The following is a 68,805-nucleotide window of genomic DNA, read 5'->3' as shown; positions in this document are numbered from 1 at the left end:
GGGAGAAAGGGGAGGGGGGAGGAAGAAGAAAGGGGGGGGGAAGGAGGGGAAAGGTGGTAGGTGGCTAGCAGGCATAGCAGTAGCGTGGGTCTCCTCTGCACGCTACTGCTATGGCAACTTGCAAAATATCTACGACTGGTGGTGCACTACCTATAGCGCGGGCCAAAATAACACGCTACTTGTAAAATTTTATAGATAGAAAAAATAGTAGTAGCGTGTTTATATCAACAAGCGCTATAGATCCAAAACTAACAGTAGCGCTAGTTTGGCGACGAGCGCTGCTAATATTTCGTGATCAGATATTGTGGTGTGTTACACTTAGAAGTAGCGTGTGTTTAGGAAACAAGCGCTGCTGCTAACATATACCAGTAGCGCTCTTTCAAGCCAGCGCTACTACTAAGTACTAGTAGCGTTGGGTCACAAACAAACGCTACTGGTAAACTTCTATCTATAAGGGTTTTCCTAGTAGTGGGGGCGGGGAACTCGACGTCGGCCCATGTGCCGCTATTCCCGCAGCCCCTCATATGCAGCCGCAGCGCTTGTGGCGGGTCCAGCTCCATCTCTTGCGCAAATGGGGTCGGAAGGCGAAGACGACGGCGCGGCGGCTGGCGCAGCTTGATGAAGAACTCGTAAGGGTTATCCCCGACGTGGCCTCCACCGGGGGAGGGGCCGCTGGCGGAGGCGAGGCCGATCTACCGCCCCGTCCTCCTCTTCCCCGAGCGTCGTGACGTCCTCAACCTTGCCCCCTCCCCCTTCCTCTAACGGTCGGCTCCGCTGCTACGAGCTCTTGGGGAGGAGCGACGTGTTGTCGAGCAGAGACCCTCACAGTCACCGGTGAAGCATCACCGCACCCTCTCGCCATGGTAGAAAAGAGGAAGGAGCAGGGATGGGGAGAGGCGGATGATGAGGGACTGAGAGGCGCCGTTCCTCCCGCTCCCCTCCTTATAAAGAGGCAGGGGAGGGGTTCGACCGCCCCTCTCGACCAATCCGGCTCATTAAAGGTGACAACGGGTGAGGCCATCGATTGCCCTCCCCGCCCAATTCAAGGCGCGTGGGAATCGACCCACGCACGCACGTCTTCCCATATCGCACACGCATGTCATTCACTCTGCGTCATGCATGCAGCATACGCGGCTGCGAGGGATGGGTGTAATGGGACGCGTGGCGTGACGGTTCCCAAGCAAGGACAGTAAATGAGCAGCAGCCCTGTGGTCTAGAAGGGACACACAAGCCGCCTCTTTACTATTCACCGCAGATGACGCGAGCATGCTTCGATCACCCGCGCGTGCAACCCCCACATCACGCATTCAATGCGGGTCATGGGGAAGCACAGCAGACGGAAAGTTACCGCGGTAAAAACCGCCCCGCCTGCCCGCGCACGGTTCTGGGCCTGGCCCAACAACGTGTCACGCTTATGTGTGGACCAGGCCCGGGGGCTCCTGTCGGTGTACCAAAATAGGGGCGCTCTTTTGTACCCTTTATTTGTGCACGGGCAGTCAGAGCCGCGCCCACGGCAACACTTAAGCAAGGCGGAGATAGGAAATCGGAGCCACAACACTGAATCAAAGCAGTGCCAAGACAGAGGCATAAATAGCAAGAAAACGAAGTGGTTTCCCCCCGGCAAGACCATTGCCGGGGTGGCCCCCACGATCCCGGCAAGGGCCTTGCTGGGGCAGCCCACCTGATGCCAGCAGGGCGCGCCACCCTTGAGCCCCAGGTCCTCCAGCACCACCGACCGCATTGGGACCAGGGCTCGGGAGGCGCCTCCATGGTGGCATGCAGATCTTCGTGAAGATAGAGGATAAACACTCCAAATCAGAGGAAGAATGGAGAGCGAAGAACCCCAACGGTGTTCTCACCGAAGGAAACCACAAGACCATCGACAAGGTCCTTGCCGGGGATGACCGCAACGCCGCGGCAAGACCCTTGCCAGGGCCCTGGCAGGGTCCTTGTCGAGGACATCCACGAGGCCATGGCCAGGCCCACGCTCGTCAAGTCTCTGCCACCACTCCCATGCAGCTGCCAGCCCACCAGCTGGGCAGGCGCTTGCGTGTCAACATGAGGCTTCTCACCAAATCAGCGCATGCCTACGTGGTGGCATGCAAACCTTCATGAAGGCTCTACCACCACGCCACCTCAGCTGCGTGCTAGCCTAGCTGGGGCTGGCTGCCTCGCTAGCCCAGGCGCGTGTCGAGACGAGGCGAAGCGGCGGTAAAGTGGTGGGGCACGTCAGAGGCGCATTAAATGTGTTTTGTCCCGTAATAGCTAGCGATAAGCTTAGCCACAGTACCCCGATGCCTCCTCCTGTGTGCCACTGTGGCGATCCCTTTGCCTATAAAATGAGACCCAAAGCATCCAGGAGAAGTATTCGGACTTTTGGACAAGTTACGCCCATTGTAGCTAGTTCAAGAACCTCAAGAACACAAATACACATCTAGGAAGGACTAGGGTGTTATGCATCTCTGCATCCCGAACCTGGGTAAACGATCCGTGTGCTCGTACCGACTGCTGATCCTGCTCTCCTCACCACCCCGCGCCCCGCAACCGCAGAAGGGATCCTTGTGGTCCCATAGGTGTCGTTTCCCATCGACAGATGGCATTGATGATTATGTTGAGTTTATCACATTTCCTGAATTTATGGTGGAAAGCAACCAGCAGGTTGGTGCTTCGCTACTAGTTGACACTTATGATTTTTATTCTAAAATTTTATTTTCTTTCTCTTGTACTCTCTCTGTCCCAAAATGTAAGACGTTTTTAGTGTCAAAAAACGTCTTACATCTGGGACGGAGCGAGTACTATTTATAGCGTAATGCCCTTTTCTTCTATTAATACTTCTCCTATATAAGGTCTACTACAAGAAACCTGAAAGTTTATTTTCTTTGCTTGAAAATTTGCATCTATGAAAACTCTGCAATGCTTTTGACACTTCTCATAAAAATAGCAACTTCATTAAGGCATAGGCAGTAAGGTGGTAGAGCTTCTGGAAAGTTCTTTTACTACTGGATAGAGCGTGTTGGGCTCCTGGATTGGTCTTTTACTACTAGTTGTAGCATGTTGCTGAAGGAAATATGCCCTAGAGGCAATAATAAAGTTATTATTTATTTCCTTATAATCATGATAAATGTTTATTATCCATGCTAGAATTGTATTTTCCGGAAACATAATACATGTGTGAATACATAGACAAACAGAGTGTCACTAGTATGCCTCTACTTGACTAGCTCGTTAATCAAAGATGGTTATGTTTCCTAACCATGAACAATGAGTTGTTATTTGATTAACGAGGTCACATCATTAGTAGAATGATCTGATTGACATGACCCATTCCATTAGCTTACCACCTGATCGTTTAGTATGTTGCTATTGCTTTCTTCATGACTTATACATGTTCCTACGACTATGAGATTATGCAACTCCCGTTTACCGGAGGAACACTTTGGGTACTACCAAACGTCACAACGTAAATGGGTGATTATAAAGGAGTACTACAGGTGTCTCCAATGGTCGATGTTGGGTTGGCGTATTTCGAGATTAGCATTTGTCACTCCGACTGTCGGAGAGGTATCTCTGGGCCCTCTCGGTAATACACATCACATAAGCCTTGCAAGCATTACAACTAATATGTTAGTTGTGAGATGATGTATTACGGAACGAGTAAAGAGACTTGCCGTTAACGAGATTGAACTAGGTATTGGATACCGACGATCGAATCTCAGGCAAGTAACATACCGATGACAAAGGGAACAACGTATGTTGTTATGCGGTCTGACCGATAAAGATCTTCGTAGAATATGTAGGAGCCAATATGGGCATCCAGGTCCCGCTATTGGTTATTGACCAGAGACATGTCTCGGTCATGTCTACATTGTTCTCGAACCCGTAGGGTCCGCACGCTTAAGGTTACGATGACAGTTATATTATGAGTTTATGCATTTTGATGTACCGAAGGTTGTTCGGAGTCCCGGATGTGATCACGGACATGACTAGGAGTCTCGAAATGGTCGAGACGTAAAGATTGATATATTGGAAGCCTATGTTTGGACATCGGAAGTGTTCCGGGTGAAATCGGGATTTTACCGGGTTACCGGGAGGTTACCGGAACCCCCCGGGAGCCATATGGGCCATCATGGGCCTTAGTGGAAAGGAGAAAGGGGCAGCCCAAGGTGGCTGCGCCTCTTTCCCCTCCCCTAGTCCTATTAGGACTAGGAGAAGGTGGCCGGCCCCCCTCTCTCCCTTCCCCCCCGAGGAATCCTAGTTGGACTAGGATTGGGGGGAGGAATCCTACTCCCAGAGGGAGTAGGACTCTCCTGCGCCTCCCTCTTTGGCCGGCCAGCCTCCCCTCCTCTCCTCCTTTATATACGGAGGCAGGGGCACCTCTAAACACACAAGTTGACACAAGTTGATCCACGTGATCGATTCCTTAGCCGTGTGCGGTGCCCCCTGCCACCATATTCCTCGATAATACTGTAGCGGAGTTTAGGCGAAGCCCTGCTGCTGTAGTTCATCAAGATCGTCACCACGCCGTTGTGCTGACGAAACTCTTCCCCGACACTTTGCTGGATCGGAGTCCGGGGATCGTCATCGAGCTGAACGTGTGCTCGAACTCGAAGGTGCCGTAGTTTCGGTGCTTGATCGGTTGGATCGGGAAGACGTACGACTACTTCCTCTACGTCGTGTCATTGCTTCCGCAGTCGGTCTGCGTTGGGTACGTAGACAACACTCTCCTCTCGTTGCTATGCATCACATGATCCTGTGTGCGCGTAGGAAATTTTTTGAAATTACTACGAAACCCAACAGTGGCATCCGAGCCTAGGTTAATGATGTTGATGTTATATGCACGAGTAGAACACAAGTGAGTTGTGGACGATACAAGTCATACTGCCTACCAGCATGTCATATTTTGGTTCAGCGGTATTGTTGGACGAGACGACCCGGACCAACCTTACGCGTACGCTTACGCGAGACCGGTTCCCTCGACGTGCTTTGCACAGAGATGGCTTGCGGGCGACTGCCTCTCCAACTTTAGTTGAACCAAGTATGGCTACGCCCGGTCCTTGCGAAGGTTAAAACGGAGTCTATTTGACAAACTATCGTTGTGGTTTTGATGCGTAGGTGAGATTGGTTCTTACTTAAGCCCGTAGCAGCCACGTAAAACATGCAACAACAAAGTAGAGGACGTCTAACTTGTTTTTGCAGGGCATGTTGTGATGTGATATGGTCAATGCATGATGCTGAATTTTATTGTATGAGATGATCATGTTTTGTAACCAAGTTATCGGCAACTGGCAGGAGCCATATGGTTGTCGCTTTATTGTATGCAATGCAATCGCGATGTAATGCTTTACTTTATTACTAAACGGTAGTGATAGTCGTGGAAGCATAAGATTGGCGAGACGACAACGATGCTACAATGGAGATCAAGGTGTCGCGCCGGTGACGATGGTGATCATGACGGTGCTTCGGAGATGGAGATCACAAGCACAAGATAATGATGGCCATATCATATCACTTATATTGATTGCATGTGATGTTTATCTTTTTATGCATCTTATCTTGCTTTGATTGACGGTAGCATTATAAGATGATCTCTCACTAAATTATCAAGAAGTGTTCTCCCTGAGTATGCACCGTTGCAAAAGTTCTTCGTGCTGAGACACCACGTGATGATCGGGTGTGATAGGCTCTACGTTCAAATACAACGGGTGCAAAACAGTTGCGCACGCAGAATACTCAGGTTAAACTTGACGAGCCTAGCATATGCAGATATGGCCTCGGAACACGGAGACCGAAAGGTCGAGCGTGAATCATATAGTAGATATGATCAATATAATGATGTTCACCGATGAAACTACTCCATCTCACGTGATGATCGGACATGGTTTAGTTGATTTGGATCACGTGATCACTTAGAGGATTAGAGGGATGTCTATCTAAGTGGGAGTTCTTTAATAATATGATTAATTGAACTTAAAATTTATCATGAACTTAGTCCCTGATAGTATCTTGCTTGTTTATGTTGATTGTAGATAGATGGCTCGTGCTGTTGTTCCATTAAATTTTAATGCGTTCCTTGAGAAAGCAAAGTTGAAAGATGATGGTAGCAATTACACGGACTGGGTCCGTAACTTGAGGATTATCCTCGTTGCTGCACAGAAGAATTACGTCCTGGAAGCACCGCTGGGTGCCAGGCCTGCTGCTGGAGCAACGCCAGATGTTATGAACGTCTGGCAGAGCAAAGCTGATGACTACTCGATAGTTCAGTGTGCCATGCTTTACGGCTTAGAATCGGGACTTCAACGACGTTTTGAACGTCATGGAGCATATGAGATGTTCCAGGAGTTGAAGTTAATATTTCAAGCAAATGCCCGGATTGAGAGATATGAAGTCTCCAATAAGTTCTATAGCTGCAAGATGGAAGAGAACAGTTCTGTCAGTGAGCATATACTCAAAATGTCTGGGTATAATAATCACTTGATTCAATTGGGAGTTAATCTTCCAGATGATTGCGTCATTGACAGAATTCTCCAATCACTGCCACCAAGCTACAAGAGCTTCGTGATGAACTATAATATGCAAGGTATGAACAAGACTATTCCCGAGCTCTTCGCAATGCTAAAAGCTGCGGAGGTAGAAATCAAGAAGGAGCATCAAGTGTTGATGGTTAACAAGACCACTAGTTTCAAGAAAAAGGGCAAAGGGAAGAAAAAGGGGAACTTCAAAAAGAACGGCAAGCAAGTTGCTGCTCAAGAGAAGAAACCCAAGTCTAGACCTAAGCCTGAAACTGAGTGCTTCTACTGCAAGCAGACTGGTCACTGGAAGCGGAACTGCCCCAAGTATTTGGCGGATAAGAAGGATGGCAAGGTGAACAAAGGTATATGTGATATACATGTTATTGATGTGTACCTTACCAATGCTCGCAGTAGCACCTGGGTATTTGATACTGGTTCTGTTGCTAATATTTGCAACTCGAAACAGGGACTACAGAATAAGCGGGCACTGGCAAAGGACGAGGTGACGATGAGCGTGGGAAACGGTTCCAAAGTCGATGTGATCGCGGTCGGCACGCTACCTCTACATCTACCTTCGGGATTAATATTAGACCTAAATAATTGTTATTTGGTGCCAGCGTTGAGCATGAACATTATATCTGGATCTTGTTTAATGCGAGACGGTTATTCATTTAAATCAGAGAATAATGGTTGTTCTATTTATATGAGTAATATCTTTTATGGTCATGCACCCTTGAAGAGTGGTCTATTCTTACTAAATCTCGATAGTAGTAATACACATATTCATAATGTTGAAACCAAAAGATACAGAGTTGATAATGAAAGTGCAACTTATTTGTGGCACTGTCGTTTAGGTCATATCGGTGTAAAACGCATGAAGAAACTCCATACTAATGGACTTTTGGAACCACTTGATTATGAATCACTTGGTACTTGCGAACCGTGCCTCATTGGCAAGATGACTAAAACACCGTTCTCCGGTACTATGGAGAGAGCAACAGATTTGTTGGAAATCATACATACCGATGTATGTGGTCCGATGAATATTGAAGCTCGTGGCGGATATCGTTATTTTCTCACCTTCACAGATGATTTGAGCAGATATGGATATATCTACTTAATGAAGCATAAGTCTGAAACATTTGAAAAGTTCAAAGAATTTCAGAGTGAAGTTGAAAATCATCGTAACAAGAAAATAAAGTTTCTACGATCTGATCGTGGAGGAGAATATTTGAGTTACGAGTTTGGTGTACATTTGAAAAACTGTGGAATAGTTTCGCAACTCACGCCCCCCGGAACACCACAGCGTAATGGTGTGTCCGAACGTCGTAATCGTACTTTACTAGATATGGTGCGATCTATGATGTCTCTTACAGATTTACCGCTATCATTTTGGGGATATGCTTTAGAGACGGCCGCATTCACGTTAAATAGGGCACCATCAAAATCCGTTGAGACGACGCCTTATGAACTATGGTTTGGCAAGAAACCAAAGTTGTCGTTTCTTAAAGTTTGGGGCTGCGATGCTTATGTGAAAAACTTCAACCTGATAAGCTCGAACCTAAATCGGAGAAATGTGTATTCATAGGATACCCAAAGGAAACTGTTGGGTACACCTTCTATCACAGATCCGAAGGCAAAACATTTGTTGCTAAGAATGGATCATTTCTAGAGAAGGAGTTTCTCTCGAAAGAAGTGAGTGGGAGGAAAGTAGAACTTGACGAGGTAACTGTACCTGCTCCCTTACTGGAAAGTAGTTCATCACAGAAAACTGTTTCAGTGACACCTACACCAGTTAGTGAGGAAGCCAATGATAATGATCATGAAACTTCAGATCAAGATACTACTGAACTTCGTAGATCAACCAGAGTAAGATCCGCACCAGAGTGGTACGGTAATCCTGTTCTGGAGGTCATGCTACTAGATCATGATGAACCTACGAACTATGAAGAAGCGATGGTGAGCCCAGATTCCGCAAAGTGGCTAGAAGCCATGAAATCTGAGATGGGATCCATGTATGAGAACAAAGTATGGACTTTGGTTGACTTGCCCGATGATCGGCAAGCGATTGAGAATAAATGGATCTTTAAGACTGACGCTGATGGTAATGTTACTGTCTACAAAGCTCGACTTGTCGCAAAAGGTTTTCGGCAAGTTCAAGGAATTGACTACGATGAGACCTTCTCACCCGTAGCGATGCTTAAGTCCGTCCGAATCATGTTAGCAATTGCCGCATTTTATGATTATGAAATTTGGCAAATGGATGTCAAAACTGCATTCCTGAATGGATTCCTGGAAGAAGAGTTGTATATGATGCAACCAGAAGGTTTTGTCGATCCAAAGGGAGCTAACAAAGTGTGCAAGCTCCAGCGATCCATTTATGGACTGGTGCAAGCCTCTCGGAGTTGGAATAAACGTTTTGATAGTGTGATCAAAGCATTTGGTTTTATACAGACTTTTGGAGAAGGCTGTATTTACAAGAAAGTGAGTGGGAGCTCTGTAGCATTTCTGATATTATATGTGGATGACATATTACTGATTGGAAATGATATAGAATTTCTGGATAGCATAAAGGGATACTTGAATAAAAGTTTTTCAATGAAAGACCTCGGTGAAGCTGCTTACATATTAGGCATTAAGATCTATAGAGACAGATCAAGACGCTTAATTGGACTTTCACAAAGCACATGCCTTGACAAAATTTTGAAGAAATTCAAAATGGATCAAGCAAAGAAAGGGTTCTTGCCTGTGTTACAAGGTGTGAAATTGAGTAAGACTCAATGCCCGACCACTGCAGAAGATAGAGAGAATATGAAAGATGTTCCCTATGCATCAGCCATAGGCTCTATCATGTATGCAATGCTGTGTACCAGACCTGATGTGTGCCTTGCTATAAGTTTAGCAGGGAGGTACCAAAGTAATCCAGGAATGGATCACTGGACAGCGGTCAAGAACATCCTGAAATACCTGAAAAGGACTAAGGATATGTTTCTCGTATATGGAAGTGACAAAGAGCTCATCGTAAAAGGTTACGTTGATGCAAGCTTTGACACTGATCCGGACGATTCTAAATCGCAAACCGGATACGTGTTTACATTAAACGGTGGAGCTGTCAGTTGGTGCAGTTCTAAACAAAGCGTCGTAGCGGGATCTACGTGTGAAGCGGAATACATAGCTGCTTCGGAAGCAGCAAATGAAGGAGTCTGGATGAAGGAGTTCATATCCGATCTAGGTGTCATACCTAGTGCATCGGGTCCAATGAAAATCTTTTGTGACAATACAGGTGCAATTGCCTTGGCAAAGGAATCCAGATTTCACAAAAGGACCAAACACATCAAGAGACGCTTCAACTCCATCCGGGATCTAGTCCAGGTGGGAGACATAGAGATTTGCAAGATACATACGGATCTGAATATTGCAGACCCGTTGACTAAGACTCTTCCACGAGCAAAACATGATCAACACCAAAGCTCCATGGGTGTTAGATTCATTACAGTGTAATCTAGATTATTGACTCTAGTGCAAGTGGGAGACTGAAGGAAATATGCCCTAGAGGCAATAATAAAGTTATTATTTATTTCCTTATAATCATGATAAATGTTTATTATTCATGCTAGAATTGTATTTTCCGGAAACATAATACATGTGTGAATACATAGACAAACAGAGTGTCACTAGTATGCCTCTACTTGACTAGCTCGTTAATCAAAGATGGTTATGTTTCCTAACCATGAACAATGAGTTGTTATTTGATTAACGAGGTCACATCATTAGTAGAATGATCTGATTGACATGACCCATTCCATTAGCTTAGCACCTGATCGTTTAGTATGTTGCTATTGCTTTCTTCATGACTTATACATGTTCCTACGACTATGAGATTATGCAACTCCCGTTTACCGGAGGAACACTTTGGGTACTACCAAACGTCACAACGTAAATGGGTGATTATAAAGGAGTACTACAGGTGTCTCCAATGGTCGATGTTGGGTTGGCGTATTTCGAGATTAGGATTTGTCACTCCGACTGTCGGAGAGGTATCTCTGGGCCCTCTCGGTAATACACATCACATAAGCCTTGCAAGCATTACAACTAATATGTTAGTTGTGAGATGATGTATTACAGAACGAGTAAAGAGACTTGCCGTTAACGAGATTGAACTAGGTATTGGATACCGACGATCGAATCTCAGGCAAGTAACATACCGATGACAAAGGGAACAACGTATGTTGTTATGCGGTCTGACCGATAAAGATCTTCGTAGAATATGTAGGAGCCAATATGGGCATCCAGGTCCCGCTATTGGTTATTGACCAGAGACATGTCTCGGTCATGTCTACATTGTTCTCGAACCCGTAGGGTCCGCACGCTTAAGGTTACGATGACAGTTATATTATGAGTTTATGCATTTTGATGTACCGAAGGTTGTTCGGAGTCCCGGATGTGATCACGGACATGACGAGGAGTCTCGAAATGGTCGAGACGTAAAGATTGATATATTGGAAGCCTATGTTTGGACATCGGAAGTGTTCCGGGTGAAATCGGGATTTTACCGGGTTACCGGGAGGTTACCGGAAACCCCCGGGAACCATATGGGCCTTCATGGGCCTTAGTGGAAAGGAGAAAGGGGCAGCCCAAGGTGGCTGCGCCTCTTCCCCCTCCCCTAGTCCTATTAGGACTAGGAGAAGGTGGCCGGCCCCCCTCTCTCCCTTCCCCTCCGAGGAATCCTAGTTGGACTAGGATTGGGGGGAGGAATCCTACTCCCAGAGGGAGTAGGACTCTCCTGCGCCTCCCTCTTTGGCCGGCCAGCCTCCCCTCCTCTCCTCCTTTATATACGGAGGCAGGGGCACCTCTAAACACACAAGTTGACACAAGTTGATCCACGTGATCGATTCCTTAGCCGTGTGCGGTGCCCCCTGCCACCATATTCCTCGATAATACTGTAGCGGAGTTTAGGCGAAGCCCTGCTGCTGTAGTTCATCAAGATCGTCACCACGCCGTTGTGCTGACGAAACTCTTCCTCGACACTTTGCTGGATCGGAGTCCGGGGATCGTCATCGAGCTGAACGTGTGCTCGAACTCGGAGGTGCCGTAGTTTCGGTGCTTGATCGGTTGGATCGTGAAGACGTACGACTACTTCCTCTACGTCGTGTCATTGCTTCCGCAGTCGGTCTGCGTTGGGTACGTAGACAACACTCTCCTCTCGTTGCTATGCATCACATGATCCTGTGTGCGCGTAGGAAATTTTTTGAAATTACTACGAAACCCAACAGTTGCTAATATGGTGAAAGTTTAAATTATGCAAAGGTGAAAGGTGCACAAGACTTGTGTGTGTGGTTCCTGTTGTGTACTAGTGTGCTACTTTATGTTATTTGTGAATTTGTGATGGGGTGCTTCCGTGTTTGGCTATTTTAAAGTTCAAATTATGCAAGGGTGAACCAGACTTTAGTGTTTTTGCTGCTACATACTGGTGTTGCTACCATTTGATTTGAAAGTTCTTGTTTAATTTATCTTGTTGTGAATTTCTCCGACACACAAGGAAGAAAGCTGCCAAATTATGCAAAGGTGCACTTTGACTTGTGTGTTGAGCGTGTTGTTGCTGGCAGTGTTGCTACTATTTGAGTGTCTTTGTTTCATTTATGCCATTGTGAATTTTTTATGGGATTATGGGATTCTTCTATGTTGTTTATTACCTTTATGTCCTTGTTTAATTTAGGCCATTGTGAATTTGATCATGGGATTCTTCTATGTTGTTTATTACCTTAACGAGCAGCCGTGAACACTCGCGAACTTAACAAGCTCACAACAAACCAAGCCGAACATAAGTTTTGGCTAGTTAATATTAACAGGCTTAATGGTAACAAGCTTAACAATAACGAGCCAAAAGAGGGATAATGGGATTATTCTATGTTGTTTATTACCTTAATGAAACTGTCAGGGCATATTTATCCCTTAATAGTTTTGGTGATTGATGACAATATGTTTGCAGACTAATCGTTTGCATTAAGCTTTTCAGGTGATCCAATATAACAGCACTATGTGATTGTTACCCCTCGAGGACTTCACTTTAGACGGATTATTTTCCTTTGTTTCTTCTCGGTGGAATTGAGTCGTAGGGATAACCGTACTATCAAGAGGGGATCTGTTTCGGAAGAGTATGGGTAGAATCATCACATTCACATTCTCCTTGCACCCTCGCCTTCTTCCTGCGTCTTTGGAGTTTCCGTGTTGTGCAAAACAAGGGGTGTTTTAGTGCCGCTGGTACTACCGCCCCTGCTGTGGTCTCAATTTTTCATGTCGGGTTTCCGTAAAGGACCACGCAGGGGAGCGGTAGTAGGGACGATAGTAGGGCATGGTAGTACCGCTTCTCGGCGGTAGTACCGCTCCTACTTCCGCTCCAACTGCCGCTCAGCTATCTGCCCTCCCCTGTTTTCCATCGGCTGTAGGAAGCGGTAGTACCGCCTATGGGCGGTAGTACCGCCCTCAGGGCGGTAGTACCGCCCTAGTGCATGTACTTCTCCTCCCTCAGCCCTAGTTGCCCTATGACTGCTTGCCACAACGGTAGTACCGCTGTGGCAGCGGTACTACCGCTCCAGCAACGGTAGTACCGCCCAGATGCGGGTTGCGGGCTGCATAACGGTTGGATGTGCCCCCCCACTATATAAAGGGGTCTTCTTCTCCAAGAAGACCCACCTCTTCCATCCCCAAACTCCATTGTTGCTCCAAGCTTCATTTTCACCCGATCTCTCTTCCTAGCCAATCAAACTTTTTGATTTTCTAGGGATTGGTTGAGAAGGCCCCGATCTACACTTCCACCAAGAGAAATTTGATTCTCCCCACTAATCCCTTGCGGATCTTGTTACTCTTGGGTGTTCGAGCACCCTAGAGGGTTGAGGTCACCATAGAGCCATAGTCCATTGTGGTGAAGCTTCGTGGTGTCATTGGGAGCCTCCAATTAAGTTGTGGAGATTGCCCCAACCTTGTTTGTAAAGGTTCGGTCGCCGCCTCCAAGGGCACTAATAGTGGAATCACGGCATCTCGCATTGTGTGAGGGCATCAGGAGAATACGGTGGGCCTAGTGGCTTTTTGGGGAGCATTGTGCCTCCACACCGCTCTAACGGAGATGTACTTCCCCTCAAAAGGAAGGAACTTCGGTAACACATCCTCGTCTCCATCGGTTCCCCTTTTGGTTATCTCTCACCTTTACTTGTGCAAGCTATATTGTGTTCTATCCTTGTTTGCTTGTGTGCTTATTGTTGTTGCATCATATAGGTTGCTCACCTAGTTGCATATCTAGACAACCTACTTTGATGCAAAGTTAAATTTGGTAAAGAAAAGCTAAAAATTATTAGTTACCTATTCACCCCCCCTCTAGTTAACTATATCGATCCTTTCAATTGGTATCAGAGCCTCGTCTCTTTATTAAGGACTTTGTCGTCCGAAGAGTATGGTTGACACCGTAGACGGTGGGGAGGAGCACTCCAGTGTGAACCCGGTCTCGTCTACGGCCGATGGGGGAACCGCGGTCTCTTGTGAGGAATTTAATGTGGCTTTGGACACATTGAAAACCTCCATGACGACTGAGGTTGAAAGCATGTTTAATAAATTCTTGGAAGGGCTTAAACTATCTAGCGCGCTGATGAAAGTGGGTGATCCCACTAACAAGGTGACGGATGCTAACTCTGACAAGGGGGAAGCTACTTGTGAAAAGGCTCCTTCTTCTAGTGGTAAAAATGGCAACGACATCTTTGCCCATGTGGAACCTCCACTTACTTATGGTGGACTGATTCCTTCCACTCATTTGAATCATGCCGGCCCTCCTCCTAAGATTGTGAAAAATGAAGATTTTGATGCTTGGGTCTATCGCTTTAAGCGTCATTTAAAACATGTTAACACTAATATTTGGAGAATTATTGAAGAAAGTTTCTATCCGCATGACCCAAGCAACTTCACCCAAGAGAAGCCACGGATAATCAATTCAATGAGAATGCTCTCTTCATCCTTCAAGATGTAATTCCACCCGAAGACATTGCACATCTCCGGCCATTAACCGTGGAAAAGGAAGCATGGCACCATGTTGTTTCCCTCTACAAGGGAAGCGCTAGCATTCAATGCTCCAACTATGAAGTGGTGCAAGATGAAGTCGATGAGTTTGCAATGATTGAAGATGAAGAACCTCGTGTGCTTTACCGGAGATTGACCACTCTCGCGGTCTCACTCCGAGAACATGGGAGTAAGGATATGGATGACAATTGGATCAAGCGCAAGTTCCTCAAGGCCATGACACTACTGGAATCAGGGATTTTGCCATCAGCTTGCGGACGGCAAAAAAGGTCTTTGCCATCAGCTACCAAACAACAGACGACAAAGAACTGACAGACGGCAAAGAAGGTCTTTGACATCTGTCATTTCTTTGTCGTCTGCTGGCAAACGGCAAAGATTCTTTGCCATCTGCCAGCGGACGGCAAAGAGGGGGCTACCTTTTTTTTGCGAGTAAAAAAAACCGTTGCCCCCACCTCCTCTATCTCTATCCCCTCTCTCTCCGCCCCTGCCCCATAGCCGAGCGCCGCCCAACCCCGCCTCCCTCGACCCCGCGCTGCTGCGCCACCTCGCCTCCGCCCGCTGGTGCGCACCGCCACCTCACCGGACCCCGGGAGACCCGCCGCCTCGCACTGCCGCCTGCGCCGCGTCGCGCACCGCCACCTCCCCACAAGCTCGCCGCCCCGCCTTCAAAGCCTCGTCGCCGGTCGCCCCGACCTCGAGATCCGTTGCCGCCATTGGAGCCGAGCACCGAGCTCCTCTGCGCCTCACCCGCGTCCCCGCGTCGCCGCCACCTCCCCATAAGCTCGTCGCCTCGCCGCGGAAGCCTCGTCGCCGGTCGCCCTGACCTCGAGATCCACCGCCGCCATGGGAGCTGAGTACCGAGCTCCTCTGCGCCCCGCCCGCATCCCCGAGTCGCCGCCGCCGCCCCACGCTGCCTCGCGCCCGTTGCGCCGATGTACGCTGTGCTCAAGCCCTGTTTTCTTCTATTCCCCTTTCCAAGTCTTCCTCTCATCTTATCCATTGGAGGCCGCAGCCGTCAGGTCGCTGCTGCTGTTGGTGGCGTGATTGCCATCGTTGTGAGATTGTTGCTATTCTTGGTGCCGCTTCTCGTCGTGGTCGCTGCCGTGTGGAGGCTGCTCCCGCTCCCCTGCTCCTTGTGTCGTCATGGCCGCCGCTGCTGCCGGTGGAGCACGGGCTGCTTCTGGCCATCGGCCCACCCCCGGTCTGTTGCTTCTCCAACTCCTTGTGTCACTCTTGGTTCGATCTTTAGCGCTGGAGCAACATAGTTCCTGTAGGTGGGTTAGCATCTTGGCTGGATTGTTTGATGTGGCCTGTTTTGCCTGTTCAGGTATGCCAACAGCTTGACGAACATGTCTATATGTGTGTAAGCAATTAAACCTGGGGAGAGGAGTTAGTTTGCAAGTTATAATTCTGTTTTATCTTACACGTGACGATTAGAAATGCTCTTGTACACTGGTTTTCCCTTGCTGAACTTGGTTCAGTTAAAAACTGCAGTGCCTGACAGTTCTGGACAGCAAGCTTCTATCTAAAAAATGAGTTAGCTATGCTTAGAATTTAGAGTTGGCCCCTTTACATAAGGTTTAGATAAAGTTCCAAGGTTTCCGTAGAGTACTTATTTGCTTCGTTTGGATGTACGGTTTGAGAGCAGCCATCATTTTAGTTTTCTGTCCCGAAATTTATGTTCCTGGGGTGCAGAATTTGTTGTATGGCAGTTTAGGCCATGCTAGAGGTTTAATTAAATTAAAGTCACAACACAAAAATTGTAGAGGATATTCTGCAGATGCTTAAACATATATTATTTGTTAGATTTCGTGTTATACACTAAATCCTATGAAATTATTAAGATGACTGTACTATGTTGGACAGAATTTTACGCTTGACTTGGTGATTGTAACTAGACTTATACTCTAAGATTTTGTCATCGTTAATGATATGAGGACTTATAATGTGATAACGTACGTATGAGCTGGGGTCTTGTGCGTAGGAGCACCACTAAATTATATATTCTTATGTGTTGAGACCATGCTTTGCTGTGACCGGGATATATGCTTGATGACAAGTGTGGTTACTTCGAGTTCGGAACCGTTTGCCTCACAATTTGTGCCCTGCGGTTGAGGCAAGTTCACGAAGGGATAATGACTTGCATAATCTCTACATTCCATTTTTATTTATGATATCTTCCATGTCAATGATGTTTATTATGATGGCAATGACGATGACCATGATATGTTGATTCAAGTACTATGCTTGCATTTGCATACTTGCTGTCATGATGATAGTGAATGAAGGCGTGCACTACCTTGGTGGGCACATTGAGACCTTCATTGTTGGGTTGCGACCTACTATGGAGGCAACCTCCACATATTGGAGTGAGTGGATGTCGACGGGCGTCCACTCAAGCTATATCGGTATACACAATGAAATGAGATGAGCATGTAGGCATGTAGGGCACCATTATATGTGTTGAACACTAATGAGTGTATGGTGTTAACCGAGTCTTGGTATATTGATATGAGTACTGTTTATTATTCCTTTATGAACTTGCTGAGTCTTTGTACCCATCCTTGTTGCTTATATGTTTTAGGTAAATCCCGAGGACGACATGCATGGGAGTCTTGGGAGTAGCATCCTCCTCGCCGCACGGGCCTCCTCCTTGCTGCACAGGCCTCCTCCTTGCCGGAGTGATGCCCATCGCCAAAGCAGCGCCGGCCAATCCCATCGACCACCAGGTGCGTCCTTGGATCAGTTTCCCACATGCAGCATGTTGTTCCTACTCCTCTACCTACTACAGCAACACAATGTTCTTCTGTATTGCAATAGAGTAGGAGTATTTGCTAGAGTAGTTAGTGAAAGAAATATGTCCTAAAGGCAATAATAAAGTTATTATTTATTTCCTTATATCATGATGAATGTTTATTATTCATGCTAGAATTGTATTAACCGGAAACATGATACATGTGTGAATACATAGACAAACTAAGTGTCACTAGTATGCCTCTACTTGACTAGCTCATTAATCAAAGATGGTAATGTTTCCTAGCCATGGACAAAGAGTTGTCATTTGATTAACGGGATCACATCATTAGGAGAATGATGTGATTGACTTGACCCATTCCGTTAGCTTAGCACTTGATCGTTTAGTATGTTGTTGTTGCTTCCTTCATGACTGGACTATGAGATTATGTAACTCCCGTTTACCGGATGAACACTTTGTGTGCTACCAAACATCACAACGTAACTAGGTGATTATAAAGGAGCTCTACAGGTGTCTCCGAAGGTACATGTTGGGTTGGCGTATTTCGAGATTAGGATTTGTCACTCCGATTGTCGAAGAGGTATCTCTGGGCCCTCTCGGTAATGCACATCACTTAAGCCTTGCAAGCATTGCAACTAATGAGTTAGTTGTGAGATGATGTATTACGGAACGAGTAAAGAGACTTGCCGGCAACGAGATTGAAAAACACTGATAGTAGTGTTACTATCTACAAAGCTCGACTTGTCGCAAAAAGTTTTTCGACAAGTTCAAGGTGTTGAATACAATGAGATTTTCTCACTCGTATCGATGCTTAACGTCTGTCCAAATGAAGTTAGCAATTGCCACATTTTATGAAATCTGGCAAATGGATGTCAAAACTGCATTCCTTAATGGATTTATTAAAGAAGAATTGTATATGATGCAACCAGAAGGTTTTGTCAATCCCAAAGGTGCTAACAAATTGTGCAAGCTTCAGCGATCCATCTATGGACTGGTGCAAGCATCTCGGAGTTGGAATATATGCTTTGATAAGTTGATCAAAGCGTATAGTTTTATACGGACTTGCAATGAAGCCTGTATTTACAATAAAGTGAGTGGGAGCACTACAGCCTTTCTGATAAGTATATGTGAGTGGCATATTGTTGATCAGAAATGATATAAAAAATTTCTGAAAAGCATAAAGAAGTGTTTGAAAGGAGTTCTTTAAAAGAAAGACCTCAGTAAAGCTACTTACATATTGAGCATCAAGATCTATTGAGATAGATCAAGATGCTTGATAAGATTTTCAATGAGTACATACCTTGTCAAGATTTTGAAGTAGTTCAAAATGGAACAGTCAAAGAAAGTCTTGCCTGTGTTGCAAAGGTATGAAAGAGAACGAAAGTCATTCCCTATGCATCAGTCATAGGTTGTATAAAAGTATGCCATGCTATGGACCAGATCTATTGTATACTCCACCCTGGTTTGGCAAGGGAGTACAATAGTGATCTAGGAGTAGATCACTGGACATTGGTTAAAATTATCCTTAGTGGAATAAGGATATATTTCTCGATTATGGAGGAGAAAAAAGGTTTATCGTAAAGGGTTACGTCGATACAAGTTTTGGCACTGATCTAGATGACTCTAAGTCTTAATCTGGATACATATTGAAAGTGGGAGCAATTAGCTAGAGTAGCTCCGTGCATACCATTGTAGACATAGAATATTTGCAAAATACATACGTCTCTAAATGTGACAGACCCATTGACTAAGCTTCTCTCACAAGAAAAACATGATCATACCTTAATACTCTTTGGGTGTTAATCACATAGCGATGTGAACTAGATTATTGACTCTAGTAAACCCTTTGGGTGTTGATCACATGACAATGTGAATTATTGGGTATTAATCACATACAGATGTGAACATTGGTGTTAAATCACATGGCGATGTGAACTAGATTATTGATTCTAGTGCAAGTGGAAGACTGAAGGAAATATGCCTTAGAGGCAATAATAAAGTTATTCTTTATTTCCGTATATCATGATGAATGTTTATTATTCATGCTAGAATTGTATTAACCGAAAACATGATACATGTGTGAATACATAGACAAACTAAGTGTCACTAGTATGCCTCTACTTGACTAGCTCATTAATCAAAGATGGTAATGTTTCCTAGCCATGGACAAAGAGTTGCCATTTGATTAACGGGATCACATCATTACGAGAATGAGGTGATTGACTTGACCCATTTCGTTAGCTTAGCACTTGATAGTTTAGTATGTTGTTGTTGCTTTCTTCATGACTTATACATGTTCCTATGACTATGAGATTATGCAACTCCCGTTTATCGGAGGAACACTTTGTGTGCTACCAAATGTCACAACGTAACTGGGTGATTATAAATGAGCTCTACAGGTGTCTCCGAAGGTACATGTTGGGTTGGCGTATTTCGAGATTAAGATTTGTCACTCCGATTGTCGGAGAGGTATCTCTGGGCCCTCTCGGTAATACACATCACTTAAGACTTTCAAGCATTGCAACTAATGAGTTAGTTGTGAGATGATGTATTTTAGAACGAGTAAAGAGACTTGTCGGTAATGAGATTGAACTAGGTATTGAGATACAGACGATCGAATCTCGGGCAAGTAATATACCGATGACAAAGCGAACAATGTATGTTGTTATGCGGTCTGACCGATAAAGATCTTCGTAGAATATGTGGTAGCCAATATGAGCATCCAGGTTCCGCTATTGGTTATTGACCGGAGGCGTGTCTCGGTCATGTCTACATTGTTCTCGAACCCGTAGGGTCCGCACGCTTAATGTTACGATGACAATTTCATTATGAGTTTATATATTTTGATGTACCGAAGGTTATTCGGAGTCCCGAATATGATCACGGACTTGACGAGGAGTCTTGAAATGGTCGAGACATAAAGATCGATATATTGGATGACTATATTTGGACACCAGAAAGGTTCCGGGTGAGATTGGGACAATATCGGATCACCGGGAGGTTATCGGAACCCCCCGGGAGGTATATGGGCCTTATTGGGCCTTAGTGGAAAGGAGGGGAGAGGAGCAAGGGAGGGGGCGCCCCCCCAAGCCCGATCCAAATTGGGGGTGGGCCGCCCCCCTTTCCTTCCTCCCTTCTTCCTCTTCCTTCCCTCTCCTACTCCTAATAGGAAAAGGGGGAGTCCTACTCCCGGCTGGAGTTGGACTCCCCCCCTTGGGCGCGCCACCCCCCTTGGCCGGCCCCCTCCTCCACTCCTTTATATACGGAGGAGGGGGGCACCCCATAGACACAACAATTGATCCCTTGGATCCCTTGGATCTCTTAGCTGTGTGCGGTGCTCCCCTCCACCATAGTCCACCTCGATAATACTGTAGCGGTGCTTAGGCGAAGCCCTGCGATGGTAGAACATCAAGATCGTCACCACGCCGTCGTGCTGACAGAACTCTTCCCCGACACTTTGCTGGATCGGAGTCCGGGGATCGTCATCGAGCTAAACATGTGCTAGACCTCGGAGGTGCCGTAGTTTCGGTGCTTGATCGGTCGGGCCGTGAAGACGTACGACTACATCAACCGCGTTGTTATAACGCTTCTGCTATCGGTCAACGAGGGTACGTGGACAACACTCTCCCCTCTCGTTGCTATGCATCACCATGATCTTGCGTGTGCGTAGGATTTTTTTTTGAAATTACTACGTTCCCCAACAATGGCATCCGAGCCAGGTTTTATGCGTTGATGTTATATGCACGAGTAGAACACAAGTGAGTTGTGGGCGATACAAGTCATACTGCTTACCAGCATGTCATACTTTGGTTCGGCGGTATTGTTGGATGAAGCGGCCCGGACCGACATTACGTGTACGCTTACGCGAGACTGGTTTTACCGTCGTTCTTTGCACACAGGTGACTAGCGGGTGTTAGTTTCTCCAACTTTAGTTGAACCGAGTGTGGCTACGCCTGGTCCTTGAGAAGGTTAAAACAGCACTAACTTGACAAACTATCATTGTGGTTTTGATGCGTACGTAAGAACGGTTCTTGCTCAGCCCGTAGCAGCCACGTAAAATTTGCAACAACAAAGTAGAGGACTTCTAACTTGTTTTTGCAGGGCATGTTGTGATGTGATATGGTCAAGACGTGATGAGATATAAGTTGTTGTATGAGATGATCATGTTTTGTTGAAGTTATCGGCAACTGGCAGAAGCCTTATGGTTGTCTCTTTGTTGCATAAGATGCAAGTGCCAAATTATTTCTTTACTTTATCGCTATGCGATAGCAATAGTTGCAAGAGCAATAGTTGGCGAGACGACCATGTGACAACACATTGATATAGATTAAGATGATGAAGATCATGGTGTCGTGCCGGTGACGATAGAGATCATGACAATACTTTGGAGCTGAAGATCAAAGGCGCAAGATGATCATGGCCATATCATGTCACATATTTTGATTGCATATGATGTTTATCTTTTATACATCTTATTTTGCTTAGTTCGGCGGTAGCATTTTAAGATGATCTCTCACTAATTATCAAGAAGTGTTCTCCCTGAGTATACATCGTTGCGAAAGTTCTTCGTGCTGAGACACCACGTGATGATCGGGTGTGATAGGCTCTACGTTCAAATACAACGGGTGCAAAACAGTTGCACACGCGGAATACTCAGGTTAAACTTGACGAGCCTAGCATATAACATATATGGCCTCGGAACACGGAGACCGAAAGGTCGAACGTGAATCATATAGTAGATATGATCAACATAGTGATGTTCACCATTGAAAACTACTCCATCTCACGTGATTATCGGACATGGTTTAGTTGATTTGAATCACGTGATCACTTAGATGACTAAAGAGATGTATGTCTAAGTGGGAGTTCTTAAGTAATATGATTAATTGAACTTTAATTTATCATGAACTTAGTCCTGGTAGTTTTTTTGCAAATTATGTTGTAGATCAATAGCTCGCGTTGTTCCTTCCCTATGTTTTTATATGTGTTCCTAGAGAAAACTAGATTGAAAGATGTTAGTAGCAATGATGCGGACTTGGTCCGTGATCTGAGGTTTATCCTCACTGCTGCATAGAAGAATTATGTCCTTGATGCACCGCTAGGTGACGGACCTATTGCAGGAGCAGATTGAAACGTTATGAACGTTTGGCTAGCTCAATATGATGACTACTTGATAGTTTTGTGCATCATACTTTATGGCATAGAACCGGGACTACAAAAACGTTTTTGAAACATCACGGAACATATGAGATGTTCCATGAGATGAAATTGATATTTGAGGTTCATGCCCGTGTCAAGAGGTATGAGACCTCTAACAAATAATTCGCCTAAAAGATGGAGGAGAATTGCTCAACTAGTGAGCAAGTACTTAGATTGTCTGAGTACTACAATCGCTTGAATCAAGTGGGAGTTAATCTTCCAGATAAGATAGTGATTGACAGAGTTCTCTAGTCACAATCACCAAGTTACTGGAACTTCCTGATGAACTATAATGCAAGGGATGACGAAAATGATTCCCGGGCTCTTCGTGATGCTTAAATCGACGAAGGCAGAAATCAAGAAAAGAGCATCAAATGTTGATGATTGACAAGACAACTAGTTTCAAGAAAAGGGCAAAGGGAAAGAAAGGGAACTTCAAGTAGAATGACAAGCAAGTTGTCACTCCCGCAAAGAATCCCAAAGTTGGACCAAAGCCTGAAACTCAGTGCTTACACTGCAAATAAAATGGTCACTGAAAGTGGAAATGCCCTGAATATTTGGTGGATAAGAAGGATGGCAAAGTGAACAAGGGTATATTTGATATACAGGTTATTGATGTGTACCTTACTAGTGTTTATAGTAGCCCCTGAGTATTTGATACTTGTTCGGTTGCTAAAAATTAGTAACTCGAAACAGGAGTTACAGAATAAACAGAGACTAGTTGAGGGTGAAGTGACGATGTGTGTTGGAAGTGGTTCCAAGATTGATATGATCATCATCGCACACTCCCTATACTTTCGGGATTAGTGTTAAACCTAAATAAATGTTGTTTGGCGTTTGCGTTGAGCATGAATATGATTTGATCATGTTTATTGCAATACGGTTATTCATTTAAAGTCAGAGAATAATTGTTGTTCTGTTTACATTAATAAAACCTTCAATGGTCATACACCCAATAAAAATAGTTTGTTGGATCTGGATCGTAGTGATACACGTAATTATAATATTGATGTCAAAAAATGCAAAGTTGATAATGATAGTGCAACTTATTTGTGGCACTGCCGTTTGGGTCATATCGGTGTAAAGCGCATGAAGAAACTCCATGCTGATGGGTTTTTGGAATCACTTGATTATGAATCATTTGATGCTTGCGAACCGTGCCTTTTGGGCAAGATGACTAAAACTCCATTCTTCAGAACAAGGGAACGAGCTACTGACTTATTGAAAATAATACATACCGATGTATGCGATCCAATGAGTGTTGATGCTTGTGGCAAGTATCGTTATTTTCTGACCTTCACAGATGATTTGAGCAGATATGGGTATATCTACTTAATGAAACACAAGTCTAAAACATTTGAAAAGTTCAAAGAATTCCAGAGTGAAGTGGAGAATCATCGTAACAAGAAAATCAAGTTTCTATGGTCTGATCGTGGAGGAGAATATTTGAGTTACGAGTTTGGCCTTCATATAAAACAATGTGGAATAGTTTCACAGTTCACGCCACCTAGAACACCGCAGCATTATGGTGTGTCTGAACGTCGTAATCGCACTTTATTGGATATGGTGCGATCTATGATGTATCTTCCCACTATCATTTTGGGGTTATGCATTAGAGATAGCTGCATTCACTTTAAATAGGGCACCATCGAAATCCGTTGAGACGACGCCTTATGAACTGTGGTTTAGCAAGAAACCAAAGTTGTCGCTTCTTAAAGTTTGGGGCTGCGATGCTTATGTGAAAAAGTTTCAACCTGATAAGCTCGAACCTAAATCGGAGAAGTGCGTCTTCATAGAATACCCAAAGGAAACTGTTGGGTACACCTTCTATCACAGATACGAAGGCAAGATATTCGTTGCTAAGATGGATCCTTTCTAGAGGAGTTTATCTCAAAAGAAGTGAGTGGGAGGAAAGTAGAACTTTATAAGGTAATTATACCTTCTCCTGAATTGGAAAGTAGTTCATCACAGAAACCAGTTCCAGTGTTGCTTACACCGATTAGTGAGGAACTTAATGATGATGATCATGAAACTTCAGATCAAGTTGCTACCGAACCTCGTAGGTCTTCCAGAGTAAGATCCGGACCAGAGTGGTACGGTAATCCTGTTCTGGAAGTCATGTTACTAGACCATGATGAACCTACGAACTATGAGGAAGCGATGATGAGCCCAAATTCCGCGAAATGGATTGAGCCCATGAAATCTGAGATGGGATCCATGCATGAGAACAAAGTGTGGACTTTGGTGGACTTGCCCGATGATCGGCAAGCCATAGAAAATAAATGGATCTTCAAGAGGAAGACAGACACTGATAGTAGTGTTACCATCTACAAAGCTCGACTTGTTGCAAAAAGTTTTTCAACAAGGTTAAGGTGTTGAATACAATGAGATTTTCTCACTCGTATCGATGCTTAAAATATGTCCAAATCAAGTTAGCAATCGCCACATTTTATGAAATCTGGCAAATGGATGTCAAAACTTCATTCCTTAATGGATTTATTAAAGAAGAGTTGTATATGATGCAACCAGAAGGTTTTGTCAATCCCAAAGGTGCTAACAAATTGTGCAAGCTCCAGCGATCCATCTATGGACTTGGGCAAGCATCTCGGAGTTGGAATATATGCTATGATAAGTTGATCAAAGCATATAGTTTTATACGGACTTGCAGTGAAGCCTGTATTTACAATAAAGTGAGTGGGAGCACTACAGCCTTTCTGATAAGTATATGTGAGTGGCATATTGTTGATCAGAAATGATGTAAATTTTTTCTGAAAAGCATAAAGAAGTGTTTGAAAGGAGTTCTTTAAAAGAAAGACCTCAGTAAAGCTACTTACATATTGAGCATCAAGATCTATTGAGATAGATCAAGATGCTTGATAGGATTTTCAATGAGTACATACCTTGTCAAGATTTTGAAGTAGTTCAAAATGGAACAGTCAAAGAAAGAGTTCTTGCCTGTGTTGCAAAGGTATGAAAGAGAACGAAAATCATTCCCTATGCATCATTCATAGGTTGTATAAAAGTATGCCATGCTATGGACCAGACCTATTGTATACTCTGCCCTGGTTTGGCAAGGGAGTACAATAGTGATCTAGGAGTAGATCGCTGGACATTGGTTAAAATTATCCTTAGTGGAATAAGGATATATTTCTCGATTATGGAGGAGAAAAAAGGTTCATCATAAAGGGTTACGTCAATACAAGTTTTGGCACTGATCCAGATGACTCTAAGTCTTAATCTGGATACATATTGAAAGTGGGAGCAATTAGCTAGAGTAGCTCCGTGCATAGCATTGTAGACATAGAATATTTGCAAAATACATACGACTCTAAATGTGACAGACCCGTTGACTAAGCTTCTCTCACAAGAAAAACACGATCATACCTTAGTACTCTTTGGGTGTTAATCACATAGCGATGTGAACTAGATTATTGACTCTTGTAAACCCTTTGTGTGTTGATCACATGACAATGTGAACTATTGGGTATTAATCACATACAAATGTGAACATTGGTGTTAAATCGCATGGCGACGTGAACTAGATTATTGACTCTAGTGCAAGTGGGAGACTAAAGGAAATATGCCCTAGAGGCAATAATAAAGTTATCATTTATTTCCTTATATCATGATGAATATTTATTATTCATGCTAGAATTGTATTAACCGAAAACATGATACATGTGTGAATACATAGACAAACTAAGTGTCACTAGTATGCCTCTACTTGACTAGCTCATTAATCAAAGATGGTAATGTTTCCTAGCCATGGACAAAGAGTTGTCATTTGATTAACGGGATCACATCATTAGGAGAATGAGGTGATTGACTTGACCCATTTCGTTAGCTTAGCACTTGATCGTTTAGTATGTTGTTGTTGCTTCCTTCATGACTGGACTATGAGATTATGCAACTCCCGTTTACCGGATGAACACTTTGTGTGCTACCAAACATCACAACGTAACTGGGTGATTATAAAGGAGCTCTACAGGTGTCTCCGAAGGTACATGTTGGGTTGGCGTATTTTGAGATTAGGATTTGTCACTCCGATTGTCGGAGAGGTATCTCTGGGCCCTCTCGGTAATACACATCACTTAAGCCTTGCAAGCATTGCAGCTAATGAGTTAGTTGTGAGATGATGTATTACGGAATGAGTAAAGAGACTTGCCAGTAACGAGATTGAACTAGGTATTGAGATACGGACGATCGAATCTCGGGCAAGTAACATACCGATGACAAAGGAAACAATGTATGTTGTTATGCGGACTGACCGATAAAGATCTTCGTAGAATATGTGGGAGCCAATATGAGCATCCAGGTTCCGCTATTGGTTATTGATCGGATGCGTGTCTCGGTCATGTCTACATTGTTCTCGAACCCGTAGGGTCCGCACGCTTAACGTTACGATGACAGTTTCATTATTAGTTTATATATTTTGATGTACCGAAGGTTGTTCGGAGTCCCGGATATGATCACGGACTTGACAAGGAGTCTCGAAATGGTCGAGACATAAAGATTGATATATTGGACGATTATATTTGGACACCGAAAAGGTTCTGGGTGAGATTGGGACAATACCGGATCACCGGGAGGTTATCGGAACTCCCGGGAGGTATATGGGCCTTATTGGGCCTTAGTGGAAAGGAGGGGAAAGGAGCAAGGAAGGGGGAGCCCCCCCCCCCCAAGCCCGATCCTAATTGGCAGGGGGCCGCCCCCCCACTTTCCTTCCTCCCTCCTTCCTCTTCCTTCCCTCTCCTACTCCTAATAGGAAAAGGGGGAGTCCTACTCCCGGCTGGAGTTGGATTCCCCCCCTTGGGCGCGCCACTCCCCTTGGCCGGCCTCCTCCTCCACTCCTTTATATACGGAGGAGGGGGGCACCCCATAGACACAACAATTGATCCCTTGGATCCCTTGGATCTCTTAGCCGTGTGCGGTGCCCCCCTCCACCATAGTCCACCTCGATAATACTGTAGCGGTGCTTAGGCGAAGCCCTGCGATGGTAGAACATCAAGATCGTCACCACGCCGTCGTGCTGACAGAACTCTTCCCCGACACTTTGCTGGATCGGAGTCCGGGGATCGTCATCGAGCTAAACATGTGCTAGACCTCGGAGGTGCCGTAGTTTCCGTGCTTGATCGGTCGGGCCGTGAAGACGTACGACTACATCAACTGCGTTGTTATAACGCTTCCGCTATCGGTCTACGAGGGTACGTGGACAACACTCTCCCCTCTCGTTGCTATGCATCACCATGATCTTGCGTGTGCGTAGGATTTTTTTTTGAAATTACTACGTTCCCCAACAGTGGCATCCAAGCCAGGTTTTATGCATTGATGTTATATGCACGAGTAGAACACAAGTGAGTTGTGGGCGATACAAGTCATACTGCTTACCAGCATGTCATACTTTGGTTCAGCGGTATTGTTGGATGAAGCGGCCCGGACCGACATTACGTGTACGCTTACGCGAGACTGGTTTTACCGTCGTTCTTTGCACACAGGTGACTAGCGGGTGTCGGTTTCTCCAACTTTAGTTGAACCGAGTGTGGCTACGCCCGGTCCCTGAGAAGGTTAGAACAACACTAACTTGACAAACTATCATTGTGGTTTTGATGCGTAGGTAAGAACGGTTCTTGCTCAGCCCGTAGCAGCCACGTAAAATTTGCAACAACAAAGTAGAGGACGTCTAACTTGTTTTTGCAGGGCATGTTGTGATGTGCTATGGTCAAAATGTGATCAGATATAAGTTGTTGTATGAGATGATCATGTTTTGTTGAAGTAATCGGCAACTGGCAGAAGCCCTATGGTTGTCTCTTTGTTGCATAAGATGCAAGTGCCAAATTATTTCTTTAATTTCTCGCTATGCGATAGCAATAGTTGCAAGAGCAATAGTTTGCGAGACGACCATGTGATGACACATTGATATAGATCTAGATGATAAAGATCATGGTGTCATGCCGGTGACGATAGAGATCATGACAGTACTTTGGAGCTGGAGATCAAAGGCGGAAGATGATCATGGCCATATCATGTCACATATTTTGATTGCATATGATGTTTATCTTTTATACATCTTATTTTGCTTAGTTCGATGGTAGTATTTTAAGATGATCTCTCACTAATTATCAAGAAGTGTTCTCCCTGAGTATGCATCGTTGCGAAAGTTCTTCGTGTTGAGACACCACGTGATGATCGGGTGTGATAGGCTCTACGTTCAAATACAACGGGTGCAAAACAGTTGCACACGCCGAATACTCAGGTTAAACTTGACGAGCCTAGCATATAAGAGATATGACCTCGGAACACGGAGACCTAAAGGTCGAATGTGAATCATATAGTAGATATGATCAACATAGTGATGTTCACCATTGAAAACTACTCCATCTCAAGTGATGATCGGACATGGTTTAGTTGATTTGGATCACGTGATCACTTAGATGACTAGAGAGATATCTGTCTAAGTGGGAGTTCTTAAGTAATATGATTAATTGAACTTTAATTTATCATGAACTTAGTCCTGGTAGTTTTTTGCAAATTATGTTGTAGATCAATAGCTCGCGTTGTTGCTTCCCTATGTTTTTATATGTGTTCCTAGAGAAAAGTAAGTTGAAAGATGTTAGTAGCAATGATGCGGACTTGGTCCATGATCTGAGGTTTATCCTCATTGCTGCATAGAAGAATTATGTCCTTGATGCACCGCTAGGTGACAGACCTATTGCAGGAGCAGATGCAAACGTTATGAACGTTTGGCTAGCTCAATATGATGACTACTTGATAGTTTTGTGCACCATACTTTATGGCTTAGAACCGGGACTACAAAAACGTTTTTGAAATGTCACGGAACATATGAGATGTTCCATGAGATGAAATTGATATTTCAGGTTCATGCCCATGTCAAGAGGTATGAGACCTCTGACAAATACATCGCCTAAAAGATGGAGGAGAATTGCTCAACTAGTGAGCAAGTACTTAGATTTTTTGAGTACTACAATCGCTTGAATCAAGTGGGAGTTGATCTTCCAGATAAGATAGTGATTGACAGAATTTTTCTAGTCACAATCACCAAGTTACTGGAACTTCCTGATGAACTATAATGCACGGGATGACGAAAACGATTCCCGAGCTTTTCGTGATGCTTAAATCGACGAAGGTAGAAATCAAGAAAAGAGCATCAAATGTTGATGATTGACAAGACCACTAGTTACAAGAAAAGGGCAAAGGGAACGAAAGGGAACTTCAAGTAGAATGACAAGCAAGTTGTCACTCCCGCAAAGAATCCTAAAGCTGGACCAAAGCCTGAAACTGAGTGCTTACACTACAAAGAAAATGGTCACTGGAAGCAGAAATGCCCTGGATATTTGGTGGATAAGAAGGATGGCAAAGTGAACAAGGGTATATTTGATATACAGGTTATTGATGTGTACCTTACTAGTGTTTATAGTAACCCCTGAGTATTTGATACTTGTTCAGTTGATAAAAATTAGTAACTCGAAACAGGAGTTACAGAATAAACAGAGACCAGTTGAGGGTGAAGTGACAATGTGTGTTGGAAGTGGTTCCAAGATTGATATGATCATCATCGCACACTCCCTATACTTTCGGGATTAGTGTTAAACCTAAATAAATGTTATTTGGCGTTTGCGTTGAGCATGAATATGATTTGATCATGTTTATTGCAATACGGTTATTTATTTAAAGTCAGAGAATAATTGTTGTTCTGTTTACATGAATAAAACCTTCAATGGTCATTCACCCAATGAAAATAGTTTGTTGGATCTGGATCGTAGTGATACACATAATCATAATATTGATGTCAAAAGATCCAAAGTTGATAATGATAGTGCAACTTATTTATGGCAGTGCCGTTTGGGTCATATCGGTGTAAAGCGCATGAAGAAACTCCATGCTGATGGGTTTTCGGAATCACTTGATTATGAATCATTTGATGCTTGTGAACCGTGCCTTTTGGGCAAGATGACTAAAACTCCGTTCTTCAGAACAATGGAACGAGCTACTGACTTATTGGAAATAATACATACCGATGTATGCGATCCAATGAGTGTCGATGCTTGTGGCAAGTATCGTTATTTTCTGACCTTCACAAATGATTTGAGCAGATATGGGTATATCTACTTAATGAAACACAAGTCTGAAACATTTGAAAAGTTCAAAGAATTTCAGAGTGAAGTGGAGAATCATCGTAACAAGAAAATCAAGTTTCTACGGTCTGATCATGGAGGAGAATATTTGAGTTACGAGTTTGGCCTTCATATAAAACAATGTGGAATAGTTTCACAGTTCACGCCACCTAGAACACCGCAGCATTATGGTGTGTCTGAACGTCGTAATCGCACTTTATTGGATATGGTGCAATCTATGATGTATCTTACCGATTTACCACTATCATTTTGGGGTTATGCATTAGAGATAGCTGCATTCACTTTAAATAGGGCACCATCGAAATCCGTTGAGACGACGCCTTATGAACTGTGGTTTGGCAAGAAACCAAAGTTGCCGTTTTTTAAAGTTTGGGTCTGCGATGCTTATGTGAAAAAGTTTCAACCTGATAAGCTCGAACCTAAATCGGAGAAGTGCGTCTTCATAGAATACCCAAAGGAAACTGTTGGGTACACCTTCTATCACAGATCTGAAGGCAAGATATTCGTTGCTAAGATGGATCCTTTCTAGAGAAGGAGTTTCTCTCGAAAGAAGTGAGTGGGAGGAAAGTAGAACTTGATAAGGTAATTATACCTTCTCCCGAATTGGAAAGTAGTTCATCATCAAAATCAGTTTCAGTGATGCTTACACCGATTAGTGAGGAACTTAATGATGATGATCATGAAACTTCAGATCAAGTTGCTACCGAACCTCGTAGGTCTTCCAGAGTAAGATCCGGATCAGAGTGGTTTGGTAATCCTGTTCTAGAAGTCATGTTACTAGACCATGATGAACCTACGAACTATGAGGAAGCGATGATGAGCCCAGATTCCGCGAAATGGATTGAGGCCATGAAATCTGCGATGGGATGCATGCATGAGAACAAAGTGTGGACTTTGGTGGACTTGCCCGATGATCGGCAAACCATAGAAAATAAATGGATCTTCAAGAGGAAGACAGACACTGATAGTAGTGTTACCATCTACAAAGCTCGACTTGTTGCAAAAAGTTTTTCGACAAGTTCAAGGTGTTGAATACAATGAGATTTTCTCACTCGTATCGATGCTTAAAGTCTGTCCAAATCAAGTTAGCAATTGCCACATTTTATGAAATCTGGCAAATGGATGTCAAAACTGCATTCCTTAATGGATTTATTAAAGAAGAGTTCTATATGGTGCAACCAGAAGGTTTTGTCAATCCCAAAGGTGCTAACAAATTGTGCAAGCTCCAGCGATCCATCTATGGACTGGTGCAAGCATCTCGGAGTTGGAATATATGCTTTGATTAGTTGATCAAAGCATATAGTTTTATACGGACTTGCAGTGAAGCCTGTATTTACAATAAAGTGAATGGGAGCACTACAGCCTTTCTGATAAGTATATGTGAGTGGCATATTGTTGATCAGAAATGATGTAAAAAATTTCTGAAAAGCAAAAAGAAGTGTTTGAAAGGAGTTCTTTAAAAGAAAGACCTCAGTAAAGCTACTTACATATTGAGCATCAAGATCTATTGAGATAGATCAAGATGCTTGATAAGATTTTCAATGAGTACATACCTTGTCAAGATTTTGAAGTAGTTCAAAATGGAACAGTCAAAGAAAGAGTTCTTGCCTGTGTTGCAAAAGTATGAAAGAGAATGAAAGTCATTTCCTATGCATCAGTCATAGGTTGTATAAAAGTATGCCATGCTATGGACCAGACCTATTGTATACTCCGCCCTGGTTTGGCAAGGGAGTACAATAGTGATCTAGGAGTAGATCACTGGACATTGGTTAAAATTATCCTTAGTGGAATAAGGATATATTTCTCGATTATGGAGGAGAAAAAAGGTTCATCGTAAAGGGTTACGTCAATACAAGTTTTGGCACTGATCCAGATGACTCTAAGTCTTAATCTGGATACATATTGAAAGTGGGAGCAATTAGCTAGAGTAGCTTCGTGCAGAGCATTGTAGACATAGAATATTTGCAAAATACATACGGCTCTAAATGTGACAGACCCATTGACTAAGCTTCTCTCACAAGCAAAACACGATCATACCTTAGTACTCTTTGGGTGTTAATCACATAGCGATGTGAACTAGATTATTGACTCTAGTAAACCCTTTGGGTGTTGATCACATGACAATGTGAACTATTGGGTATTAATCACATACAGATGTGAACATTGGTGTTAAATCACATGGCGATGTGAACTAGATTATTTAATCTAGTGCAAGTGGGAGACTGAAGGAAATATGCCCTAGAGGCAATAATAAAGTTATTATTTATTTCCTTATATCATGATGAATGTTTATTATTCATGCTAGAATTGTATTAATCGGAAACATGATACATGTGTGAATACATAGACAAACTAAGTGTCACTAGTATGCCTCTACTTGACTAGCTCATTAATCAAAGATGGTAATGTTTCCTAGCCATGGACAAAGAGTTGTCATTTGATTAACGGGATCACATCATTAGGAGAATGAGGTGATTGACTTGACCCATTTCGTTAGCTTAGCACTTGATCGTTTAGTATGTTGTTGTTGCTTTCTTCATGACTTATACATGTTCCTATGACTATGAGATTATGCAACTCCCGTTTACCGGATGAACACTCTTTGTGCTACCAAATGTCACAATGTAACTTGGTGATTATAAAGGACCTCTACAGGTGTCTCCGAAGGTACATGTTGGGTTGGCGTATTTTGAGATTAGGATTTGTCACTCCGATTGTCGGAGAGGTATCTCTGGGCCCTCTCGGTAATACACATCACTTAAGCCTTGCAAGCATTGCAACTAATGAGTTAGTTGTGAGATGATGTATTACGAAACGAGTAAAGAGACTTGCCGGTAACGAGATTAAACTAGGTATTCAGATACGGACGATCGAATCTCGGGCAAGTAACATACCGATAACAAAGGGAACAATGTATGTTGTTATGTGGTCTGACCGATAAAGATCTTCGTAGAATATGTGGGAGCCAATATAAGCATCCAGGTTCCGCTATTGGTTATTGACCGGAGGCGTGTCTCGGTCATGTCTACATTGTTCTCGAACCTGTAGGGTCCGCACGCTTAACGTTACGATGACAGTTTCATTATGAGTTTATATATTTTGATGTACCGAAGGTTGTTCGTAGTCCCGGATATGATCACGGACTTGACGAGGAGTATCGAAATGGTCGAGACATAAAGATCGATATATTGGACGACTATATTTGGACACCGGAAAGGTTCCGGGTGAGATTGGGACAATACCGGATCACCGGGAGGTTATCGGAACCCCCCGGGAGGTATATGGGCCTTATTGGGTCTTAGTGGAAAGGAGGGGAAAGGAGCAAGGGAGGGGCCGCCCCCCAAGCCCGATCTGAATTGGGAGCCCCCCCTTTCCTTCCTCCCTCCTTCCTCTTCCTTCCCTCTCCTACTCCTAATAGGAAAAGGGGGAGTCCTACTCCCGGCTGGAGTTGGACTCCCCCCCTTGGGCGCGCCACTCCCCTTGGCCGGCCCCCTCCTCCACTCCTTTATATACGGAGGAGGGGGGCACCCCATAGACACAACAATTGATCCCTTGGATCTCTTAGCCGTGTGCGGTGCCACCCTCCACCATAGTCAACCTCGATAATACTGTAGCGGTGCTTAGGCGAAGCCCTGCGATGGTAGAACATCAAGATCGTCACCACGCCGACGTGCTGACAGAACTCTTCCCCGACACTTTGCTGGATCGGAGTCCGGGGATCGTCATCGAGCTAAACATGTGCTAGACCTCGGAGGTGTCGTAGTTTCGGTGCTTGATCGGTCGGGCCGTGAAGACGTACGACTACATCAACCGCGTTGTTATAACGCTTCTGCTATCGGTCAACGAGGGTACGTGGACAACACTCTCCCCTCTCGTTGCTATGCATCACCATGATCTTGCGTGTGCGTAGGATTTTTTTTTGAAATTACTACGTTCCCCAATAGTGGCATCCGAGCCAGGTTTTATGCGTTGATGTTATATGCACGAGTAGAACACAAGTGAGTTGTGGGCGATACAAGTCATACTGCTTACCAGCATGTCATACTTTGGTTCGGCGGTATTGTTGGATGAAGCGGCCCGGACCGACATTACGTGTACGCTTACGCGAGACTGGTTTTACCGTCGTTCTTTGCACACAGGTGACTAGCGGGTGTTAGTTTCTCCAACTTTAGTTGAACCGAGTGTGGCTACGCCTGGTCCTTGAGAAGGTTAAAACAGCACTAACTTGACAAACTATCATTGTGGTTTTGATGCGTACGTAAGAACGGTTCTTGCTCAGCCCGTAGCAGCCACGTAAAATTTGCAACAACAAAGTAGAGGACTTCTAACTTGTTTTTGCAGGGCATGTTGTGATGTGATATGGTCAAGACGTGATGAGATATAAGTTGTTGTATGAGATGATCATGTTTTGTTGAAGTTATCGGCAACTGGCAGAAGCCCTATGGTTGTCTCTTTGTTGCATAAGATGCAAGTGCCAAATTATTTCTTTACTTTATCGCTATGCGATAGCAATAGTTGCAAGAGCAATAGTTGGCGAGACGACCATGTGATGACACATTGATATAGATCAAGATGATGAAGATCATGGTGTCGTGCCGGTGACGATAGAGATCATGACAGTATTGGAGCTGGAGATCAAAGGCGCAAGATGATCATGGCCATATCATGTCACATATTTTGATTGCATATGATGTTTATCTTTTATACATCTTATTTTTCTTAGTTCGATGGTAGCATTTTAAGATGATCTCTCACTAATTATCAAGAAGTGTACTCCCTGAGTATGCACCGTTGCGAAAGTTCTTCATGCTGAGACACCACGTGATGATCGGGTGTGATAGGCTCTACGTTCAAATACAACGGTTGCAAATCAGTTGCACACGCGGAATACTCTGGTTAAACTTGACGAGCCTAGCATATAATAGATATGGCCTTGGAACACGGAGACCGAAAGGTCGAACGTGAATCATATAGTAGATATGATCAACATAGTGATGTTCAGCATTGAAAACTACTCCATCTCACGTGATGATCGGACATGGTTTAGTTGATTTGGATCACGTGATCATTTAGATGACTAGAGAGATGTCTGTCTAAGTGGGAGTTCTTAAGTAATATGATTAATTGAACTTTAATTTATCATGAACTTAGTCCTGGTAGTTTTTTTTGCAAATTATGTTGTAGATCAATAGCTCGCGTTGTTGCTTCCCTATGTTTTTATATGTGTTCCTAGAGAAAACTAAGTTGAAAGATGTTAGTAGAAATGATGCGGACTTGGTCTGTGATCTGAGCTTTATCCTCATTGCTGCATAGAAGAATTATGTCCTTGATGCACCGCTAGGTGACAAACCTATTGCAGGAGCAGATGCAAACGTTATGAACGTTTGGCTAGCTCAATATGATGACTACTTGATAGTTTTGTGCACCATACTTTATGGCTTAGAACCGGGACTACAAAAACATTTTTGAAACGTCACGAAACATATGAGATGTTCCATGAGATGAAATTGATATTTCAGGTTCATGCCCGTGTCAAGAGGTATGAGATCTCTGACAAATACTTTGCCTAAAAGATGGAGGAAAATTGCTCAACTAGTGAGCAAGTACTTAGATTGTCTGAGTACTACAATCGCTTGAATCAAGTGGGAGTTAATCTTCCAGATAAGATAGTGATTGACAGAGTTCTCTAGTCACAATCACCAAGTTACTGGAACTTCCTGATGAACTATAATGCAAGGGATGACGAAAACGATTCCCGAGCTTTTCGTGATGCTTAAATTGACGAAGGTAGAAATCAAGAAAAGAGCATCAAATGTTGATGATTGACAAGACCACTAGTTTCAAGAAAAGGGCAAAGGGAAAGAAAGGGAACTTCAAGTAGAATGACAAGCAAGTTGTCACTCCCGCAAAGAATCCCAAAGCTGGACCAAAGCCTGAAACTGAGTGCTTACACTACAAAGAAAATGGTCACTGGAAGCGGAAATGCCCTGAATATTTGGTGGATAAGAAGGATGGCAAAGTGAACAAGGGTATATTTGATATACAGGTTATTGATGTGTACCTCACTAGTGTTTATAGTAGCCCCTGAGTATTTGATACTTGTTCGGTTGCTAAAAATTAGTAACTCGAAACAGGAGTTACAGAATAAACAGAGACTAGTTGAGGGTGAAGTGACAATGTGTGTTGGAAGTGGTTCCAAGACTGATATGATCATCATCGCACACTCCCTATACTTTCGGGATTAGTGTTAAACCTAAATAAATATTATTTGGCGTTTGCGTTGAGCATGAATATGATTTGATCATGTTTATTGCAATACGGTTATTCATTTAAAGTCAGAGAATAATTGTTGTTCTGTTTACATGAATAAAACCTTCAATGGTCATACACCCAATGAAAATAGTTTGTTGGATCTGGATCGTAGTGATACACATAATCATAATATTGATGTCAAAAGATGCAAAGTTGATAATGATAGTGCAACTTATTTGTGGCACTGCCATTTGGGTCATATCGGTGTAAAGCGCATGAAGAAACTCCATGCTGATGGGTTTTTGGAATCACTTGATTGTGAATCATTTGATGCTTGCGAACCGTGCCTTTTGGGCAAGATGACTAAAACTCCGTTCTTCAGAACAATGGAACGAGCTACCGACTTATTGGAAATAATACATACCGATGTATGCGATCCAATGAGTGTCGATGCTTGTGGCAAGTATCGTTATTTTCTGACCTTCACAAATGATTTGAGCGGATATGGTTATATCTACTTAATGAAACACAAGTCTGAAACATTTGAAAAGTTCAAAGAATTTCAGAGTGAAGTGGAGAATCATCGTAACAAGAAAATCAAGTTTCTACGGTCTGATCATGATGAGAATATTTGAGTTACGAGTTTGGCCTTCATATAAAAAAATGTGGAATAGTTTCACAGTTCACGCCACCTGGAACACCACAGCATTATGGTGTGTCTGAACGTTGTAACCGCACTTTATTCGATATGATGCGATCTATGATGTATCTTATCGATTTACCACTATCGTTTTGGGGTTATGCATTAGAGATAGTTGCATTCACTTTAAATGGGGCACCATCGAAATCCGTTGAGACGACGCCTTATGAACTATGGTTTGGCAAGAAACCAAAGTTGTCGTTTCTTAAAGTTTGGGGCTGCGATGCTTATGTGAAAAAGTTTCAACCCGATAAGCTCGAACCTAAATCGGAGAAGTGCGTCTTCATAGAATACCCAAAGGAAACTGTTGGGTACACCTTCTATCACAGATCCGAACGCAAGATATTCGTTGCTAAGATGGATCCTTTCTAGAGAAGGAGTTTCTCTCGAAAGAAGTGAGTGGGAGGAAAGTAGAACTTGATAAGGTAATTATACCTTCTCCCGAATTGGAAAGTAGTTCATCACAGAAACCAGTTCCAGTGATGCTTACACCGATTAGTGAGGAACTTAATGATGATGATCATGAAACTCCAGATCAAGTTGCTACCGAACCTCGTAGGTCTTCCAGAGTAAGATCCGGACCAGAGTGGTATGATAATCCTGTTCTGGAAGTCATGTTACTAGACCATGATGAACCTACGAACTATGAGGAAGCGATGATGAGCCCAGATTCCGCGAAATGGATTGAGGCCATGAAATCTAAGATGGATCCATGCATGAGAACAAAGTGTGGACTTTGGTGGACTTGCCCGATGATCGGCAAGCCATAGAAAATAAATGGATCTTCAAGAGGAAGACAGACACTGATAGTAGTGTTACTATCTACAAAGCTCGACTTGTCGCAAAAAGTTTTTCGACAAGTTCAAGGTGTTGAATACAATGAGATTTTCTCACTCGTATCGATGATTAAAGTCTGTCCAAATCAAGTTAGCAATTGCCACATTTTATGAAATCTGGCAAATGGATGTCAAAACTGCATTCCTTAAAGGATTTATTAAAGAAGAGTTGTATATGATGCAACCAGAAGGTTTTGTCAATCCCAAAGGTGCTAACAAATTGTGCAAGCTCCAGCGATCCATCTATGGATTGGTGCAAGCATCTCGGAGTTGGAATATATGCTTTGATAAGTTGATCAAAGCATATAGTTTTATACGGATTTGCAGTGAAGCCTGTATTTACAATAAAGTGAGTGGGAGCACTACAGCCTTTCTGATAAGTATATGTGAGTGGCATATTGTTGATCAGAAATGATGTAAATTTTTTCTGAAAAGCATAAAGAAGTGTTTGAAAGGAGTTCTTTAAAAGAAAGACCTCAGTAAAGCTACTTACATATTGAGCATCAAGATCTATTGAGATAGATCAAGATGCTTGATAAGATTTTCAATGAGTGCATACCTTGTCAAGATTTTGAAGTAGTTCAAAATGGAACAGTCAAAGAAAGAGTTCTTGCCTGTGTTGCAAAGGTATGAAAGAGAATGAAAGTCATTCCCTATGCATCAGTCATAGGTTGTATAAAAGTATGCCATGCTATGGACCAGACCTATTGTATACTCCGCCCTGGTTTGGCAAGGGAGTACAATAGTGATCTAGGAGTAGATCACTGGACATTGGTTAAAATTATCCTTAGTGGAATAAGGATATATTTCTCGATTATGGAGGAGAAAAAAGGTTCATCGCAAAGGGTTATGTCAATACAAGTTTTGCCACTGATCCAGATGACTCTAAGTCTTAATCTAGATACATATTGAAAGTGGGAGCAATTAGCTAGAGTAGCTCCGTGCAGAGCATTGTAGACATAGAATATTTGCAAAATACATACGGCTCTGAATGTGACAGACCCGTTGACTAAGCTTCTCTCACAAGCAAAACACGATCATACCTTAGTACTCTTTGGGTGTTAATCACATAGCGATGTGAACTAGATTATTGACTCTAGTAAACCCTTTGGGTGTTGATCACATGACAATGTGAACTATTGGGTATTAATCACATAATGATGAGAACATTGGTGTTAAATCACATGGCGATGTGAACTAGATTATTGACTCTAGTGCAAGTGGGAGACTGAAGGAAATATGCCCAAGAGGCAATATTAAAGTTATTGTTTATTTCCTTATATCATGATGAATGTTTATTATTCATGCTAGAATTGTATTAACCAGAAACATGATACATGTGTGAATACATAGACAAACTAAGTGTCACTAGTATGCCTCTACTTGACTAGCTCATTAATCAAAGATGGTAATGTTTCCTAGCCATGGACAAAGAGTTGTCATTTGATTAACGGTGTCACATCATTAGGAGAATGAGGTGATTGACTTGACCCATTTCGTTAGCTTAGCACTTGATCGTTTAGTATGTTGATGTTGCTTTATTCATGACTTATACATGTTCCTATGACTATGAGATTATGCAACTCCCGTTTACCGGAGGAACACTTTGTGTGCTACCAAATGTCACAACGTAACTGGGTGATTATAAAGGAGCTCTACAGGTGTCTCCGAAGGGACATGTTGGGTTGGCGTATTTCAAGATTAGGATTTGTCACTCCCATTTTCGGAGTGGTATCTCTAGGCCCTCTCGGTAATGCACATCACTTAAGCCTTGCAAGCATTGCAACTAATGAGTTAGTTGTGGGATGATGTATTACGGAACGAGTAAAGAGACTTGCCGGTAATAAGATTGAACTAGGTATTGAGATGCCGACGATCGAATCTTGGGCAAGTAACATACCGATGACAAAGGGAATAACGTATGTTGTTATGCGGTCTGACCGATAAAGATCTTCGTAGAATATGTGGGAGCCAATATGAGCATCCAGGTTCCGCTATTGGTTATTGACCGGAGGCGTGTCTCGGTCATGTCTACATTGTTCTCGAACCCGTAGGGTCCGCACGCTTAACGTTACGATGACAGTTTCATTATGAGTTTATATATTTTGATGTACCGAAGGTTGTTCGGAGTCCCGGATATGATCACGGACTTGACGAGGAGTCTTGAAATGGTCGAGACATAAAGATCGATATATTGGACGACTATATTTGGACACCGGAAAGGTTCAGGGTGAGATTGGGACAATACCGGATCACCGGGAGGTTATCGGAACCCCCCGGAGGTATATGGGCCTTATTGGGCCTTAGTGGAAAGGAGGGGAAAGGGTCAAGGGAGGGCCCCCCCCCCAAGCCCAATCCGAATTGGGAGGGGGGTCGGCCCCCCCTTTCCTTCCTGCCTCCTTCCTCTTCCTTCCCTCTCCTGCTCCTAATAGGAAAAGGGGGAGTCCTACTCCCGGTGGGAGTTGGACTCCTCCCCTTGGGCGCGCCACCCCCCTTGGCCGGCCCCCTCCTCCACTCCTTTATATACGGAGGAGGGGGCACCCCATAGACACAAGAATTGATCCCTTGGATCTCTTAGCCATGTGCGGTGCCCCCCTCCACCATAGTCCACCTCGATAATACTGTAGCGGTGCTTAGGCGAAGCCCTGCGACGGTAGAACATCAAGATCATCACCACGCCGACGTGCTGACAGAACTCTTCCCCGACACCTTGCTGGATCGGAGTCCGGGGATCGTCATCGAGCTGAACGTGTGCTAGAACTCGGAGATGCCGTAGTTTCGGTGCTTGATCGGTCTGGCCGTGAAGATGTACGACTACATCAACCGTGTTGTTATAACGCTTCCGCTATCGGTCTACGAGGGTACGTGGACAACACTCTCCCCTCTTGTTGCTATGCATCACCATGATCTTGCGTGTGCGCAGGATTTTTTTTTTGAATTTACTACGTTCCCCAACAGTTAGGACGTACAACTATGGTTAATTGCTTTATGTACACATGCATGGATCTGTCATAACTTTACACTAATTTAAGATTGTCTTGATCTGAAGTGCTGGCTCCTACAGCATTGCATTTCACCAAGTGAAATCCTACATTTCTATTCCTAACTCATTCTCTCTTTCTTAGTGTTTTTGTTATGCAGGTTGGAAGAAAAGAAGAAGATCCAGAGAAGATCTTAGTAATAACATAGTTTTGACTTTGTGAAACTTGCTACCTATGGATGAAACTGTGTAATATTGATGAAACTATGTATATGTATGGATGAAATTTGATATATATATATGTGTGTGTGTGTGTGTGTGTGTGTGCTGTGTGTGATTTTATGTGAAAATGAATTGATATAAGAAAAAACAGAATTAAATGGGGCAATATAGGCTCTTTGCCATCTGCAAGCAGATGGCAAAGAGCCTGCAGCCTTTGCCGTCAGCCAGCAGACGGAAAAGACGGCAAAGTGCCCTTTGCCGTAGCTCGTTCAACCGGACGTTTTGCCGTCTGCTGGCTGACGGCAAAGGACTTTGCCATCCGGGATCTGTGCCTTTGCCGTCCGCCATGGGGGACGGCAAAGAAGCTGATTCTAGTAGTGTGATGCCCTACCACAAGGCCATGTCCTCCGTCATCCGTCAAAGACCGGACTTCCACACCTTGTCCTCAAATGAAGTGTTGGATGAGTTTGTGGCAATGAGGATCTTAGACAAGACCGCTGATAATGCGGTGTTGCGTTCTCAAAGAGCAAAGAAGCCCAACCTTTCCTTGAAGGCCAAGGTTAGTGTGGAAGAAGAGGAAGAAGAGTAGAGCAACCCCTAAGATACGAAATATGATTATCATGAGCACGTGGCTCTTGCTTCAAGGCAATTTTGGAGCAAGAGGAACACAAGGCCCAACTTCAACAAGAACAACTCAAGTGGCTTCAAGGGCAAGCAACGTGTGAGAACATGTTACAATTGTGGCAATGTGAGCCACTTTGTTGTGGATTGCCCTTACGAGAAGCGGGAAGACAATGGTGGCAAGCTCATGCGAAAAGACAAAGCCAAGTCCTTCCCCAACAAGAACAACTTCACCAAAAAGACTCCAACAAAAGGGTTGGTGGCACAAGAAGAATACAATGAGGAGGATGATGATGATGAAGATAGTGAAGTCATGGCCATGGCCTCCGTTGCCATTGCCACCACTCCACGGGTGTCTCTCTTCAATTCACCCAATGAGAACATCACCGCCAAATGCCTCATGGCCAAAGCCACCAACAAGGTAACCCCCAACATCAAAACTACCACCATTACTAATCCCTCCTTGACGGATTGCATTGATGAAAATGAGGTGTCTAATGAAGAGATAAATGAATTTGAGTCTTTTATGAGTAAGCTCAAGGGCAAATCCAAGAAGCACTTCGTTGCTCTCTTGGAACAACTTGGTGAAGCCAATGACATGATCGAGGCTCATGAAGAAACCATCTCTAAGATGGAAGGTCATAGTCATGACTATGACGATGAGATATTGGATCTCTCTAATGCTCTTGAGGAAGAGCGTGGGCATCGTTTGTCTCTTGATGAGTCACACGACGATGACCATGCTAAATTAAAGAAAGATCTTGATCATGCTCTTGTTGTTTCTCGTGTGTTAAACTCCGAGAAGGCTAACCATGGTGTTGACCTTGCTAGACTCAAAGAGGAGTTTGATTTCCTTGACAAGGCTCACAAGGCCTTGAAGGGTGCTCATGCTAGCCTCAAAGAGTCTCATGATCAACTCCAAGTGAAGCTAACCAAGGAAAAAGCCACCTTTCCTCCTATGGTCTTAATTGATAACGCAAATGCTACTAACCCGTGTTGTGAGCATGTGCATCTTGTGGAGGAGAATGCCAAGTTGAAGGAACAACTTAAGAAAGGCCTTGTGTCGTGTATACAAGGTGAGAAGAATCTTAATGACCTTTTGAGCAATCAAAAGGAAGTTGTAGCCAAGGAGGGAGTTGGGTTCACACCCAAGTCCAATGACAAGAAGAAGAATGACAAGACCAAATGACCTCCACCTCTCAATAAAACCTTTGTGAAGGAGGGAGAGGGTGCTTCAAAGGAGAAGAAGAACAATACAAAGGGTGGCAACGTCAAAAAGGGAAACGCCACCCCTCCCAACAAAGCCGGCGACTTTAACCCTTCTTATGTGTTGTGTCGTGCTAGTGATGGGCATGTTTATGCTAAATTTGTTGGTTCTCCTTATGAGTACATTGAATGGTCTATTTGGGTTCCTAAGACCCTTGTTACTAACATCAAAGGACCCATTACAAAATGGGTACCTAAAACCAAGCATTGATCTCTTGTAGGTGTTTGCTTCCGGTGGGGAATCATGGTTGCTCGATAGTGGGGCCACAAATCATATGACCGGAAGCAAGGACTTGGTGGTGGACGTGCAAAAGATTACATCCATGCCCACCAATGTCGAGTGGGGTGATGCCTCGTCTTCTAAGGTATTGGGTCTTGGCAAGGTTGTCATTTCTCATGATCTCACGATCGAGAAAGTCATGCTTGTTGAGTCCCTTGCATACAATCTACTTTCCGTTTGTCAACTTACACTCATGGGCTTTGGCACATTCTTTGATATTGATATTGTGGCCCTCTTGTGGAGCAAGACTCTTAAAGTAGCCTTTGTTGGGCATGTCGAGAATGGTCTTTATGTGATTAACTTTTCGGAGCGACCTACTAAGACCGCGACATGCCTAATGGCTAAAGTTGATGTGGGATGGCTTTGGCATCGCTGTTTAGCCCACGTCAATATCAGATCTTTGCAAAGTATTCTCAAAGGGGACTCTAAGTCTTAATCTAGATACATATTGAAAGTGGGAGCAATTAGCTAGAGTAGCTCCGTGCATACCATTGTAGACATAGAATATTTGCAAAATACATACGACTCTGAATGTGACAGACCCGTTGACTAAGCTTCTCTCACAAGCAAAACACGATCATACCTTAGTACTCTTTGGGTGTTAATCACATAGCGATGTGAACTAGATTATTGACTCGAGTAAACCCTTTGGGTGTTGATCACATGACAATGTGAACTATTGGGTATTAATCACATAATGATGTGAACATTGGTGTTAAATCACATGGCGATGTGAACTAGATTATTGACTCTAGTGCAAGTGGGAGACTGAAGGAAATATGCCCTAGAGGCAATAATAAAGTTATTATTTATTTCCTTATATCATGATGAATGTTTATTATTCATGCTAGAATTGTATTAACCGGAAACATGATACATGTGTGAATACATAGACAAACTAAGTGTCACTAGTATGCCTCTACTTGACTAGCTCATTAATCAAAGATGGTAATGTTTCCTAGCCATGGACAAAGACTTGTCATTTGATTAACGGTGTCACATCATTAGGAGAATGAGGTGATTGACTTGACCCATTTCGTTAGCTTAGCACTTGATCGTTTAGTATGTTGATGTTGCTTTATTCATGACTTATACATGTTCCTATGACTATGAGATTATGCAACTCCCGTTTACCGGAGGAACACTTTGTGTGCTACCAAATGTCACAACGTAACTGGGTGATTATAAAGGAGCTCTACAGGTGTCTCCGAAGGTACATGTTGGGTTGGCGTATTTCAAGATTAGGATTTGTCACTCCCATTGTCGGAGTGGTATCTCTAGGCCCTCTCGGTAATGCGCATCACTTAAGCCTTGCAAGCATTGCAACTAATGAGTTAGTTGTGGGATGATGTATTACGGAACGAGTAAAGAGACTTGCCGGTAATAAGATTGAACTAGGTATTGAGATACCGACGATCGAATCTTGGGCAAGTAACATACCGATGACAAAGGGAATAACGTATGTTGTTATGCGGTCTGACCGATAAAGATCTTCGTAGAATATGTGGGAGCCAATATGAGCATCCAGGTTCCGCTATTGGTTATTGACCAGAGGCGTGTCTCGGTCATGTCTACATTGTTCTCGAACCCGTAGGGTCCGCACGCTTAACGTTACGATGACAGTTTCATTATGAGTTTATATATTTTGATGTACCGAAGGTTGTTCGGAGTCCCGAATATGATCACGGACTTGACGAGGAGTCTTGAAATGGTCGAGACATAAAGATCGATATATTGGACGACTATATTTGGACACCGGAAAGGTTCCGGGTGAGATTGGGACAATACCGGATCACCGGGAGGTTATCGGAACCCCCCGGAGGTATATGGGCCTTATTGGGCCTTAGTGGAAAGGAGGGGAAAGGGTCAAGGGAGGGCCCCCCCCAAGCCCAATCCGAATTGGGAGGGGGGTCGGCCCCCCCTTTCCTTCCTGCCTCCTTCCTCTTCCTTCCCTCTCCTGCTCCTAATAGGAAAAGGGGGAGTCCTACTCCCGGTGGGAGTTGGACTCCTCCCCTTGGGCGCGCCACCCCCCTTGGCCGGCCCCCTCCTCCACCAATGCTACAAACTCTCATGCTTACCATGTTCTCAACAAGTCCACCAGACTCATTGAGGAGACATGTAACATGGAGTTTGACGAAAATAACGGCTCCCAAGTGGAGCAAAGTGGTACTTGTGATGTAGGTGATGAAATTCCTCCCCAAGCCATAATAAGAATGGGTGTTGGTCATATTCTACCCATTGAGGAACCCCTTGTGGCCGAAGGAGAAGGACAATGCTCCACTCAAGTGGAGCCATCACCAACCCAAGACCCACACGCTTCCGAAAAACAAAGTGAAGGCCCTCAACCTCGTGAACAAGATCAAGGGCAAGATCAACCTCAAGATGGTGGTGAACCACCAAGGGATGCCCAAGGTCAAGTTCTCCCTCTCGAGCAAGTTCAAGATCAAGAGCAAGCTCAAGATGAAGAACAAGCTCAAGACGGCGCTCAAGATGATCAAGTTACCCCTCCTCTTTTCACATCCGAGGAGGAATTAGAGCGTCGTGCCGCAAAGATTGCTTCCAAGCTCACTACCAAAGGTCATCTCATGGAGAATGTGGTTGGAAGCCTAAGAAAGGGGGTAAGCACTCATAGAAAATTAGCAAACTATTGTGAACATCACGCGTTTGTTTCTTGTGTCGAACCCCAAAAGATTTATGAGGCGCTCGAGGATCCAGATTGGCTCAATGCCATGCATGAAGAACTCAACAACTTAGAGCACAACCAAGTGTGGAAACTAGTGCCAAGGCCAACCAGGAATCATAATGTTATTGGAACCAAGTGGATATTCAAGAACAAGCAAGATGCTCATGGGATCATTGTTCGCAACAAGGCTCGTTTGGTGGCACAAGGCTACTCCCAAGTCGAGGGTATCGACTACGGTGAAACCTTTGCTCCCGTTGCTCGCCTTGAATCTATTAGTTTGTTGATTGCTTATGCTTCTCATCATAATTTCAAGTTGCAACAAATGGATGTGAAGAGTGCTTTTATTAATGGTCACATTAATGAGTTGGTGTATGGCAAACAACCCCCGGTGTTCGAGGATCCCTATTTCCCCGATCATGTGTACCAACTCAACAAGGCGCTCTATGGCCTTAAACAAGCCCCACGTGCGTGGTATGAGCATCTTACTGAGTTGTTACAAGATCGTGGGTTCAAAATCGGGAAAATCGACCCCACTCTTTTTAAGGTCAAAGGGGAGTTGTTTGTGTTCCAACTATATGTTGATGATACCATCTTTGGTTCCCCTAACAAAGCTTTCAATGAGGAATTTGCTGCTCTCATGACCTCAAAGTTCAAGATGTCCATGATGGGAGAGTTGAAGTTCTTTCTCGGGTTCGAAATCGAGCAAAGAAGAGAAGGAACTTTCATCAACCAAGCCAAATACACTCAAGACATGCTCAAGAGATTCAAGCTAAGTGATGTCAAGCCGGCCTCCACTCCAATGTTCGTCAAATTCCAACTTGACATTGATCCCAATGGTAAAGCAGTGGATCAAAAGGTATATCGCTCCATGATTGGATCCTTGTTTTACCTTTGTGCATCTAGACCGGATATCATGTTGAGTGTGGGAATTTGTGCATGGTTTCAAGCCGCACCTAAGGAAAGCCACTTTGTGGCGGTCAAGCGAATCTTTCGGGCTCATACCCAAAACTTTGGCTTATGGTACCCAAGAGGAGCCAACTTTGATCTTTTGGGCTATACAGACTCAGATTGGGCGGGAGGCAAAGTGGATAGGAAGTCCACCTCTGGAGGGTGCCAATTGCTTGGTTACTCCTTAGTGAGTTGGTCTTCTAAGAAGCAAGGTTGTGTGTCTCTCTCGTCAACCGAAGCGGAGTATGTGGCTGTCGGTAGTTGTTGTGCTCAACTTCTATGGATGAGGCAAACTTTGAAGGATTATGGTGTCACTTGTGACGAAGTGCCTTTTTGGTGTGACAATGAAAGTGCCATCAAGATCTCTCTCAACCCGGTGCAACACTTCAAGACGAAGCATATTGAGATTCGGTATCACTTCATCCGGGATCACATTAGGCGAGGGGAGATCAAGCTCAAGTATGTCAACACTCATGATAACCTTGCAGATATTTTCACTAAGCCCTTGGATGAAGCAAGATTTCGCGAGTTAAGGCATGAGCTAAATATCATTGATTCGAGCAATGTGGTTTGAACTCTTGCACAGCCCACCACACTCTTCATGATGTCTTATTTAGGTGTACGCATGGATATAGGGGGAGTGTTGTTCTCTCAATGAACTGTCCCTCCCCCCATTATGCATAAATTGATCGAGTCTTTCACATTAGCCATTTTTTATGGTACTTGTGCTTCAAAGACGAGTTATGGTCATGGGCCCAAGGATAATTCTTCGCGGTGCCATACCATTTGCTCAAACATAGGTAGCCACCGCCCTCTCTTCTCGAGAGATTGTCTGTGTGTTGTTTCTTGTTGCTTGTGCTTCTCTCTTTTGAGTAGTTGTGTTTTGGTGTGGTCGTGTTCGGGTTTGTCGTGGCTTGTCTTGTCTTGTGTGGTCTTTCTGTTTTTCGCTAGTCATGCGTAAGTCATCATTTTCCCCTTTTGTTCCTGCTTTGGGGCGCCTGAGCGGTACTACCGCTTATAAGCGGTACTACCGCCCTGCCGACATGGTACTACCGTCGAGTGGTTCATAGGCGCGTTGCACTTCAGATCTGCACCACAGTGGTACTACCGTGCCTCGTGCGGTACTACCGCTTAGGGCTAGGCGTGTGGGGTATATTTCGGGCAGGGGAGTTTCTACTCCCCCATACCCGTTAAATTTGCCCCATCCCCTCGTCCTCTCCTCTCTCAGGCGTATCCCCAAGCACCGGAGGTCTGCCGCCGGGCCGTCGGATCGAGGCCGTCTCCCTCAATTCCATCCGGTGGGATCTTTCCCCACCCACTCCTTGTGCCACGGATGCCGGTATTGCCTCCGTTCTTCTCTCCCTTGGTTCTCTTTCTTGAATCTAGGTTTTGGGCTATACTCGTTGCATCCCTCGATTTTGTTGTTGAATCGAGGCCTAGGAAGGACCTAGGAGACTGCTAGACTAGGTTGTTTGATGATTAGGTATTGAAATATGGTCTTTTGCATCTCCGATAGTACCGGATCTTGCCGCGGCAGGTGCCAGCCCGCTGACAACCGCTCCCGAGCGGTACTACCGCTGTACCCTAGCAGTACTACTGCTTATAAGCAGTACTACCGCTCTGGTGCATGGTACTACCGCCCCGAGATGCGAATGCCCATAAGTCCCTACCTAATTGTCATATTTTGCGTTTGTGTTTCCTTGGCTTATGCTTTTCTTGCTCTTGTGGTTCTTGTGTGTGTGTGTGTGTGTGTGTTTTCAGGTGGTAGTAGCTCCAGGCATCAGGCTCGCCGCAAGAATCCAGACCGCGCGACAGGATCCAAGCGCTATCGCTCTTCGGATGCACATGAGTCTGCTCCTACTGCTGCTGCGGGTGGCTCGTCTGAGCCTCCAAAACGCAAGGCCAAGGTCCCAATGACGAAGACCTCCGCTTGGCGCAAGCCTGCTAATCAGACCTCCGCTGGGCGCAAGCCTGTACCAAGAGGAAGAACAATCCCTACCATGTGGATCAGGAGCCTGCTCTTCAGAGGCGTCCGTTCTGGAACAGGTTTCGGCAGTCCATATACCACGATGTCTTGAAGCAAAAGAAGAACTTGTATGTGAAGGTCAAGTCTATCGATCTCTCACACATGGAGAAGGACCTGTCATACTTTGGGAATGCTCTGCAGATGTGTGAGGAGTTGGACATCAAGAGGATCATTACCTTCAACAAAGACTTTGATGTCGAGCTCGTGGCCCAGTTCTTTGCCACCGTTCACTTTAGGCATGATCAGGCCCGTACTCTGTCTTGGATGACCAATGGTCATCGTCTGTCTGCACCATGGAAGGACTTCATGGTCAGCTTTTCATACAATGATGAGGGTGCCCAGACCCCACTTGGGTTTCGCCCTCATAAGGAGATTGCCGCTACTCATAAGGAAACGCTTTGGCCTTATTCTACCAGGAAGGTGTCTGAGACTGGGAAGGTTACTTATGAGCTCTGGCCCTTTCTAGACATCATGCATCGGATCTTCCAGAACACCCTGTTTCCTTGGATTGGCAACTTGGATCAGGTGCACTCTTACCTTGTTGACATGCTTCTATTCTGTCAAGAACAGCAGGGCTCTCAGCAGGTGCTGGATGTATCACATGTGATGTGGTCTGAGCTTCACTCTGCTGTCATGGAGCGCAAGTGCATCATCTATGGACCCTATCTTATGCAGCTTATCAAGGACACTTGGGCAGCCAAGTTTCCATATGAGGAGCTTGTCACAGACAACATGGTTTCTCATGACACTATAGAGCTGCGTCAGAAGGAGAAGTAGAGTACGTCTACTTCGGCACCTCCAGTGCAGGAAACTATCTTATCTGATGAAGATGATGAGGATGATGATGGGACAGAGTATGTGCCCCCATCTGAGGAGCCCTCTTGGGCGAAGAAACTCAAGGAGAAGATGAAGCGTCTGTTCTGCTTTCAGGCCAAGGGCCAGTACGAGGCTCACAAGGAGGCCAAGATGGCTCGTCGTCGTGACAAGGCCATTATGAGACACGTTGGCCTTGAGGTTGCTGATGGCTCTGAGGAGCGGATCACTGATGAGGAAACTTAGATCGGCCTCCACTACCCATGGTCTGACATTGAGGAGGACACCGGAGTTCACACTTCTCCCCGTGCTGCAGAGGTCTCTGAGGAGGAGGAGGAGCATGTCAAGTGATGCCATGGAGATATACTACCATCTTGTCGTCCCTTTCCCTTTGGTGTCTTGCTGCCAGAGGGGGAGAGTTAGGGATTTGCTTTGGGTCTTGTGTTTGCGTGTTCGTGTTCGTTCGTGTCTCGTCGTGTTTGTTGTGTTTGTTCGGTGTCGTTTGCTATCTTTCGGTTGTGAGCCAGACCATATGGTGTAAGACATATGTGAACTACCCTATCCTATCTACTTTAGTGTCAAGTACTCTGTTATCTTGTGAGATGTTTCATTTCCAGCACTTATATTATTGCTCTAATGCTTGTCCTTGCTTAGATGTACTTGTAGTCATTCTTATATGCAAGGATGTTGCCCGTCTACAAAATATAGGGGGAGTTTGACCCTAAAGATGTGCACATAGCCTTTCATGCTAATTTCCTTGGTGCACAACTCTAGGGGGAGCCCGTCTATATTTTGTTGGGAGAGGGTTTGCTTAATTTCTAGTTACTATCTTGTGCAAATCCCATGTTGTCATCAATCCACCAAAAAGGGGGAGATTGTAAGGGCATATTTATCCCTTAATAATTTTGGTGATTGATGACAATACGTTTGCGGACTAATCGTGTGCATTAAGCTTTTTAGGTGATCTAATATAAGAGCACTATGTGATTGTTACCCCTTGAGGACTTCACTTTAGACGGGTTATTTTCCTTCGTTTCTTTTCGGTGGAATTGAGTCGTAGGGATAACCGTACTATCAAGAGGGGATCTGTTTCGGAAGAGTATGGGTGGAATCATCACGTTCACATTCTCCTTGCACCCTTGCCTTCTTCCTGCGTCTTTGGAGTTTCCGTGTTGTGCAAAACAAGGGGTGTTTTGTGCTAAGCGGTAGTACTGTTGGGGATCGTTGCAGAAACTAAAAAAATTTCTACGCATCACCAAGATCAATCTATGGAGAGGCTAGCAATGAGAGAGAGGGGACTGTATCTTCATACCCTTGAAGATCGTGATGCGGAAGCGTTACAAGAACGCGGATGAAGGAGTCGTACTCACAGAGATTCAGATCGCGGTTGATTCCGATCTAAGCGCCGAACAATGGCGCCTCCGTGTTCAACACACGTGCAGCACGGGGACGTCTCCTCCTTCTTGATCCAGCAAGGGGAAAGGAGAAGTTGGGGAAGAACTCCGGCAGCACGACGGCGTGGTGGTGGAGCTTGCAGTTCTCCGGCAGAGCTTCACCAAGCTCAACGGAGGAGGAGGTGTGTTGGAGAGGGGGAGGGTTGCGCCTTGGATGATGTGCTGCTGCCCTCCCTCCTACCCTCTATTTATAGGACGAAGGGGGAAGTGGGGCCGGCCCCTCTATATGAGATCTAGAGGGGGCGGCCAAGGGGAGGGGGCTTGCCCCCCAAGCCAAGGGGGGTGCCCCCTTTAGGGTTTCCCCCAAACCCTAGGCGCATGGGCCCTAGGGGTGATGGTGCCCAGCCCACTTAGGGGTTGGTTCCCTTACACATACAGCCCATAGGGCCCTCCGGGGCAGGTGTACCCTCCTGGTGGACCACCATTACCCCTTCGGTGGTCCCGGTACAATATCGGCAAACCACCGAATACTTCCGGTGACCGTATGATGACTTCCCATATATAAATCTTCACCTCCGGACCATTCCGGAACTCCTCGTGATGTCCGGGATCTCATCCGGGACTCCGGACAATATTCGGTAACCACATACTATTTCTCATAACAACTCTAGCGTCACCGAACCTTAAGTGTGTAGACCCTACGGGTTCATGAACCATGTAGACATGACCGAGACAGCTCTCCGGCCAATAAGCAACAGCAGGATCTGGATACCCATGTTGGCTCCAACATGTTCCACGATGATCTTATCGGATGAACCACGATGTCGGGGATTCAAGCAATCCCGTATACAATTCCCTTCGTCAATCGGTATGTTACTTGCCCGAGATTCGATCGTCGGTATCTGAATACCTCGTCAATCTCGTTACCGGCAAGTCACTTTACTCGTTCAGTAATGCATGATCCCGTGACTAACTGCTTAGTCACATTGAGCTCATTATGATGATGCATTACCGAGTGGGCCCAGAGATACCTCTCCGTCATAAGGAGTGACAAATCCTAGTCTCGATTCGCCAACCCAACAAATACTTTTGGAGATGCCTGTAGTGTACCTTTATAGCCACCCAGTTACATTGTGACGTTTGGCACACCTAAAGCATTCTTACGGTATCCGGGAGTTGCACAATCTCATGGTCTAAGGAAATGATACTTGACATTAGAAAAGCTTTTAGCAAACGAACTACATGATCTTGTGCTATGCTTAGGATTGGGTCTTGTCCATCACATCATTCTCCTAATGATGTGATCCCGTTATCAATAACATCTAGTGTCCATGGTCAGGAAATCATGACCATCTATTGATTAACGAGCTAGTCAACTAGAGGCTCACTAGGGACATGTCATGGTCTATGTATTCACACATGTATTACAGTTTCCGGTCAATACAATTATAGCATGAACAATAGACAATTATCATGAACAAGGAAATATAATAATAACCATTTTATTATTGCCTCTATGGCATATTTCCAACAGTCTCCCACTTGCACTAGAGTCAATAATCTAGTTACATTGTGATGAATCGAACACCCATAGAGTTCTGGTGTTGATCATGTTTTGCTCGTGGAAGAGGTTTAGTCAACGGATCTGCGACATTCAGATCCGTATGCACTTTACAAATATCTATGTCTCCATCTTGAACATTTTCATGAATGGAGTTGAAGCGACGCTTGATATGCCTGCTCTTCTTGTGAAACCTGGGCTCCTTGGCAAGGGCAATAGCTCTAGTGTTGTCACAGAAGAGAGTCATCGGGCCCGACGCATTGGGAATAACTCCTAGGTCGGTAATGAACTCCTTCATCCAGATTGCTTCATGTGCTGCCTCCGAGGGTGCCATGTACTCCGCTTCACATGTAGATCCCGCCATGACGCTTTGCTTGCAACTGCACCAGCTTACTACCCCACCATTCAAAATATACACATATCCGGTTTGTGACTTGGAGTCATCCAGATCTGTGTCGAAGCTAGCATCGACGTAACCCTTTACGACGAGCTCTTCGTCACCTCCATAAATGAGAAACATATCCTTAGTCCTTTTCAGGTACTTTAGGATATTCTTGACCGTTGTCCAGTGGTCCATGTCGTGATTACTTTGGTATCTCCCTACCAAACTTACGGCAAGGTTTACATCAGGTCTGGTACACAGCATGGCATACATAATAGACCCTATGGCTGAGGCATAGGGGATGACACTCATCTTTTCTCTATCTTCTGTCGTGGTCGGGCTTTGAGCCGAGCTCAATTTCACACCTTGCAATACATGCAAGAACCCCTTCTTGGACTGATCCATATTGAACTTCTTCAATATCTTATCAAGGTATGTGCTTTGTGAAAGACCTATGAGGCGTCTCGATTTATCTCTATAGATCTTGATGCCTAATATGTAAGCAACTTCTCCAAGGTCCTTCATTGAAAAACACTTATTCAAGTAGGCCTTTATGCTTTCCAAAAGTTCTATATCATTTCCCATCAATAGTATGTCATCCACATATAATATGAGAAATGCTACAGAGCTCCCACTCACTTTCTTGTAAACGTAGGCTTCTCCACAAGTCTGCATAAACCCAAACGCTTTGATCATTTCATCAAAGCGAATGTTCCAACTCCGAGATGCTTGCACCAGCCCATAGATGGAGCGTTGGAGCTTGCATACCTTGTTAGCATTCTTAGAATTAACAAAACCTTCCGGCTGCATCATATACAATTCTTCCTTAAGGAAACCGTTAAGGAATGCCGTTTTGACGTCCATTTGCCATATTTCATAATCATAGAATGCAGCAATTGCTAACATGATTCAGACGGACTTCAGCTTCGCTACGGGTGAGAAGGTCTCATCGTAGTCAACCTCTTGAACTTTTCGATAACCCTTAGCTACAAGCCGAGCTTTATAGATGGTCACATTACCATCCGCGTTAGTCTTCTTCATAAAGATCCATTTATTTTCTATGGCTCGCCGATCATCGGGCAAGTCTGTCAAAGTCCATACTTTGTTTTCATACATGGATCCTGTCTCGGATTTCATGGCTTCAAGCCATTTGTTGGAATCTGGGCCCGCCATCGCTTCTTCATAGTTCGAAGGTTCACCGTTGTCTAACAACATGATTTCCAGGACAGGGTTGCCATACCATTCTGGTCTGGAACGTGTCCTTGTGGACCTACGAAGTTCAGTAGCAACTTGATCCGAAGTACCTTGATCATCATCATTAACTTCCTCTCTAGTCGGTGCAGGCACCACAGAAACATCTTCCTGAGCTGCGCTACTTTCCGGTTCAAGAGGCAGTACTTCATCAAGTTCTACTTTCCTCCCACTTACTTGAGAGAAACTCTTTCTCCAGAAAGGATCCGTTCTTGGCAGCAAAGATCTTGCCTTCAGATCTGAGGTAGAAGGTATACCCAATGGTTTCCTTAGGGTATCCTATGAATACGCATTTTTCCGACTTGGGTTCGAGCTTTTCAGGTTGAAGTTTCTTGACATAAGCATCGCATCCACAAACTTTTAGAAACGATAGCTTAGGTTTCTTCCCAAACCATAATTCATACGGTGTCGTCTCAATGGATTTAGACGGTGCCCTATTTAAAGTGAATGTGGATGTATCTAAAGCGTATCCCCAAAATGACAGCGGCAAATCGGTAAGAGACATCATAGATCGCATCATATCCAATAGAGTGTGATTACGACGTTCGGACACACCATTACGCTGAGGTGTTCTAGGCGGCATGAGTTGTGAAACAATTCCACATTTCCTTAAGTGCGTACCAAATTTGTGACTCAAATATTCACCCCACGATTTGATCGTAAGAACTTTATTTTTCTGTCACGTTGATTCTCCACCTCACTCTGAAATTCCTTGAAATTTTCGAAGGTCTTAGACTTGTGTTTCATTAAGTAGACATACCAATATCTACTTAAGTCATCAGTGAGGGTGAGAACATAACGATAGCCACCGCGAGCCTCAACGCTCATTGGACCGCACACATCAGTATGTATGATTTCCAATAAGTTGGTTGCTCGCTCCATTGTTCCGAAGAACGGAGTCTTGGTCATTTTTTCCATGAGGCATGGTTCGCACGTGTCAAATGATTCATAATCAAGAGACTCCAAAAGTCCATCTGCATGGAGCTTCTTCATGCGTTTGACACCAATGTGACCAAGGCGGCAGTGCCATAAGTATGTGGGACTATCATTATTAACCTTACATCTTTTGGTATTCACACTATGAATATGTGTAACATCACGTTCAAGATTCAATAAGAATAAACCATTGACCAGCGGGGCATGACCATAAAACATATCTCTCATATAAATAGAACAACCATTATTCTCGGATTTAAATGAGTAGCCATCTCGCATTAAACGAGATCCAAATACAATGTTCATGCTCAAAGCTAGCACTAAATAACAATTATTGAGGTTTAAAACTAATCCCATAGGTAAATGTAGAGGCAGCATGCCGACGGCGATCACATCGACCTTGGAACCATTCCCGACGCGCATCGTCACCTCGTCCTTCGCCAGTCTCCGCTTATTCCGTAGCGCTCCTGTTTTGAGTTACATATATGAGAAACCACATCGGTATCAAATACCCAGGAGCTACTACGAGTACTGGTAAGGTACACATCAATAACATGTATATCACATATACCTTTGGTGTTGCTGACCTTCTTGTCCGCTAAGTACTTGGGGAAGTTCCTCTTCCAGTGACCATTTCCCTTGCAATAAAAGCACCGAGTCTCGGGCTTGGGTCCATTCTTTGGCTTCTTCCCGGCAACTGATTTACCGGGCGCGACAACTCCCTTGCCGTCCTTCTTGAAGTTCTTCTTACCCTTGCCCTTCTTGAAATAGTGGTCTTATTTACCATCAACACTTGATGTTCCTTTTTGATCTCCACCTCCGCTGATTTTAGCATTGAATATAACTCAGGAATGGACTTCTCCATCCCTTGCATATTGTAGTTCATCACAAAGCTCTTGTAGCTAGGTGGGAGCGACTTGAGGATCCTGTCAATGACCGAGTCATCTGGGAGATTAACTCCCAACTAAGACAAACAGTTGTGTAACCTGGACATAGTGAGTATGTGCTCACTGACAGAACTGTTTTCCTCCATCTTACAACTGTTGAACTTGTCGGAGACTTCATATCTCTCGACCCGGGCATGATCTTGGAAAACCATTTTCAGCTCTTGGAATATCTCATATGCTCCGTGCTACTCAAAACGCTTTTGGAGCCCCGGTTCTAAGCTGTAAAGCATGCCGCACTGAACCAGGGAGTAATCATCACTACGTGACTGCCAGGCGTTCATAACGTCTTGAGTTGCTGGGAAAATGGGTGCTTCACCTAGCGGTGCTTCTAGGACATATGCTTTCTTGGCAGCTATGAGGATGATCCTCAAGTTCCGGACCCAGTCCGTATAGTTGCTACCATCGTCTTTCAGCTTGGTTTTCTCTAGGAACGCGTTGAAGTTGAGGGAAACATTAGCGTGGGCCATTTGATCTACAAGACATATTGCAAAGATTTTAGACTAAGTTCATGATAATTAAGTTCATCTAATCTAATTATTTAATGAACTCCTACTCAGATAGACATCCCTCTAGTCATCTAAGTGACATGATCCGAGTCAACTAGGTCGTGTCTGATCATCACGTGAGACAGACTAATCATCATCGGTGAACATCTTCATGTTGATCGTATCTACTATACGACTCATGTTCGACCTTTCGGTCTCTTGTGTTCCGAGGCCATGTTTGTACAAGCTAGGCTCGTCAAGTCAACCTAAGTGTTTTGCATGTGTAAATCTGGCTTACACATGTTGTATGCGAACGTTAGAATCTATCACACCCGATCATCACGTGGTGCTTCGAAACAACGAACTTTCGCAATGGTGCACAGTTAGGGGGAACACTTTCTTGAAATTTTAATGAGGGGTCATCTTATTTATGCTACCGTCGTTCTAAGCAAATAAGATGTAAAAACATGATAAACACCACATGCAATCAAATAGTGGCCAATATCATTTTGCTCCTTTTGATCTCCATCTTCGGGGCGCCATGATCATCACCATCACCGGCATGACACCATGATCTCCATCATCGTGTCTTCATGAAGTTGTCTCGCCAATTGTTACTTCGACTACTATGGCTAACGGTTAGTGAGGGAGTCCCGGACTAGGGGGTGTCCGGACAGCCGAACTATCATCGTCGGCCGTACTCCAAGACTATGAAGATACAAGATTGAAGACTTCGTCCCGTGTCCGGATGGGACTTTCCTTGGCGTGGAAGGCAAGCATGGCAATACGGATATGTAGATATCCTACCATTGTAACCGACTCTGTGTAACCCTAGCCCTCTCCGGTGTCTATATAAACCGGATGGCTTTAGTCCGTAGGACGAACAACAATCATACCATAGGCTAGCTTCTAGGGTTTAGCCTCCTTGATCTCGTGGTAGATCTACTCTTGTAATACCCACATCATCAATATCAATCAAGCAAGACGTAGGGTTTTACCTCCATCAAGAGGGCCCGAACCTGGGTAAAACACTGTGTCCCTCGTCTCCTGTTACCACCCGCCTATACGCACAGTTCGGGACCCCCTACCCGAGATCCGCCGGTTTTGACACCGACATTGGTGCTTTCATTGAGAGTTCCTCTGTGTCGTCACCGATAGGCTCGATGGCTTCTTCGATCATCACCAATGACGCAGTCCAGGGTGAGACTTTTCTCCCCGGACAGATCTTCGTATTCGGTGGCTTTGCACTGCGGGCCAATTCGCTTGGCCATCTGGAGCAGATCGAAAGCTACGCCCCTGGCCGTCAGGTCAGATTTGGAAGTTTGAACTTCACGGCTGACATCCGCGGAGACTTGATCTTCGATGGATTCGAACCACAGCCGAGCGCGCCGCACTGTCACGATGGGCATGATTTAGCTCTGCAGCTGGACAGTGCCCTGGAGGCCGCACACCAGCCCGCTCCGACCCTCGATTCGGAGCCGGCTGCGCAGATCGAGGACGGATGGTTAGCCACCGCCTCGGGGGCTGCAACCTCTACGGCGATGGAGCCGAATATTGGCCTTGTCCCCTGTGAAGCTCGTGACTCCGAGGTGCCGGACTCCTCGCCGGACTCCGTACCTCCCGCGACCCCTCCAATCGAATCCGATTGGGCACCGATCATGGAGTTCACCGCTGCGGACATCTTTCGACACTCACCTTTCGGCGACATCTTGAGTTCGCTAAAGTATCTCTCGTTATCAGGAGAGCCCTGGCCGAATTGCGGTCAGGACGGTTGGGATGCGGACGACGAAGAAATTCAAAACCCACCCACCACCCACTTAGTAGCCACTGTCGACGATTTAACCGACATGCTAGACTTCGACTCTGAAGACATCGACGGTATGGACGACGATGCCGGAGACGACCAAGAACCAGCGCCTACTGGGCACTGGAAAGCCACCTCATCGTATGACATATACATGGTGGATATCCCAAAGGATGGGAACGGCGGAGGAACAGAGGAGGATGACCCCTCCAAGAAACAGCCCAAACGCCGGTGTCAGCGGCGCCGCTCTAAATCCCGCCAAAGCAAGAATGGAGATTCCGGCACCAGAGATAATAACACCCCATACAGTACCGAAGACAACACCCTGCAGCAAGATTCAGCACAGGAGGACGGAGACGCCAGCCCTCACGAGAGAGCGGCAGACGAAGAGGTAGAGGATGATAATTACATGCCTCTCTCCGGAGACGAGGAAAGCCTCGACGACGACGAATTTGTCGTGCCTGAGGATCCCACTGAACAAGAGCATTTTAAACGCAGGCTTATGGCCACGGCAAACAGCCTCAAGAAAAAGCAGCAACAACTTAGAGCTGATCAAGGTCTGCTAGCCGACAGATGGACTGAAGTCCTTGCGGCCGAAGAGCATGAGCTCGAACGCCCCTCCAAAAGCTACCCCAAACGCAAGCTGCTACCCAGATTAGAGGAGGAGGCATATAAACCCGCATCACCAGAGCACGATACGGCTGACCGGCCACCCCGTGGCCGCGACAGAGAGGCCTCTAGGCCCTCCATTAGAACCGTACCCCGGCGTCACTCGAAAAGCACAAGACCACAGGGGAACGCTCCAGACTTGCGAGATATATTGGAGGATAAGGCAAGACAATCAAGATCAATCTACGGATCACGGGGGCGCCCCATGATACGTGACGACAACCGTTGCCCCGGACACAGCAAGTCCGGCCGGGCCGAACACAGTAGACAAAACTCTTTTGAGCTTCGTCGTGATATAGCCCAATACAGAGGCGCCGCACACCCACTATGCTTCACAGATGAAGTAATGGATCATCAAATCCCCGAAGGGTTTAAACCCGTGAATATTGAATCTTATGATGGCACAACGGACCCCGCAGTTTGGATCGAAGACTATCTCCTTCATATCCACATGGCCCGCGGTGATGATCTCCACGCCATCAGATACCTCCCACTCAAGCTTAAAGGACCAGCTCGGCATTGGCTTAACAGCTTACCAGCAGAATCAATTGGGAGTTGGGAGGACCTGGAAGCCGCATTCCTTGATAACTTCCAGGGCACGTATGTGCGACCGCCAGACGCTGACGACCTAAGCCACATAATTCAGCAGCCAGACGAATCGGCCAAACAATTCTGGACACGGTTCTTAACTAAGAAAAATCAAATCGTCGACTGTTCGGATGTAGAGGCCCTCGCGGCCTTCAAACATAACATCCGTGACGAGTGGCTTGCCCGGCACCTGGGGCAGGAAAAGCCAAAATCCATGGCAGCCCTCACATCACTCATGACCCACTTCTGCGCAGGAGAAGACAGTTGGCTAGCCCGCAGCAACAACCTCAGCAAAATTTCTGGCAGTCCGGATATCAAGGACCACAATGGCAGGTCGCATCGCAACAAGAACAAACGCCGCATTAACCGCGACAATAATGAGGATACGGCAGTCAATGCCGGATTCAGAGGCTCTAAATCCGGTCAGCGGAAAAAGCCATTCAAAAGAACTACTCCGGGTCCGTCCAATTTGGACCGAATACTCGATCGCTCGTGCCAGATACACGGCACCCCCGACAAGCTAGCTAACTACACCAACAGGGACTGTTGGGTATTCAAGCAGGCAGGCAAGTTAATTGCCGAAAACAATGACAACGGGCTGCATAGCAATGACGAGGAAGAGACCCGACCGCCGAACAATAGAGGACAGAAGGGTTTCCCCCCACAAGTGCGGACGGTGAACATGATATACGCAACCCACATACCCAAGAGGGAGCGGAAGCGTGCACTTAGGGATGTATACGCGATGGAGCCAGTCGCCCCAAAGTTCAACCCATGGTCCTCTTGCCCGATCACTTTTGATCGAAGGGACCACCCCACCAGCATCCGCCACGGCGGATTCGCCGCATTGGTGCTAGACCCAATCGTTGATGGATTTCACCTCACCAGAGTCCTGATAGACAGCGGTAGTAGCCTGAACCTGCTTTATCAGGATACAGTGCGCAAAATGGGCATAGACCCCTCAAGGATTAAACCTACAAAGACGACCTTTAAAGGCGTCATACCAGGTGTAGAGGCCAATTGTATAGGCTCAGTTACACTGGAAGTGGTCTTCGGATCCCCGGATAACTTCCGGAGCGAGGAGTTAATCTTCGACATAGTTCCGTTCCATAGCGGTTATCATGCTCTGCTCGGACGCACCATGTTTGCAAAGTTCAACGCGGTGCCGCACTACGCATACCTCAAGCTGAAGATGCCAGGCCCTCGAGGAGTCATCACGGTCAACGGAAACACTGAACGCTCTCTCCGAACGGAGGAACATACAGCGGCTCTCGTGGCAGAACTACAGTGCAGCCTCTTAAGGCAATTCTCGAGTCCGACCGTTAAGCGACCGGACACGGCTAAACGCGCCCGGAGTAACCTACAACAAGACCACCCAGCGCGTTCCGAGCATGCGTAGCAATGCGGCCCCACCCCCAGCCCCTGCAAAATTGCAAGACTGGCCCTTCACGGACATCATTACGCTCTGAAGATACCATGGGCATAGGGGGAGGGGCATGACCACGATAGGCCCAGAATGCGGCTTAACCACACCAGGGGCTCTCAAGTGTGTCGTTCTTTTTTCTTCTTCTTCTTTTCCTTTTTTTTACCCACAGGACTCCGTTCATCAGAGGCCCTGTCCGGCAGTAGACCTGCCGAACTCACGATGCAACAGCCAGGGAAGGAGAAAGGCTACGACGAATATCCAGGTGGTCTCCATGACAAGCATTAAATCTGTTTTATACACTATCCCGCAGCCTACCCCTGGAGGGGGACATGTTTAATAGTCCCATCCCTTGCTTATCGCACTATTTTTATCGTTCTGCATTCACAGCAGTATTACTTGAATAAGAAATGCACCTTTTTTTGCCAATAATTGCATTTCTTTATTATACATATGTTCATTTATGACATGTTGCATCCGTACACTTTGGTACGGCTAAATAACACCAGGGGCTTATGTTTCCCGCATCATGGTGTGATAAGTCCGAACACTTTCACAAGTGCGGCACCCCGAACTTATAGCATTATATGCATCGGCTCCGAATCATGTCTTGGGTCAATAGTTGGGTTTGCCCAGCTCCCATGTTTTGGTACCTTACGTTCCGTTGTATCGACTAAGGTAGCACTGGGAGAACCACTGCGATTGCGCCTCGGTTGAGCTGGGCGAGCGCCTCAGTGGAGAAAGCTAAAACTGACCGTCATGATGAGGCGAGAGCCGGTCGCTGTTCGAGAGGTTTTTTTATTCGAGTCCCTAAAGACTTATGCCGCTTAGAGCGAGGAACCGGCTTTGTCCGGCCCAGGCGTGGATAGCGCCCCAAATTCGGCCTTCCGAAGACTAGGGGCTTCGCCGAAATTTAAAATTATAGAATTCTATGGCTAAGTGAGAGTGTTCAAGCATTATAAGTCTGGTTGCCTCGTTCGTTGTGTTGAGCGCCTCCCTAGATGGACCCAAAAATGGGAACAAGAGTGCTCAAATTTATCCCGAACACCCCAGCACTCATGGCATGGGGGCTGAAGCCGACGACTTGCCATCTCTCAGATTTGATGAACGGCCGCACAGAAGGTAATATTTTAAATTAACAAGCGTTGCTTAGCGCATATGAACAAAGTTTTCAGCGCACAGGATAACCAAATGCGAGTCTACTCAAATATTACATCTTTGGAGCACTCACCCGCAATAATGCGGGCACCCTTCAGGACACTCTTATAATACATCTCGGGCGTGCGATACTCCTTGCCCGGTGGTGGCGCGTCCGTCACAAGCTTCTCAGCATCCATCTTGCCCCATTGCACTTTTGCGCGGGCAAGGGCCCGATGGGCACCTTCAATACACGCGGAGTGCTTGATGACTTCAACCCATGGACACGCATCCACCAGCCGCCGCACCAGGCCAAAGTAGCTCCCAGGCATGGCCTCCTTGGGCCACAGCCAAACTATGAGGCCCTTCATGGCCTGTTCAGCCACCTTGTGGAGCTCGATCAGCTGCTTCAGCTGGTTGCTAAGGGGCACCGGATGACCGGCCTCAGCATACTGAGACCAGAAGACCTTCTCCGTCGAGCTCCCCTCCTCGGCCCTGTAGAAAGCGGCAGCATCGGACACACTACAGGGCAGATCTGCGAACGCTCTTGGAGAGCTCTGGATTCGGGTAAGTGACAGGTACTTCACATGAAAAATGCCTTACCCGCCGCTATTTTCTTCAACGCCTCGATTTCCTGGAGGGCCTTGTAGGCTTCGGCCTTAGCGGCTTTGGCACTCTCAAGAGCCGATGCAAGCTCGGACTCTCGAGTCTTTGAGTCGCGCCCCAAACTCTCATGTTTTTCCATGAGAGCCTAGAGCTCTTGCTGTACCTCCGCCACCCGTGCCTCCTGCTTCTCTCGTTCGGTGCGCTCCGCGGCCGCATTGCATTCGGCCACGGCCACCGCCTCCTTCAGGGTCGCCACCTTTTTCGTGGCCCCTGCAATACCCATGTTATCCTTGTCATTTTTCTTGCAACCAAATCCTTTTCTATAAGGTACAATTTTAATAAGGTGTTACTCACCTTCCTTGTCCTCGAGTTGCTTCTTGGCACGGCCGAGCTCATTCTCGGACCGCTCGAGGCTTTGCTTCAAAGTATTGACCTCCGCAGTCAGTGCAGCAGAGGTCAGCAGCACAGCCTGCAAATCCCACATTGACATATTTTTATGACTCCTGCGTATATCTTTTTAGATCCTCAGTCCGGCTTTTCTTTCCGAACACCGAACCAAGCATCAGGGGCTACTGTCTATGCGGTACTATTTTACATATATCACAATTCTTACCTCAAAGCCTGTTAGAAGGCTGCTGCAGGCTTCGGTCAGCCCGCTCTTGGCAAGCTGAACCTTCTGAATCACCGCACCCATGACAGTGCGGTGTTCCTATTCAATGGAAGCGCCGTTGAGTGCCTCCAGCAAACTATCCGGCGCCTCCGGTTGGACGGATGCCACCGGCGTCATGGTCTTGCCCTTCTTACGAAGGGGCCGCCCGCCGGACTCCGGAGCCAATACAGGTTCCAGTGCGGAGTCCGGTGCAAAGTCCGGGAGGTTGCCCTGCGGCACCTCCGGGGCCTCCTCCTCCTGGCGGGTCCCCTCCTGGGATCCCACCTCGGCATCATCCGCATCACGAGGGAGAAGGCGGTCGGAAGGGAATCCATATCCGACGCACCCAAGGACCCGCTCGACGAAGCGGGAAGATCCTCCTTGGGCGGACTGCAGGGTTGTATGCGGCATTAGAAAGACACCATGTGGCGAAAGTAAAAATCATGAAGTTATTCGGGAGTCCGGATACTTACGATCTCGCCAGGGGCTTGGCCCTTGGAGGCGAATCCTCATCGTCGTTGCTGGCGTTGGCAGAGCAGTCCGGGGGAAGAGTCCTTCCCTTCTTGGACCCTTCGGCCTCCCTCGTTGGGGAGGCCTTCCTTTTCTTCCCTCCCCCTGCTGGGGGGGAGGCCTCTTTCTTCTCCTCCTCGCCTTCGTGGGAGGAGTCCACCTCGGTGTCATCGTCCGATGACACCTGAAAACGGGAACTCTTTTGAGTGCCCGTGGCCTTCTTCTTGGCCTTCTTCTCCGGTACCACATGGGGTGCCGGAGCCAGCAGCCCCATTAAGCGGGCGTCTGCTGGGTCTTCTGGCAAAGGGGCCGGACAGATAGTCTGCTCGGCCTTCTTCATCCAGTCCTGTCAAAGGAGAGGGAGTTTAGATCCCGCATAGAGTCAAACTATGGAAAATAAGCGTCCTGTAAAGGGCAAAATCGCTTACCTCGCTAGCCGGACGCTGCGAGCTGAATCCGCGATCTTTGGTGGCGGATGTGGGAGCCTCGGCGCCCTTAAACAACACCCTCCAGGCCTCTTCATACGTAGTGTCAAAGAGCCCGCTCAAAGTCTGGTGGTGCGCCGGATCGAACTCCCACATATTGAAGTCTCGTTGTTGCCACGGAAGAATCCGACGGATGAGCATGACCTGGACTACGTTGACAAGCTTGAGCTTCTTTTTCACTAGCTTTTGGATGCAGGCTTGAAGTCCGGTCAGCTCCTCCGAATCGCCCCATATCCGGCCACTCTCCTTCTAGGAGGTGAGCCGTATGGGGATGCCAGATCTGAATTCAGGGGCCGCTGCCCATTTAGGGTCATGCGGCTCGGTGATGTAGAACCACCCCGATTGCCACCCCTTAATGGTTTCCAGGAAGGTGCCCTCAAGCCAAGTAACGTTGGGCATCTTGCCCACCATGGCGCCTCCGCACTCCGCTTGGCTGCCCTTCACAACCTTTGGCTTGACACTGAAGGTCTTGAGCCACAAGCCGAAGTGGGGCTTGATGCAGAGGAAGGCCTCACACACAACGATAAACGCCGAGATATTGAGGATGAAATTCGGGGCCAGATCATGGAAATCCAGACCGTAGTAGAACCTGAGCCCCCGGACAAAGGGATGGAGTGGGAAGCCCAGTCCGCGGAGGAAATGGGAAAGAAATACTACCCTCTCATGGGGCCTGGGGGTGGGGATGAGCTCCCCCTCGTCGGGGAGCCGGTGCGCAATGTCGCTGGACAGGTATCCGGCGCTGCGCAGCTTCTGGATATGCCCCTCCGTAACGAAGGAGCCATCCACTTGCCTCCCGCTCCGGACATAGTTGGAGAAGGTTGAGGTGAGATGTGCGGACTTGGGCGCTGGAGCTCGAGTTCGCAGAGATGGATAGGCGAAGGAGGAAGAAGGCGTAGGTAAAAGGGTGGATCTTTATCCCCTTATATGGGCGGACGAAACCATGTGTCCCCACCAGCCTGATAAAACTCACTTATCTCCCAAGTGCCGCAATCAATGGCGCGGTTGGGTTACCCACGTCTGTATTGATGAGAATCCCGGAATAAGGGGAACACGATCTCTACTTCGACAGGACGTGCCAAGGAAACCTCTTCGCTAAACGCATAGAGGTGGTATAATAAAAATGATTCGAATAAAGACTTGGCTGTGGTATGACGCCACGGCACAAAATACGTCAGCAGATCGAACTTGTGTAAATATTATTCTCTCTACGGTAGTATGTGGAATTTATTTTGCAGAGCCGGACACTATCCTGGTGTTCATAATCTTCTATAAATTATTAGGAGGAGGAACCCGCCTTGCAATGCCAAAGACAATATGCGCGCCGGACTCATCGTCATTGAAGCCTGGTTCAGGGGCTACTGAGGGAGTCCCGGACTAGGGGGTGTCCGGACAGCCGAACTATCATCGTCGGCCGGACTCCAAGACTATGAAGATACAAGATTGAAGACTTCGTCCCGTGTCCGGATGGGACTTTCCTTGGCGTGGAAGGCAAGCATGGCAATACGGATATGTAGATCTCCTACCATTGTAACCGACTCTGTGTAACCCTAGCCCTCTCCGGTGTCTATATAAACCGGATGGCTTTAGTCCGTAGGACGAACAACAATCATACCATAGGCTAGCTTCTAGGGTTTAGCCTCCTTGATCTCGTGGTAGATCTACTCTTGTAATACCCACATCATCAATATCAATCAAGCAGGACGTATGGTTTTACCTCCATCAAGAGGGCCCGAACCTGGGTAAAACACTGTGTCACTCGTCTCCTGTTACCATCTGCCTAGACGCACAGTTCGGGACCCCCTACCCGAGATCCGCCGGTTTTGACACTGATAGTTAGCAATAAAGTAAAGTTACATGGCGTTTTCATTGACACGCAGGTCATACAATAAATTAAGACAACTCCTATGGCTCCTGCCGGTTGTCATACTCATCGACATGCAAGTCATGATTCCTATTACAAGAACATGATCAATCTCATACATCACATATATCATTCATCACATCCTTTTGGCCATATCACATCATACGTCATATGCTGCAAGAACAAGTTAGACGTCCTCTAATTGTTGTTGCAAGTTTTTACGTGGCTGCTATAGGTTTCTAGCAAGAACGTTTCTTACCTACGCCAAATCCACAATGTGATATGCCAATTGCTATTTACCCTTCATAAGGACCCTTTTCATCAAATCCGATCCGACTAAAGTGGGAGAGACAGACACCCGCTAGCCACCTTATGCAACTAGTGTTGGGGAACGTAGCAGAAATTCAAAATTTTCCTACGTGTCACCAAGATCTATCTATGGAGAGACTAGCAACGAGAGAGAGGAGTGCATCTACATACCCTTGTAGATCGTGAGCGGAAGCGTTCAAGAGAACGGGGTTGAGGGAGTCGTACTCGTCGTGATCCAAATTACCGAAGATCCTAGTGCCGAACGGACGGCACCTCCGTGTTCAACACACGTGCAGCCCGGTGATGTCTCCCGTGCCTTGATCTAGCAAGGGGAGAGGGAGAGGTTGGGGAAGACTCCATCCAGCAGCAGCACGACGGCGTGTTGGTGGTGGAGTAGTGTGGCACTCCAGCAGGTCTTCGCCAAGCACTGCGAGAGATGAGGAGGGAGAGAGGTAGGGCTGCGCCTTGGAGAGAATAACTCATGTGTTGGGCAGCCCCTAGACCTCAACTATATAGGGGGGAGGGACGGGGCTGCGCCCCCTCTAGGGTTCCCTCCCTAAGGGGTGCGGCAGCCCCTAGATCCCATCTAGGGTGGCGGCCAAAGGGGGAGAGGGGGAGGCGCACCTGGGGTGGGCCTTAGGGCCCATCTGCCCTAGGGTTTGCCCCCCATTCTTCTCTTGAGGCGCCTTGGGCCCTGGTGGGGGGCGCATGTAACACCCCGGATGTAACTTTCCATATTTGTATCTCCAACTCTTGCCATTTTCGGCGACATGATATGATTTTACCTCCGTGGTTGGGTTTTGTCTTTTGTTTTGCATTTTATTCATGTCATGCATCTCATATCATGTCATCATGTGCATCTCATTTGCATACGTGTTCGCCTCATGCATCCGAGCATTTTCTCCGTTGTCCGTTTCGCAATCCGACACTCCCACATGCACCGGCGCACCCCTCTTGTCTCCTTTTCGTGTGCGGGTGTTGAACATTCTCGGAATGGACCGAGCCTTGCCAAGTGGCCCTGGTATAGCACCGGTAGACCACCTGTCAAGTTTTGGGTCATTTGGAGCTCGTTTGATACTCCAACGGTTAACCGCACTCCCGCAAAGGCCTCTTTTAAGTTGCAGCCCAACACCCCTCCAAAACAGCCCAATAACCCATCTAACTCCCCTCCATGCTCTCGGTCGTTCGATCACGATCGTGTGGGCGAAAACCGCACCCCATTTGGACACTCCTAGCTCCCTCTACCTATAAATATAGCCTCTCCCCCGAAATTCACGGGCAAAACCCTAGAAATTCCCTCTCCGCGCGCCGGACATCGTCCGGGCGAGCCGGACACGTCCGCCTGCCGCCGCCCGGCGAATCGGGCGCTGCCACATGGCGCCGCCGCGCCGCCCCGCGCCGCCGGCCCGCGAAGCCCGGCCGCGGCCCTCCCGGCCCGCGCGCCGCCGCCTCCCGGCCCGTGCGCCCGCGCCCGCGCTCCGCCCCGCCGCCGCGTGCCCCG

At 45.8% G+C, this 68,805-nt stretch overlaps 1 long non-coding RNA gene across 3 annotated transcripts; it reads left to right on the top strand.

Annotated features, from left to right (window-relative positions):
- The first annotated feature begins 15,062 nt into the window (after positions 1 to 15,062).
- LOC119349670 lies at positions 15,063 to 41,711 on the top strand. Of its 3 annotated transcripts, XR_005169488.1 has the most exons (4): positions 15,063 to 15,507; positions 15,586 to 15,774; positions 17,158 to 17,302; positions 41,594 to 41,711. It is a non-coding gene; the product is annotated as an uncharacterized LOC119349670 (long non-coding RNA). The 3 variants fall into 3 exon arrangements; XR_005169486.1 differs by lacking the exon at positions 41,594 to 41,711 and having other exon boundaries at positions 17,158 to 17,511; XR_005169487.1 differs by lacking the exon at positions 41,594 to 41,711 and having other exon boundaries at positions 15,586 to 15,900; positions 17,158 to 17,511.
- The last annotated feature ends 27,094 nt before the right edge of the window (positions 41,712 to 68,805 follow it).

Source organism: Triticum dicoccoides, chromosome 1B (assembly GCF_002162155.2).
Source record: "Triticum dicoccoides isolate Atlit2015 ecotype Zavitan chromosome 1B, WEW_v2.0, whole genome shotgun sequence".
Lineage (NCBI taxonomy): Eukaryota > Viridiplantae > Streptophyta > Magnoliopsida > Poales > Poaceae > Triticum > Triticum dicoccoides.
Note: the sequence above shows the minus strand (reverse complement) of the source record. Positions and strands in the feature narration are given on the sequence as shown.